We start from the raw sequence: 72,089 nt of genomic DNA, 5'->3' as shown, positions 1-72,089 counted from the left end.
TGTAGCATCAGTTGCATGATGTGTAGAGGGGACCCTTCCTCTGAACATCCAACCCAGTACCGGCAGTCGGGGTGCCAGGAGGAGCTGCGCTTCAGTACCGACCACTTCCGAAGCAGATCGAACTCCTCCATATGCTGCCAATATCTCCTTTTCGGTTGGAGTATAGCGGGCCTCAGATCCTCTGTATCCCCGACTCCAAAACCCCAGGGGTCGACCTCGAGTTTCCCCAGGCTCTTTCTGCCAGAGGCTCCAGGTGGGACCATTCTCCCCGGCTGCGGTGTAGAGCACATTCTTTACATCTGGTCCTGTTCGGACTGGCCCAAGGGCTACTGCATGAACTATTTCCTGCTTAATTTGTTCAAAGGCTTGTCGTTGCTCAGGGCCCCATTCAAAAGCATTCTTCTTACGAGTTACTTGGTAGAGCGGGTTTACAATCAGACTGTAATTTGGAATATGCATTCTCCAAAACCCCACGACACCTAGGAAAGTTTGTGTTTCCTTTTTGCTAGTTGGTGGAGACATAGCTGTTATTTTGTTGATCACATCCATTGGGATTTGACGACGTCCATCTTGCCATTTTATTCCTAAAAACTGGATCTCTCGTGCAGGTCCTTTGACTTTATTTTGTTTTATGGCAAAACCGGCCTTCAGAAGGATTTGGACTATTTTCTTCCCTTTCTCGAAAACTTCCTCTGCAGTGTCACCCCACACAATGATGTCATCGATGTACTGCAGGTGTTCAGGAGCCTCCCCCTGCTCCAGCGCAGACTGGATCAGACCATGGCAAATGGTAGGGCTATGTTTCCACCCCTGGGGCAGCCGATTCCAAGTATATTGGACTCCCCTCCAAGTGAAAGCAAACTGTGGCCTGCACTCTGCTGCTAGAGGGATGGAGAAAAATGCATTAGCAATATCAATTGTGGCATACCACTTGGCTGCCTTTGATTCCAGTTCGTACTGGAGTTCTAGCATGTCCGGCACTGCAGCACTCAGTGGTGGCGTGACTTCGTTCAGGCCACGATAGTCCACTGTTAGTCTCCACTCACCATTAGACTTTCGCACTGGCCATATGGGACTATTAAAAGGTGAATGGGTCTTGCTGATCACTCCTTGGCTCTCCAGTTGACGAATTAGCTCGTGGATGGGAATCAGGGAGTCTCGGTTGGTGCGATATTGCCGCCGGTGCACAGTTGTGGTAGCGATTGGCACTTGCTGTTCTTCAACCCTCAGCAACCCCACAACAGAAGGGTCCTCTGAGAGACCGGGCAAGGTAGACAACTGTTTAATGTCCTCTGTCTCTAAGGCAGCTATGCCAAAAGCCCAGCGGAACCCTTTTGGGTCCTTGAAATATCCTCTTCTAAGATAGTCTATGCCAAGGATGCACGGAGCATCCGGGCCAGTCACAATACGTTGCTTTTACCACTCATTTCCGGTTAGACTCACTTCAGCTTCCAATACAGTTAACTGCTGGGATCCCCCTGTCACGCCATAAATACAGATGGGCTCTGGCCCTTTACAGCTTGATGGCATTAGAGTACATTGTGCACCGGTGTCTACTAGAGCCTTATACTTCTGTGCGTCAGACGTGCCAGGCCATCGAATCCACACAGTCCAATAAACTCGGTTGTCCCTTTCCTCCCCCTGGCTGGAGGCAGGGCCCCTCTAGTCCTGGTCAGAATCTTCATTTCTGTGTTTAAAAGACTGCCTGCTAGAAGTTGGAGCAGCAAACTTTTCAGACAACCCCTTTCTCCCAATTGTTTTCTTTTGCAACTCACGTACCCGTGCCTCTAGGGTCTCAGTAGATTTTCCATCCCATTTTCTCATGTCCTCTCCATGGTCATGTAGGTAAAACCACAGGGTGGTGCGGGGTGTGTACCCACCATATTGTCTTCTTTGCACGGATGCATGTTTACCCCTAATAGCCGAGACGCTGGTTTGTACAGGTGGGGAAGAAAATACACTCTCTTTAAGTTGCTGGACCTCTTCAAAAAGTTTCTCCAAAGTATTCTCTTTTAGTTGGTGGCCACTGGTTCGTTCAGGTGGGGGGGAACATAAATTCTCTTTAAGTTGGTGGACCTCTTCAGAGAGTTTCTCCACAGCCGAGACGCAGGCCTGTAGGGAAGAGGAGAGATTTCCTTCGTACTCCCGGAGTTGTTTAGCCATGTCACCCACTGTGGGATCTTCACCGTTTTTCCAGGTTATTATTGCCAATGTGCTGGCCCATGTTGATGGTGCATTCCGTACAAACTTCCGCCATATGGGTCGAGTACATTGGACTTCATCTGGATCTGTGGATGTTTGTGCATCGTCTAAGTCCTTATAAATTACTTCCCGTATGGCTAATTCCCTCAGGTACTGAATTCCCTTCTCCATGGTGGTCCACTTGACTGGTACACATACAAGTTCTTCCTTGTAGGGATACCTTCCCTTCACAGCTAACAGGAGACGCCTCCAGAGGCTGTGAGATCGTGCTCCATCTCCAATTGCTTTGTCAATGCTTGCATCTCTAGCAAGGGATCCCAGCCGCCTGGCTTCCCTGCCCTCTAATTCCACACCATTGGCTCCAGTGTCCCAGCACCGGAGCAGCCAGGTGACAAGCTGCTCACCTATACAGCGACCAAAATCTTTTCGCACATCTCGTAGCTCACGCTGGTATAGGGTTCGGGTAGTTACTGTTGACTTACTGACATCCTCATCCTCATCTTCATCCTCCTGCACACTTGATGGCCCAGCCTCGTCTTCTCCAGACCCAGACTTAGCAGAAGACTTTCTGCGTTCTAAACGACCTGAGTCTCTATACCATTTTTTCACCTTTTCTACAGGGGCAACTTGCACTGCTACAGCTCGCCTCTCCGACCCAGCCACAGGGTCTGCCACAGGGGTTGGAGTACCCTCTGCAGGGGCAACTTGCACTGCTACAGTTCGTTTCTCTGACCCAGCCACAGGAGTGGGAACGGCTGCGGGAGCTGGAGCCGGAACGGCTGCGGGAGCTGGAGCCGGGACGGCTGCGGGAGCTGGGACGGCTGCGGGAGCTGGAGCCGGGACAGCTGCGGGAGCTGGAGCTGGAGTGGCTGCAGGAGCCGGGACTGGAACAGCCGCAGGGTCTGTCACTAGGTTGATAGTAGCATCAATTGCAGCTCGATAGGCACAAGCCAGACCCCAGCACGCCACAGTGATTTGTGTCACTTTGGAACTGCCAGAGTCATGACACCTTTTTTTCAAGCATTCTACCAGTTTTTTAGGATTTTGCAGTTGTTCAGGGGTGAATGTCCAAAACACTGGAGGTTCCCACTGCCCTAGAAACCTGCCCATATCCTCCCACACTCCCTGCCACTCGCAACTATCCCGCCTGAGGACAGATCTCCGGATGAGATTCCTAAGTAGTTGTTTAACCTTAAACAAAACCTGAAGCGCATTCAGGAGACATAACAACAAGAACATGCTGGTCTGAGTATCCCAAGGATATTCAACATCTTGGAGAGCTACCGTAACTAGCTCGGGGGATAAGAGGGGGGTGAAGGAGGAAGGGAGAGTGAACAGGTAGGAAAAAATATCTTCCCCTGTCCCCTCCACAGATTGACTCCCTGATGAAAAAAGGCAATAGGTGTAATTGCTAATAGTTTCTGAGATATGGTTTCCGAAGTATAGAGTCGACGACAGTGCTGAGTACAAATACCAGGTTAGAGTCATGACCAGATACCTCATCATTTCATAAGCCATCGTTACACCACACAGTACCATAACAATCTTAAACCAGGGCCCGGAAAGGATAAACAGCACGACAGGGAGCACATACAGAAAGTAACGTGCTATAAAACTCAATTTGGGAAACAGGCACAGCAGACTTGAGATTAAGGCAATCAACATTGTGACTAGCAACTATTAAGCAGGTCGAATACTTATACCAATTTTAGTTTAACACACTCTGGTCAAATCTGTCGATATCTCAACCCTTCGAGCCCCACGTTGGGCGCCAAATGGACTGTTGTGGTTTAGCCCGGCTGGCAGCCAAACACCACACAGCCGTTCGCTCACCCTCCCCCCTCCCTCTCTGGGATGGGGGAGAGAAACGGGAAAGTGAAGCCTGTGAGTTGAGATAAAGACAGTTTATTAAGACAGGGAAAAGAATAACAACAATAATAATAATAATAATAGTATTAATAGTAATAATGTGTACGAAATAAGTGATGCACAATGCAATTGCTCACCACCCGTTGACCGATGCCCAGCCTATCCCCGAGCAGCTGGCCCCCCACCCCACCCCGGCTAGCCACCCCTATATATTGTTCAGCATGACGTCAGATGGTATGGAATACCCCTTTGGCCAGTTTGGGTCAGCTGTCCTGGGTCTGTCCCCTCCCAGCTCCTGCTGCATCCCTAGCCTGCTCGCTAGCAGGACAGAGAGAGGCTGAAAAGTCCTTGGTTTGGTGTAAGCACTGCTCTACAACAATTAAAACATCAGCATGTTATCAGCGCTCTTCTCATTCTAATCCAAAACATAGCACCCTGCCAGCTACTAGGAGGAAAATTAACTCTGTCCTAACTGAAACCAGGACAACCGGCTACGTGCGTTGAGGCCCTGCTTCAAGGACGTGGTCAAGCATCGCTCATTTGTGGGAAGTAGAAAGTAATTTCTTTCCTCTGCACTTCCACATAGCCTTTACTTTTTTTTTTCCCTTTCCCTTTTTCCCTTCAGTTAAATTGTTTAATTAATAATAATTTTTCCCTAATAATTATTTTCCTTTAATTAAATTTTCCTTGTCTCATCCCCTGAGTTGTTTCTTTCCTTTACTTCTTCCCCTCCTCTTCTGAGGAGGGGGAGTGAGAGCGGTTGTGGTGGAGTTCAGCTGCCTAGTAAGGTAAAACCACCACAGTCCCTTTCGGCGTCCAACGTGGGGCTCGAAGGGTTGAGATAACAATATAATTGATTAAAACTCTTACAACTAACACACTTACTTGCTAGTAGCCATGTTCAGTTTCCTGATAATATTTACCTGTCTGATCACGTGTCACATAAGTGACGCGCTTGGTGGATGAGGGAAAGGCTGTGGATGTGGTCTACCTTGATTTCAGTAAGGCTTTTGACACCATTTCCCACAGAATTCTCCTCAAGAAACTCTCTGCTCATGGCTTGGACTGACGTACGCTTCGTTGGGTTAAAAACTGTCTGGGTAGCCAGGCCCAAAGAGTCGTGGTGAATGGAGTTAAATCCAGTTGGAGGCCGGTCACTAGTGGAGTCCCCAGGGCTCAGTACTAGGGCCAGTTCTCTTTAATATCTTTATCGATGATCTGGATGAGGGGATCGAGTGCACCCACAGTAAGTTTGCAGACGACACCAAGTTAGGTGCGTGTGTCGATCTGCTCGAGGGTAGGAAGGCTCTGCAGGAGGTTCTGGATAGGCTGGACCGATGGGCTGAGGCCAACTGTATGAAGTTCAACAAGGCCAAGTGCCGGGTCCTGCACTTGGGGCACAACAACCCCAAGCAGCGCTACAGGCTGGGAGATGAGTGGTTAGAAAGCTGCCTGGCAGAGAAGGACCTGGGAGTATTGGTTGATAGTCGGCTGAATATGACCCAGCAGTTTGCTCAGGTGGCCAAGAAGGCCAAACAGCATCCTGGCTTGTATCAGAAGCAGTGTGGCCAGCAGGTCTAGGGAAGTGATTGTCCCCCTGTACTCAACTCTGGTGAGGCCGTACCTCGAGTACTGTGTTCACTTTTGGGCCCCTCACTACAGGAAGGACATCGAGGTGCTCGATGGAGTCCAGAGAAGGGCAACGAAGTTGGTGAGGGGCTTGGAGAACAAGTCTGAACTGCAAGGAAATACAGCAACAAGAAGAGAGTCTCCTAAGAAAAATGCTGCTCCGGTTTCTGTTGGGCAGTTCCCCAGAGGCAGTAGAAGGGCTGATGTTATTCTTGACCCTGATGAAGGGACCTCTGCTTCTCATTTGCAAGAACTAAGTGGCAGACACTCCAACCAGGACTAGAGGGGCCCTGCCTCTGGCCAGGTAGAGGAGAGGGATAACCGGATTTGTTGGACTCACCTAAACCAACCAAAGGGATATTCCATACCATATGATGTCACACTCAGCAATAAAAGGTGGAAAAAGGAAGAAGAGGGGAGGGGTGGGCTCTCGTTGCGAAAACGTCTGTCCTCCCAAACACCGGCTACGTGCGTTGAGGCCCTGCTTCAAGGACGTGGCCAAGCATCACTGATTTGTGGGAAGTAGAGAGTAATTTCTTTCCTCTGCACTTCCACACAGCCTTTTCTTTTTTGTTTTTTTGTTTGTTTGTTTGTTTTTCTCCCTTTTCCCCTCCCTTTTCCCCTTTCCCTTGTTTTCCCTTTAGTTAAATTGTTTAATTAATAATAATTTTTCCCTAATAATTATTTTTCCCTTTAAGTAAATTATCCTTATCTCAACCCGTGAGTTGTTCTTTCCTTTACTTCTTCCCCTCCTCTTCTGAGGAGGGGGAGTGAGAGAGCAGTTGTGGTGGAGTTCACCTGCCTAGCATGGTAAAACCACCACACGGAGTCAAGAGTTCCACCCAGTTTGGTATTGTCTGTGAACTTGCTCAAAAAGCCTTCAGGTCCTTCATCCAAATCGTTTATGAAAACACTGAGGAGCACTGGTCCTAAAATGGAGCCCTGGGGAATCCCACTAGTGACAGGTTGCCTTCCCAATGTAACCCCATTTAACAGAACCCTTTGGGCCCAACCCATCAGGCAGTTGTTCACCCATCTTATTATGCTTTTATCTAACTGTATTCTGGTAATTTTGTGCAGAAGGATACTGTGAGAGAGAGTATCGAAAGCTTTACTGAAATCTAGAATGATTACATCAACTGGCTTCATTTGGTCAACTAGCTGGGTGATCTTATCATAAAAAGAAATTAAGTTTGTTAAACATGACCTTCCCCTAGTGAACCCATGTTGGCTGTTACCAATGACTGCGTTGTCCTTCAGTTGTTTTTCAGTAAGTCCCAGAATAATCTCCATTATGTTACCAGGCATTGACGTGAGACTGACAGGCCTGTAATTGCCAGGATCTTCCTTCTTGCCCTTCTTGAAAATTGGGACCACATTTGCCAGCTTTCAGTCAACTGGGACCTCTCCAGATTCCCAAGACCATTGAAAAATAATTGAAAGAGGTCCCGTGATGACATCAGCCAGCACTCTGAGTACCCTGGGATGAATCCCATCAGGCCCCATGGACTTATATGCTTCCAGGTGGAGAAGCAAATCCCACACAATTTCAGGGTTGACTGGGAGTTTATCGTTCCCACAGTCATGGTCCTCCAACTCAGGGCAGTCGGGGTCCCGAAGGCCATCATCGGTGTTGAAGACAGAGGCAAAGAAGGCATTAAACGTCTCTGCTTTGTCTATGTCTCTGTTTGTTAGGGACATAGATGCCAGTGATGTTGTAGCTCTGTGACTGGGCCAAGGCTTCTAGCTCCTCTTGCTTGTTTCTTATGCTGCATGAATTTGTGTAGAAACATTTCACATGTGCTTCATTGAACCCCGCTTGTCGTGGTGCAGACTGAGGCTTGTATTGACTTCAGCTCTCCTAGACCACTGAGGGGATGTATACAACTTTCAGGTCTGAGAGCTCCAGTAGTTGCTCTTCTAGGCCCTGAAGAATAGAAAGAAATGTGAGACGTCTGTAGTGTTGCAGAGGTCTGGGCAGAGTCTGATTACAGTTCAGATCTGTAGCAGAATTTGCTATTTCCAAGACCCCATTTTAGTTTGGATAAGCATTTTCCATTTAAGGAACTTTCTCTGCATTTTGGTTCCTGCTTTCAAGCGATGTGCTGTGTGTCCACCAGGTGCTCTTGCACACTGATGTTATGTCTGTAAAGCTTGTGAACCAGCATTGTTAATTTAGTCAGGATATAGTTCCTCCAGCCTTGTAAACTTCTGATTCAGAAAAAGGAAGATGTTCCTGTGGCATGGCTCTAGAGTGTTAAGACTTAACTGACTTACGGGATTAAGAAGGGTAGACTCTTCTGACTATAAAGCATTTGTGTGAGAAAAATCTCAATAATTTTCTTCAGACAGGATCTTCTGCGAAGCTATTTTATTTGCGATTGCAATGTCAGGCGTCCTGCAAGCAGGAGCGCAGAGTAAAGTTTATCATAACCTTATATTCCCTAATACCCGACACATGATTTCTCCCGTTTCCTCATTCGCTGAGTACTACAGGTTCACAACCTACTCAACGCACTTCTATACCATATATGTACAATTTTATTTGACCAACCGTTAATTTCTCCTTCTCCTTTTTTTTTCCTTCTTCTCTCATGACTAGAGGGCTCGTGATTTTTGTTTTTACTGATTTCATACTGCTCATCCTGCTTTCCTTAGCTATCCTCCTTATTTTGGGACAGTGGGACCTTCCCCTTATCTGTTTAACATACTCCCCACTCCTATGCTTGTCCTGGTTTCAGTTAGGACAGAGTTAATTTTCCTACTAGTAGCTGGCAGGGTGCTATGTTTTGGATTAGGATGAGAAGAGCGCTGATAACATGCTGATGTTTTAATTGTTGTAGAGCAGTGCTTACACCAAGCCAAGGACTTTTCAGCCTCTCTCTGTCCTGCGAGCGAGCAGGCTAGGGATGCAGCAGGAGCTGGGAGGGGACAGACCCAGGACAGTTGACCCAAACTGGCCAAAGGGGTATTCCATACCATCTGACGTCATGCTGAACAATATATAGGGGTGGCTAGCCGGGGTGGGGTGGGGGGCCAGCTGCTCGGGGATAGGCTGGGCATCGGTCAACGGGTGGTGAGCAATTGCATTGTGCATCACTTATTTCGTACACATTATTACTATTAATACTATTATTATTATTATTATTGTTGTTATTCTTTTCCCTGTCTTAATAAACTGTCTTTATCTCAACTCACAGACTTCACTTTCCCGTTTCTCTCCCCCATCCCAGAGAGGAAGGGGGGAGGGTGAGCGAACGGCTGTGTGGTGTTTGACTACCAGCCGGGCTAAACCACAACAGTCCATTTGGCGCCCAACGTGGGGCCCGAAGGGTTGAGATATCGACAGATTTGACCAGAGTGTGTTAAACTAAAATTGGTATAAGTATTCGACCTGCTTAATAGTTGCTAGTCACAATGTTGATTGCCTTAATCTCAAGTCTGCTGTGCCTGTTTCCCAAATTGAGTTTTATAGCACGTTACTTTCTGTATGTGCTCCCTGTCGTGCTGTTTATCCTTTCCGCGCCCTGGTTTAAGATTGTTATGGTACTGTGTGGTGTAACGATGGCTTATGAAATGATGAGATTTCTGGTCATGACTCTAACCTGGTATTTGTACTCGGCACTGTCGTCGACTCTATACTTTGGAAACCATATCTCAGAAACTATTAGCAATTACACCTATTGCCTTTTTTCATCAGGGAGTCAATCTGTGGAGGGGACAGGGGAAGATATTTTTTCCTACCTGTTCACTCTCCCTTCCTCCTTCACCCCCCTCTTATCCCCCGAGCTAGTTACGGTAGCTCTCCAAGATGTTGAATACCCTTGGGATACTCAGACCAGCATGTTCTTGTTGTTATGTCTCCTGAATGCGCTTCAGGTTTTGTTTAAGGTTAAACAACTACTTAGGAATCTCATCCGGAGATCTGTCCTCAGGCGGGATAGTTGCGAGTGGCAGGGAGTGTGGGAGGATATGGGCAGGTTTCTAGGGCAGTGGGCACCTCCAGTGTTTTGGACATTCACCCCTGAACAACTGCAAAATCCTAAAAAACTGGTAGAATGCTTGAAAAAAAGGTGTCATGACTCTGGCAGTTCCAAAGTGACACAAATCACTGTGGCATGCTGGGGTCTGGCTTGTGCCTATCGAGCTGCAATTGATGCTACTGTCAACCTAGTGACAGACCCTGCGGCCGTTCCAGTCCCGGCTCCTGCAGCCGTTCCAGCTCCAGCTCCCGCAGCCGTTCCAGCTCCCGCAGCCGTTCCAGCTCCAGCTCCCGCAGCCGTTCCAGCTCCCGCAGCCGTTCCAGGTCCAGCTCCCGCAGCCGTTCCAGCTCCAGCTCCTGCAGCCGTTCCAGCTCCAGCTCCCGCAGCCGTTCCAGCCCCTGCAGCTGCTCCAGCTCCTGCAGCCGTTCCAGCTCCAGCTCCTGCAGCCGTTCCAGCCCCTGCAGCTGCTCCAGCTCCTGCAGCCGCTCCCACTCCTGTGGCTGGGTCAGAGAAACGAACTGTAGCAGTGCAAGTTGCCCCTGCAGAGGGTATTCCAACCCCTGTGGCAGACCCTGTGGCTGGGTCGGAGAAACGAACTGTAGAAGTGCAAGTTGCCCCTGTAGACAAGGTGAAAAAATGGTATAGAAACTCAGGTCGTTTAGAACGCAGACAGTCTTCTGCTAAGTCTGGGTGTGGAGAAGACGAGGCTGGGCCATCAAGTGTGCAGGAGGATGAAGATGAGGATGAGGATGTCAGAAAATCAACAGTAACTACCTGAACCCTATACCAGCGTGAGCTACGAGATGTGCGAAAAGATTTTGGTCGCTGTATAGGTGAGCAGCTTGTCACCTGGCTGCTCCGGTGCTGGGACACTGGAGCCAATGGTGTGGAATTAGAGGGCAGGGAAGCCAGGCGGCTGGGATCCCTTGCTAGAGATGCAAGCATTGACAAAGCAATTGGAGATGGAGCACGATCTCACAGCCTCTGGAGGCGTCTCCTGTTAGCTGTGAAGGGAAGGTATCCCTACAAGGAAGAACTTGTATGTGTACCAGGCAAGTGGACCACCATGGAGAAGGGAATTCAGTACCTGAGGGAATTAGCCGTACGGGAAGTAATTTATAAGGACCTAGACGACGCACAAATATCCACAGATCCAGATGAAGTCCAATGTACTCGACCCATGTGGCGGAAGTTTGTACGGAGTGCACCATCATCATGGGCCAGCTCATTGACAATAATAACCTGGAAAGACGGTGAAGATCCCACAGTGGGTGACATGGCTAAACAACTCCGGGAGTATGAAGAAAGTCTCTCCTCTTCCCTACAGGCCTGCGTCTCGGCTGTGGAAAAACTTTTCTGAAGAGGTCCACCAACTTAAAGAGAGTTTATTTTCTTCCCCACCTGTACAAACCAGTGTCTCAGCTATTAGGGGTAAACGTTCATCCATGCAAGGAAGACAATATGGTGGGTACACACCCCGCACCACCCTGTGGTTTTACCTACGTGACCATGGAGAGGACATGAGAAAATGGGATGGAAAATCTACTGAGACCCTAGAGGCACGGGTACGTGAGTTGCAAAAGAAAACAATCGGGAAAAAGGGGTTCTCTGAAAAGTTTGCTGCTCCAACTTCCAGCAGGCAGGACTTTAAACACAGAAACGAAGATTCTGACCAGGACTAGAGGGGCCCTGCCTCCAGCCAGGGGGAGGAAAGGGACAATCGAGTTTATTGGACTGTGTGGATTCGATGGCCTGGCACGTCTGACGCACAGAAGTATAAGGCTTTAGTAGACACCGGTGCACAATGTACTCTAATGCCATCAAGCTGTAAAGGGCCAGAGCCCATCTGTATTTATGGCGTGACAGGGGGATCCCAGCAGTTAACTGTATTGGAAGCTGAAGTGAGTCTAACCGGAAATGAGTGGCAAAAGCGCCGTATTGTGACTGGCCCGGATGCTCCGTGCATCCTTGGCATAGACTATCTGAGAAGAGGATATTTCAAGGACCCAAAAGGGTTCCGCTGGGCTTTTGGCATAGCTGCCTTAGAGACAGAGGACATTAAACAATTGTCTACCTTGCCCGGTCTCTCAGAGGACCCTTCTGTTGTGGGGTTGCTGAGGGTTGAAGAACAGCAAGTGCCAATCGCTACCACAACTGTGCACCGGCGGCAATATCGCACCATCCGAGACTCCCTGATTCCCATCCAGAAGCTAATTCGTCAACTGGAGAGCCAAGGAGTGATCAGCAAGACCCATTCACCTTTTAATAGTCCCATATGGCCAGTGTGAAAGTCTAATGGTGAGTGGAGACTAACAGTGGACTATCGTGGCCTGAACAAAGTCACGCCGCCACTGAGTGCTGCAGTGCCGGACATGCTAGAACTCCAGTACGAACTGGAATCAAAGGCAGCCGAGTGGTATGCCACAATTGATATTGCTAATGCATTTTTCTCCATCCCTCTAGCAGCAGAGTGCAGGCCACAGTTTGCTTTCACTTGGAGGGGAGTCCAATATACTTGGAATCGACTGCCCCAGGGGTGGAAACATAGCCCTACCATTTGCCATGGACTGATCCAGTCTGCGCTGGAGCAGGGGGAGGCTCCTGAACACCTGCAGTACATCGATGACATCATTGTGTGGGGTGACACTGCAGAGGAAGTTTTCGAGAAAGGGAAGAAAATAGTCCAAATCCTTCTGAAGGCTGGTTTTGCCATAAAACAAAATAAAGTTAAAGGACCTGCACGAGAGATCCAGTTTTTAGGAATAAAATGGCAAGATGGACGTCGTCAAATCCCAATGGATGTGATCAACAAAATAACAGCTATGTCTCCACCAACTAGCAAAAAGGAAACACAAACTTTCCTAGGTGTCGTGGGGTTTTGGAGAATGCACATTCCAAATTACAGTCTGATTGTAAACCCGCTCTACCAAGTAACCCGTAAGAAGAATGCTTTTGAATGGGGCCCTGAGCAACGACAAGCCTTTGAACAAATTAAGCAGGAAATAGTTCATGCAGTAGCCCTTGGGCCAGTCCGAACAGGACCAGATGTAAAGAATGTGCTCTACACCGCAGCCGGGGAGAATGGTCCCACCTGGAGCCTCTGGCAGAAAGAGCCTGGGGAAACTCGAGGTCGACCCCTGGGGTTTTGGAGTCGAGGATACAGAGGATCTGGGGCTCGCTATACTCCAACCAAAAAGGAGATATTGGCAGCATATGAAGGAGTTCGATCTGCTTCGGAAGTGGTCGGTACTGAAGCGCAGCTCCTCCTGGCACCCCGACTGCCGGTACTGGGCTGGATGTTCAAAGGAAGGGTCCCCTCTACACATCATGCAACTGATGCTACATGGAGCAAGTGGGTTGCACTGATTACTCAGCGGGCTCGAATAGGAAACCCCAGTCGCCCAGGAATCTTGGAAGTGATTATGGACTGGCCAGAAGGCAAGTACTTTGGGATATCATCAGAGGAGGAGGTGGTCCGTGCTGAAGAAGCCCCACTGTACAACAAGCTACCAGAAAATGAGAAGAAATATGCCCTGTTCACTGATGGGTCCTGTCGTATTGTGGGAAAGCATCGGAGATGGAAGACTGCTGTATGGAGTCCTACACGACGAGTTGCAGAACCTGCTGAGGGAGTAGGTGAATCGAGTCAGTTTCCAGAAGTGAAAGCCGTTCAGCTGGCCTTAGATATTGCTGAACGAGAAAAGTGGCCAGTTCTCTATCTCTATACTGATTCATGGATGGTAGCAAATGCCCTGTGGGGGTGGTTACAGCAATGGAAGCAGAACAACTGGGAACGCCGGGGCAAACCCATCTGGGCTGCTGCATTGTGGCAAGATATTGCTGCCCGGGTAGAGAACCTGGTTGTAAAGGTACGCCATGTAGATGCTCATGTGCCCAAGAATCGGGCTACTGAAGAACATCAAAACAACCAGCAGGTGGATCAGGCTGCTAAGATTGAAGTGGCTCAGGTGGACCTGGACTGGCAACATAAAGGTGAATTATTTATAGCCCGATGGGCCCATGACACCTCAGGCCATCAAGGCAGAGATGCAACATACAGATGGGCTCGTGCTCGAGGGTTGGACCTGACCATGGACACTATAGCACAGGTTATTCATGATTGTGAAGCATGTGCTGCAATTAAACAAGCCAAACGGTCAAAGCCTCTCTGGTATGGAGGACGATGGCTGAAATACAAATATGGAGAGGCCTGGCAGATTGATTACATCACACTCCCCCAAACCCGCAACGGCAAGCGCCACGTACTTACAATGGTGGAAGCAACCACCGGATGGCTGGAAACATCCTGTGCCCCATGCCACCGCCCGGAACACTATCCTGGGCCTTGAAAAGCAAGTCCTATGGCGACATGGCACCCCAGAAAGAATTGAGTCAGACAATGGGACTCATTTCCGAAACAACCTTATAGACACTTGGGCCAAAGAACATGGTATTGAGTGGGTGTATCACATCCCTTATCATGCACCAGCCTCCGGGAAAGTTGAACGATACAATGGACTGTTAAAGACTACACTGAAAGCAATGGGTGCTGGGACATTCAAAAATTGGGAAACACATCTGGCAAAGGCCACCTGGTTAGTCAATACTAGAGGATCTGCCAACCGAGCTGGACCTGCCCAATCAAACCTGTTACGCACTGTAGAAGGGGATAAAGTTCCTGTAGTGCACTTAAGAAACATGCTGGGTAAGAAAGTCTGGGCTACTCCAGCCTCAGGAAAAGGCAAGCCCATTCGTGGGATTGCTTTTGCTCGGGGACCTGGATGCACTTGGTGGGTAATGCAAAAGAATGGGGAGGTCCGGTGTGTACCTCAAGGGGACCTAATACTGGGTGAGAATAGCCCATGAGTTGAATTGTAGTATGTTAATTATCATATAATACTGTATGTCATCACTACCATGATTGCTATATACCATAGATGAAAATGGTGATTAATTAGAAGGTATTGGAAAGAGTGTAACCTGAGCATGACATAAATGGTATGGAATAAGGGGTGGATATCTGTCCTGGTTTCAGTTAGGACAGAGTTAATTTTCCTCCTAGTAGCTGGCAGGGTGCTATGTTTTGGATTAGAATGAGAAGAGCGCTGATAACATGCTGATGTTTTAATTGTTGTAGAGCAGTGCTTACACCAAGCCAAGGACTTTTCAGCCTCTCTCTGTCCTGGTAGCAAGCAGGCTAGGGATGCAGCAGGAGCTGGGAGGGGACAGACCCAGGACAGCTGACCCAAACTGGCCAAAGGGGTATTCCATACCATCTGACGTCATGCTGAACAATATATAGGGGTGGCTAGCCGGGGTGGGGGGGGCCGGCTGCTCGGGGATAGGCTGGTCAACGGGTGGTGAGCAATTGCATTGTGCATCACTTATTTCGTACACATTATTACTATTAATACTATTATTATTATTATTATTATTGTTATTCTTTTCCCTGTCTTAATAAACTGTCTTTATCTCAACTCACAGGCTTCACTTTCCCGTTTCTCTCCCCCATCCCGGAGAGGGAGGGGGGAGGGTGAGCGAACGGCTGTGTGGTGTTTGGCTGCCAGCCGGGCTAAACTACAACAGTGTCCATATTTACATCCTTGATCATAGTAACAGGAGTTTTGACAGCCATTGTTTGTTGCACTATGTACACTAAGTGCAAGTGAATTTATGTTGCACTAAGTGCAAGGTGCTGCACCTGGGCCGGGGCAATCCCGGACATGAGGACAGACTGGGAGAAGAACACCTTGAGAGCAGCCCTGCAGAGAAGGACTTGGGGGTTCTGGTAGACAAAAAGCTCAACATGAGCCAGCAGTGCACACTTGCAGCCCAGAAGTTCAACTGCATCCTGGGCTGCATCAAAAGAGGTGTGGCCAGCAGGTCGAGGGAGATGATTGTCCCCCTCTACTCTGCCCTTGTGAGGCCCCACTTGGAGTACTGTGTCCAGGTCTGGGGCTTCCAGCACAAGAAGGATGTGGAGCTGTTAGAGCGGGTCCAGAGGAGGGCCACAAAGATGATCAAGGGGCTGGAGCACCTCTCCTATGAAGACCGGCTGAGAGAGCTGGGTCTGTTCAGTCTACAGAAGAGAAGGGTCAGGGGTGACCTCATTGCAACCTTACAGTACTTAAAGGGGACTTATAAAAAAGATGGAGAGCGACTCTTTGCTTAGTCAGATAATGACAGGACAAGGGGGAATGGTTTTAAACTAAAAGAGGGGAGATTTAGATTAGAGGTTAGGAGAAAATTCTTCACTCAGAGGGTGGTGAGGCACTGGAACAGGTTGCCCAGAGAGACTGTGGATGCTCCATCCCTGGAGCTGTTCAAGACCAGGTTGGATGAGGCCCTGGGCAACCTGATCCAAGTGGTGTCCCTGCCTATGGCAGGGGGGTAGGAACTAGATGATCTTCAAGGTCCCTTCCAACCTGAGCCATTCTATGATTCTATGATTATCCCGTGTGAGAGGATTGGTCCAGCAGTTAATTGAAACAGCACTATTGAAACAAATGTACATTGGAACCACCACCTTACTCAGGTAAGATGATGATATTAGAAGAGATGGAAAGCGAAGAAAGTGAAGAAGAAGATATCTACAAAATTACACCTTAGAGAGAATTTGCAAAACTCAACAACTTATAAAGAAGAAAAGGGGGGAATTGTGGGAACAAAAATGTTGTTTTTGCATCAGAATTGGTAACATAAGCACAGGAAGGGCAAGGCATGTTGTTTCCTGGGACTGCACAATGTATGGGGGGGAAACAAGTACTAGACTGATATTCAACAGAAAAGCGCTGACTGGGTATACATGACCAAAAGGCTAAAAAGACGTTAAAAACAGTAAGAAGGTTGCAAAAGAAAAAAAAGGAAAGAAAAAAAACAACAAAGGGAGGAATTACAGGTTGATAACATTTCTATGAAAATAGTATGTAGCATTGGATAGGTTGTGAACCTGTAGTACTCAGCCAATGAGGAACCAGGGGAGAGAGCAAGCGTCGAGAAACAAGGCATAAAAGATGTGAAAATTGCGTCCATAATCACTCTCCTGTTTGTGAGATGCCCACCATTGCAATCACAAATAAAATGTTACTTCATTGAGATCCTTGCCTGAGCCTGTGTTATTGACTAACGAGTGTTTCTCACAATACTAAGAGAACTATTGTGGATGTAAAGCATATTTTGTAAGGCAACATTCTATATGTATTAGGTAACTATACTTCATGCTGCCTTAGAGCAAGAAAGATCCAAAGGGAGACTATTGCAGGCAGAATTAACAAAATATCAGGTATTCTTATTTTCTGTAGATGTAAGTTCACCTGTTCTTCAAGATGTTCTCAGCTACATCAAGTAATGTGATTTAAACTGACTTGTTAGCTCTACTATTTTTTTTTCATGTTTAAAAAAATCTGTAGTGGTTCATGTTGTAGGAAAAAACAGTAGTAAAAGCACAGTTTTGGCAAGTAGAACTTTGATACCTGTTTTATGATTTAAAGCTTCTTCAAGTATACTGGTAAATAAACAGCAAATACAACAATGTTCTTTTCACACCTTTCATACTCTGTGTCTAACTGTGTAACTAGACTGACAGACTTTGTGACTTTTTTTGGCCACGTTCTTTTCCATATTCTATATCTTATTTCTGTCTATAGCCAAGTTTTTTTGTAGGAGATTCAGAGCAAATTCTGTTGAAATGTGAGTGATAAGAGTCTTGCTGACTGTGCATAAGCTGTTTTGTTCAGCTTGGCTGCAATTGCAACTCATGTTAGTGAATTTCAGTTAACTTTCATATAAATAGTATGCTGCTTAAACTTCTGACTCTTTAAAGAGTGTAGTTATTTAGTCCCATGAGAATAAGAATTTGTACTTCTGCATGGTTTATTTAACATACTTTTGTTTTTCTTTGTGACATTTTGCATAGATTACAAGGAGAGCCTATAGTTTATAGTAGAAACTTCTCAGGTGCCCTCTAGTCTTTGGCAGCCAATCTTGTTTCAAGTTGCAACATGTTTTTGTTTTGGAATACTATAAATTCACGAAAACTGACCCATTACGCCATAATTACTCTTTCTGAAGCAACAAATCTTTTCTGATTACGTAAAATTCTTTGGCTAATATTACATGGTGTTCTGTACTTAATCTCGTCTTCTTTCCCTTGTCACTTTACCACAAGTGAGCAAGTTCCTACTTAAAATTGTCTTGCAACATTTCCCAAATATATATTCTTGTTCAGTCTCTTACAGGCAAGCAGAGTGCTTATACCACTAATTGAAACTAAAATAAATCTATTGTTACTGTCACATCGCTGTTCAGGCTTACAACTTCAGTCTTTCTGCTCTTTCCCCTGCTCTTTATGCTTTTGCTAATGTTTAGTATTTTTCTCTGTAAAAAAACAAACAAAAAGAATAAGAAATAATTGTTTTGCAATTAATTGTAATAATGAATTATCCGGGCAACAGTAAAAAAAAAAAACAAAGTCTGTTCTATGCTTCATAATTACTACAAAATCATTCCTTCTCCTGCTTATTTTGCCTCCCTCTGTCCAATATGCTGTTATATTTTCACAGCTTTCTCTTTTGAAAACTCAGTCTCATCTACCTTGCAGGGATCATCATTACTGCTCTTACTATTCTCTCCTATAATCCTCCCAGGCTGTCCAAGATAACCCTTCTTATACTACCACTTTTCTTGTGGTATTGTCTTCAATAACATTAGACTTGCCTTCTTTATTGGAATACTGCTTTGAAACTCCAGTAGGCCTTTTAAAAAAATAAACCAAAAATGTTTGGGTGGGTTCAAAACAAAGAAGCAAAGAAACAAACAACAACAACAACAAAAATCAATAAAGCAGTGTGCTTTTTATCCTCAAATGTTATCTCAGTTGTGTATCCTACAAGTGCCTTGACTGTATTAATTTATGTCAACATGTAGTGTTCAGATAGGTTTGTCTCATATAAATATACTTGTAAAATTATACAAAGGTATGCATTAAAAAAATACCCTAAGCCTTTATTTTGTTAACTTATACTACTTTAATATAGAAAATAACTGCAGATATAAAGTGTCATGTCTAGTATATTAGGTAAACATTTGTTTTTAATTCTCTTACAGGGTGGGGAAAAAAGGGAAAAGACACTCAGAAGATGACCAGTGCAGATGATCTCCTTTGCCACCACATTCAAAGTCAAGAAAAGAAATAAAAATCAGGGTTTTGGAAAAATCTATGTATTTGTTGTACAAATTACAATTACTAGTATGACTATCATTCTGAATAATTGACTAACATTCTGAATAATTGTTTCACATTCTGTTCAAGAAAAAAATAGAAAGCTAATATACTAGCAGAGCTCAAACTTTAATTGTAATGCCATAAGAAGTTCTGTATCATTCAATAAAACTTGTTCTTCAATTTGTATGCTTGAATTCTTGCTTTCTTAAAATTTCTTTAAATTTCTCAATTAAGAAGACTTCTTCATTTAATGACTATCAAGATTGGGGGTTGGAACTATATGGTCTTTAAGGTCCTTTCCAACCCAAGCCATTCTATGATTCTGATGCAAATGTAGTAGTATGCAAATGGTGAAAGCTTCAACAAACCAAAACTAAAAATGCGGCAGCTCATGCAAAGCCATTTTGCTGTGGCTGAATCTGAATCTAATCAATGTCAATAGTCATTATTTCTTTTCCCTGTATAGCACATCTGTATACTTTTATTTTCATTGTGTGTATATACATGAGTTTTAGTTGCAAGATGCAGAAGCTAGCACATGCAACTACCATGTAAAAAGATCTTTTCTACTTTTTAGCTCTGAAAAATGCCGTGTCCTGCCTCAGAGCATGCTCAGTAGTAAATTGTTTATCTTGTGCTGCGACAAAATTCAAATTTTTTTGCCCTGTGTGTACTGTCAGTAAATGTGATATGGCCATGAAAACGCACAATTTGTGCAGCACTGAATGTGGTACTAAATCCTGGGATCTTATTTATATTGAAATAGTTGTTAAAGGGAGCATTACAGAGAGCAAATAGGAGCTGCCTGACTTAAAATGGATTAGCAAATCCCTATTAGTTACCTGTGCAGTCATCAGAGAACGCAGAAGTAAGAAAGAAAGAAACAGAGAAGAGAATAAGGAGGAAACCTAGCAGGCAGCTAAGCACCACACAGCCGCTTGCTCACTCACTTCCCCCCGCCTTAGTGGGATAGTGGAAAGAATTAAAAAAGGTAAAAATGTGAGAACTCGTGGGGTGAGATAAAGACAGTTTAACAAGAGAGAAAGGGAGGGAAGAAAAAACAAACAAACAAACAAACAAAAAACACTAAATGATGCACAATGCAATTGCTCACCACCAGCCGATTGATACCCAGCCAGACCCCTATCAATAGCAGCCACCTCAGCCAACTTCTCCCAGTTTTACAGTTGAGCATGATGTCATATGGTATGGAACATCCCTTTGGCCAGCTTGAGTCAGCTGTCCTGGTTCTGTCCCCTCCCAGCTCCTTGTACACCCCCAGCCTCCTCACAGGCAGGGCAGTATGAGAAGCAAAAGGCAGTTTATGATCTGTCTTTATATAGGTTCTGAAGCTGTATATAGTTTTTCTCCCTCTTTTTTTTTTAAGATGAAAGCCATACAGGACACGACATAGCTTTGATATTTCATACAAAATCATTGTGCATTATAGTATATGTAAGCAATAATATAATTATATGTAGGACATCAACACATTAATATTGTAAACTTCATAATAATGTTTTTAGTACATCTACTTAGAATTTCAATGTACTGAAATCATTTATCTATATCTGAAAATAAATTTAAATCTTCCAAGCAAACTTAAGGAACTACTTAGAAATATCTTTTTAAGATTTAAATCTTCAAACTACCACCTCTGGCGCGCAAGCGCGCGGACGGTAAGTCCACGCCTGGGGAAACAACTCCCCTTTCTAGTAACTTCCCTGATTTGGGGCGTCATCAGTGTGCGTCGCGACTGAGCTGAGTTGTTTCTGGTCGCCGCTTTGGGAGTGAGGTTGTGTCGCGTAGGACTCGTTTGGAAGTGCGTGGTTGAGCGAATTAGGCCCCACCTGTCATGTCGGAGAGCGCGGAGAGCCCTGTGGGGGCCCATACTCCTCCTGAGTCCTCTGCTCAGGGTTCCACTGTTGCTGAGCCGCGGATCATCAAAGTCACAGTGAAGACCCCCAAGGAGAAGGAGGAGTTTGCTGTGTCCGAGACCAGCAACATCCAGCAGGTGAGAGGCTTGGGGGCGGCGGGGGAAGAGGGGGGAGGCGGGCGGCGGGGGGAAGAGGGGGGAGGCGGGCGGCGGGGTGCAGCCCTGCCCTGCCCTGCCCTGCCCTGCCCTGCCCGGGGTAAGAGCCCTCGCCTGTGGTTTCCACTTCTCGCATTGTAGGGTGGAGAGGGTCCTTCGCGATGACAAAGCAGCTCCAGCTTATCCGAGCTGTTATCGGCGCTATTGGGTGAGCACCGGGGCTGGCCCAGCCTTGCGGAGTGTGCTGCCAACTGAGGCTAGTGGGAGTGGTGAAGAAACCTGCTGCTTTGTTTCCACCACGACTCCTCTTCTTCCTGTTGCGATGCTGAGAGCTGGCCTTGGGAAGTGGACGTAGCTTCTTTTCTAAATTCTGAGTTGTCCTGCTGAGCTGACTCAGTTTGACAGTAGGAGGCTTGTTAGCTAACTAGCGCAACTGTAGAAAACATAGTACTGTCATGTATGTGATTGCATATAGTGACAATATATTTTTTTAAATCTAAAACTAACTAGAAACAGCGAGTAGGTTATGGCAAACATCTCAGTTTTAGAAAAGCCATGTCTTCAGACCTTATATAACTTCCACTGCAAATAGCACAGCTTCTTCTCTGTTCGGTTTTTAGGGTCTGATAACTCCGAATTGTTAGGGTTTTTGTTCTGCGTTTTTATGGAAGTTAGTGTCCAGTTATGCCGTTGGCTCAAGAGAAACAGTGGCACCTACTGAATCATTGACGCTATTTCCTGCAACACTTATGTTTTCTTTGGAGGCTTTCCATGTGAATATTGACCAAGACTTAATTTGTTTGGGGGCTACAAAACAGAAAAGGTGCAGTAAACGCTGGTGTTTCTTTCAAGTTTTTACTCTTAGGGCAGTTCAAGATTCAAACTTTCTTTTTTATGCCAATATTTGGCTTATAAGTGTTCCAGACATGTTTCACTGGTCTACTCTCCACCTGCCAGATAGGTGAGATTACTCTTCTTGTCTTCACTGGTCGTTTGGCAGCTGCAGTATTGCGTGGTATCTGCTACTCTATAAGCTTAATTTCTAGGCTTTTCCACCAAAGCTGAAATTGTTGTCTGCTTTTAATTTTGTCCACTGTTTTCCCAGCAATCTCAATCTGAAATGGGCACTTTTTCACTTCTCTGATCTTCATAGACTTGTGAATAGCATCAATGTAGCTGTTATAAAATTCTTTGTAGTTACTTAAAAACAAAAAAAAAGAACCCCGTATGCTGGATATAATTTAAGGATCACATTTGTCCTGAAAAGCTGTTTTATCACAATAAGACTGAGTACTGCAGGAATTATAAACAAATTCACTTAAGATGTAAATTTTATAATGTATCTAACCTTAATAAGATGATTTCAAATGTGAATCCCAATGGTAATTTCAGGTTTGTCTAGTAGACAGTTGTCTTAAAACTGAAATAGTTAAACAAGCTAACAAAACTGTAATTCTTTATTGAAAGCAGTCATAAAAATTAATGATTAATATAATGTATTGCTTTAAAATAATTATAGACAATGAAGACATTTTAAACTTTAAACATTTTATTGGTATCCATTTGAGGTAATAATAACAGGTTAGACTTGCAGTTGAATTTCCATTACTGTGAAGTAAGACTGCTGTTGTCCCTGTGGGCCCCCCATTTGCATTGATTTCCCAGACCAAGTTACAGATAGTACAAAAAATTGCAGGACTTACAGTCTCTGTAGTGTGACTAGTATTGGCTATTTTTCTTAAAATGTCAAAACAATGTGTTAATAATAAGCATCAACAATAGATGTGATATTTCTAGAGCCAGCCCAGAAAATATGTTAGCCTCAAATAAGAAACAAATTGAGTGTCTGTTCAAATGTATCTGGGATCAGCAAGTGAATTGTTTTGTTGGTATAGGCAAGCCAGCAATGTCTGCCCTATTTGCAGGTGAGTTCAGGACTTTTTTTTCCACACAACTGAATGACTTTTATTTTGCTGTATGTTCCTGTAGCTAATATTATGGCTTAGTGACTTGGCTTGTTTTTGTTTACAGTCATTTCAGGATACTGCCAGAACAAAAACGTAAGATTTTAAAGTAAATAGGTTATTGAGGCTAAATTTAGGGCTACAAAAAATGTATTTTATATTGCTTCATTGACTGTAAGTCAGGTTTGCAACTGTTCAAAGTTGATGAATTTTTCATCTGTTTGAAGACTTCAGCAACATAGTTTGTTATTGCTGACCTATGCTGTTCCTCCAGAACAGGCAGTATGCGTAGGTTAGAATGGAAAAGAACACACAAGTCAAGTACCAAGCCACTGTAGGAGGTGAGTTGATTGTGTCACCCATCTGTCTTTATTTTCTGTGGTACGGCTTGGTTCAGTATTAGGATAAGGACCAAATATTTGCTTACTTGATTTGGTAAGATACTGAACTTACAGGCCCATACGCTGTTCTGTATAAAGACTTGTATTCATGATAGGTAAGGATGAATACCTATAAACCTGCTGATTTGAAATACACAGGAGACTTCAGCTCAGTTAGCTCTGTTTATCTTTCTTTATGTATTCATGACAATACAGTCTGTGCGATTCCTTGTGTAGTAGATTTGACTTAACAGTGTGTTTTTAGAATCGTAGAATCATTAAGGTTGGAAAAGACCTCCAAGATCATCTGACCAACCAACCCTCTACCACCAATATCACCCACTAAACCGTGTCCCTAAGTACCATGTCCAACCTTTCCTTAAACACCCCCAGGGACAGTGACTCCATCACCTCCCTGGGCAACCCGTTCCAATGCCTGACTACGCTTTCTGAGGAAAAAATGTCTTCTAATTTCCAACCTAAACCTCCCCTGGAGCAACTTGAGGCCATTTCCTCTAGTCCTATCGCTGGTTATCTGGGAGAAGAGGCTGACCCCCCTCTCCCCACAACTTCGTTTCAGGTAGTTGTAGTGAGCAATAAGGTCTCCCCTGAGCCTCCTCTTCCCCAGACTAAACAACACCAGTTCCCTCAGCAGCTCCACATAGGACTTGTGTTCCAGGCCCTTCACCAGCTTCGAAGCCCTTCTCTGGACACGCTTCAGGGCCTTGATGTCCTTCTTGTACTGAGGGGCCCAAAAGTGAACACAGTACTCGAGGTGTAGCCTCACGAGAGCAGAGTACAGGGGATGATCACCTCCCTGGTTGTTGTGGTTTTAACCCGGCCGGCAGCTAAACACCACACAGCCATTCGCTCACCCTCCCCCCTCCCTCTCTAGGATGGGGGAGAGAAATGAGAAAACTGAAGCCTGTGGGTTGAGATAGAGACAGTTTATTAGGACAGAAAATATAATAATAATAATAATATGCACAAAACAAGTGATGCATAATAAAATTGCTCACCACCTGCTGACCGATGCCCAGCCTATCCCCGAGCAGCCGGCCCCCCCCACCCCAGCTAGCCACCCCTATATATTGTTCAGCATGACGTCAGATGGTATGGAATACCCCTTTGGCCAGTTTGGGTCAGCTGTCCTGGGTCTGTCCCCTCCCAGCTCCTGCTGCACCCCTAGCCTGCTTGCTGGCAGGACAGAGTGAGAAGCTGAAAAGTCCTTGGCTTGGTGTAAGCGCTGCTCTGCAACAATTAAAACATCAGCATGTTATCAGCGCTCTTCTCATTCTAATCCAAAACATAGCACCCTGCCAGCTACTAGGAGGAAAATTAACTCTGTCCTAACTGAAACCAGGACATATATCCACCCCTTATTTCATACCATTTATGTCATGCTCAGGTTACGCCCTTTCCAATACATTCCAATTGACCACCATTTTCATTTATATTATATAGGATGTTCACTTAGTTTGCATAGTCCATGACTGGCTTCAGGCTCCATCTGTCATTGCAGTCTTTCAGGACAGAAGAGATGGTGTGTGATGTTGGATTGTCATATGCTGAAGCCCGTTCTCGTTCCATCACATCACTTTGCTTGTCGAATTCTATCAAAATTAACCCATCAGTATCTGCGTAGCTGTTACTGTGATACCATTAGTAGGACATTGACATATAGGAATCATGGTAGTGATGACATACAGTATTATATAATAATTAACATATTATAATTCAACTCATGGGCTATTCTCACCCAGTATTAGGTCCCCTTGAGGTACACACCGGACCTCCCCATTCTCTTGCATTACCCACCAAGTGCATCCAGGTCCCCGAGCAAAAGCAATCCCACGAATGGGCTTGCCTTTTCCTGAGGCGGGAGTAGCCCAGACTGTCTTACCCAGCATGTTTCTTACGTGCACTACAGGAACTTTATCCCCTTCTACAGTGCGTAACAGGTTTGATTGGGCAGGTGCAGCTCGGTTGGCAGATCCTCTAGTATTGACTAACCAGGTGGCCTTTGCCAGATGTGTTTCCCAATTTTTGAATGTCCCAGCACCCATTGCTTTCAGTGTAGTCTTTAACAGTCCATTGTATCGTTCAACTTTCCCGGAGGCTGGTGCATGATAAGGGATGTGATACACCCACTCAATACCATGTTCTTTGGCCCAAGTGTCTATAAGGTTGTTTCGGAAATGAGTCCCATTGTCTGACTCAATTCTTTCTGGGGTGCCATGTCGCCATAGGACTTGCTTTTCAAGGCCCAGGATAGTGTTCCGGGCGGTGGCATGGGGCACAGGATATGTTTCCAGCCATCCGGTGGTTGCTTCCACCATTGCAAGTACGTGGCGCTTGCCGTTGCGGGTTTGAGGGAGTGTGATGTAATCAATCTGCCAGGCCTCTCCATATTTGTATTTCAGCCATCGTCCTCCATACCAGAGAGGCTTTGACCGTTTGGCTTGCTTGATTGCAGCACATGTTTCACAATCATGAATAACCTGTGCTATAGTGTCCATGGTCAGGTCCACCCCTCGATCACGAGCCCATCTGTATGTTGCATCTCTACCTTGATGGCCTGAGGTGTCATGGGCCCATCGGGCTATAAATAATTCACCTTTATGTTGCCAGTCCAGGTCCACCTGAGCCACTTCAGTCTTAGCAGCCTGATCCACCTGCTGGTTGTTTTGATGTTCTTCAGTAGCCCGATTCTTGGGCACATGAGCATCTACATGGCGTACCTTTACAACCAGGTTCTCTACCCGGGCAGCAATATCTTGCCACAATGCAGCAGCCCAGATGGGTTTGCCCCGGCGTTCCCAGTTGTTCTGCTTCCATTGCTGTAACCACCCCCACAGGGCATTTGCTACCATCCGTGAATCAGTATAGAGATAGAGAACTGGCCACTTTTCTCGTTCAGCAATATCTAAGGCCAGCTGAATGGCTTTCACTTCTGGAAACTGACTCGATTCACCTTCTCCCTCAGCAGGTTCTGCAACTCGTCGTGTAGGACTCCATACAGCAGTCTTCCATCTCCGATGCTTTCCCACAATACGACAGGACCCATCAGTGAACAGGGCATATTTCTTCTCATTTTCTGGTAGCTTGTTGTACAGTGGGGCTTCTTCAGCACAGGACACCTCCTCTGATGATATCCCAAAGTATTTGCCTTCTGGCCAGTCCATATTAACTTCCAAGATTCCTGGGCGACTGGGGTTTCCTATTCGAGCCCACTGAGTAATCAGTGCAACCCACTTGCTCCATGTAGCATCAGTTGCATGATGTGTAGAGGGGACCCTTCCTTTGAACATCCAACCCAGTACCGGCAGTCGGGGTGCCAGGAGGAGCTGCGCTTCAGTACCGACCACTTCCGAAGCAGATCGAACTCCTTCATATGCTGCCAATATCTCCTTTTTGGTTGGAGTATAGCGAGCCCCAGATCCTCTGTATCCTCGACTCCAAAACCCCAGGGGTCGACCTCGAGTTTCCCCAGGCTCTTTCTGCCAGAGGCTTCAGGTGGGACCATTCTCCCCGGCTGCGGTGTAGAGCACATTCTTTACATCTGGTCCTGTTCGGACTGGCCCAAGGGCTACTGCATGAACTATTTCCTGTTTAATTTGTTCAAAGGCTTGTCGTTGCTCAGGGCCCCATTCAAAAGCATTCTTCTTACGGGTTACTTGGTAGAGCGGGTTTACAATCAGACTGTAATTTGGAATGTGCATTCTCCAAAACCCCACGACACCTAGGAAAGTTTGTGTTTCCTTTTTGCTAGTTGGTGGAGACATAGCTGTTATTTTGTTGATCACATCCATTGGGATTTGACGACGTCCATCTTGCCATTTTATTCCTAAAAACTGGATCTCTCGTGCAGGTCCTTTGACTTTATTTTGTTTTATGGCAAAACCAGCCTTCAGAAGGATTTGGACTATTTTCTTCCCTTTCTCGAAAACTTCCTCTGCAGTGTCACCCCACACAATGATGTCATCGATGTACTGCAGGTGTTCAGGAGCCTCCCCCTGCTCCAGCGCAGACTGGATCAGTCCATGGCAAATGGTAGGACTGTGTTTCCACCCCTGGGGCAGCCGATTCCAAGTATATTGGACTCCCCTCCAAGTGAAAGCAAACTGTGGCCTGCACTGTGCTGCTAGAGGGATGGAGAAAAATGCATTAGCGATATCAATTGTGGCATACCACTTGGCTGCCTTTGATTCCAGTTCGTACTGGAGTTCTAGCATGTCCGGCACTGCAGCACTCAGTGGTGGTGTGACTTCGTTCAGGCCACGATAGTCCACTGTTAGTCTCCACTCACCATTAGACTTTCGCACTGGCCATATGGGACTATTAAAAGGTGAATGGGTCTTGCTGATCACTCCTTGGCTCTCCAGTTGACGAATTAGCTTATGGATGGGAATCAGGGAGTCTCGGTTGGTGCGATATTGCCGCCGGTGCACAGTTGTGGTAGCGATTGGCACTTGCTGTTCTTCAACCCTCAGCAACCCCACAACAGAAGGGTCCTCTGAGAGACCGGGCAAGGTAGACAACTGTTTAATGTCCTCTGTCTCTAAGGCAGCTATGCCAAAAGCCCAGCGGAACCCTTTTGGGTCCTTGAAATATCCTCTTCTAAGATAGTCTATGCCAAGGATGCACGGAGCATCCGGGCCAGTCACAATACGGTGCTTTTGCCACTCATTCCCAGTTAGACTCACTTCAGCCTCCAATACAGTTAACTGCTGGGATCCCCCTGTCACGCCATAAATACAGATGGGCTCTGGCCCTTTACAGCTTGATGGCATTAGAGTACATTGTGCACCGGTGTCTACTAGAGCCTTATACTTCTGTGCGTCAGACGTGCCAGGTCATCGAATCCACACAGTCCAATAAACTCGATTGTCCCTTTCCTCCCCCTGGCTGGAGGCAGGGCCCCTCTAGTCCTGGTCAGAATCTTCGTTTCTGTGTTTAAAGGACTGCCTGCTGGAAGTTGGAGCAGCAAACCTTTCAGAGAACCCCTTTTTCCCGATTGTTTTCTTTTGCAACTCACGTACCCGTGCCTCTAGGGTCTCAGTAGATTTTCCATCCCATTTTCTCATGTCCTCTCCATGGTCACGTAGGTAAAACCACAGGGTGGCGCGGGGTGTGTACCCACCATATTGTCTTCCTTGCATGGATGCACGTTTACCCCTAATAGCCGAGACACTGGTTTGTACAGGTGGGGAGGAAAATACACTCTCTTTAAGTTGGTGGACCTCTTCAAAAAGTTTCTCCAAAGTATTCTCTTTTAGTTGGTGAACACTGGTTCGTTCAGGTGGGGGGGGAACATAAATTCTCTTTAAGTTGGTGGAACTCTTCAGAGAGTTTCTCCACAGCCGAGACGCAGGCCTGTAGGGAAGAGGAGAGACTTCCTTCGTACTCCCGGAGTTGTTTAGCCATTTCATCCACTGTGGGTTCCTCATCCTCTTTCCAGGCCATTACTGCCAATGAGCTGGCATATGATGATGGTGCACTCCGTACAAACTTCCGCCACATGGGTCGAGTACATTGGACTTCATCTGGATCTGTGGATATTTGTGCGTCGTCTAGGTCCTTATAAATTACTTCCCGTACGGCTAGTTCCCTCAGGTACTGGATTCCCTTCTCCATGGTGGTCCACTTGACTGGTAGACATACAAGTTCTTCCTTGTAGGGATACCTTTCCTTCACAGCTGACAGGAGACGCTTCCAGAGGCTGTGAGATCGTGCTCCATCTCCAATTGCTTTGTCAATGCCTGCGTCTCTAGCAAGGGATCCCAGCCGCCTGGCTTCCCTGCCCTCTAATTCCAGACTATTGGCTCCAGTGTCCCAGCACCGGAGCAGCCAGGTGACAAGCTGCTCACCTATACAGCGACCAAAATCTTTTCGCACATCTCGTAGCTCACGCTGGTATAGGGTTCGGGTAGTTACTGTTGATTTTTCGACATCCTCATCTTCATCCTCCTGCACACTTGATGGCCCAGCCTCGTCTTCTCTATACCTAGACCTAGCAGAAGACTGTCTGCGTTCTAAACGACCTGAGTCTGTATACCATTTTTTCACCTTGTCTACAGGGGCAACTTGCACTGCTACAGCTCGTTTCTCTGACCCAGCCACAGGGTCTGCCACAGGGGTTGGAATACCCTCTGCAGGGGAAACTTGCACTGCTACGGCTCTATTCTCTGACCCAGCCACAGGGTCTGCCACAGGGGTTGGAATACCCTCTGCAGGGACAACTTGCACTGCTACAGCTCATTTCTCTGACCCAGCCATAGGAGCTGGAGCGGCTGCGGGACCTGGAACTGGAGCGGCTGCGGGAGCTGGAACTGGAACGGCTGCAGGAGCTGGAGCGGCTGCGGGACCTGGAGCAGCTGCAGGGTCTGTCACTAGGTTGATAGTAGCATCAATTGCAGCTCGATAGGCACAAGCCTGACCCCAGCACGCCACAGTGATTTGTGTCACTTTGGAACTGCCAGAGTCATGACACCTTTTTTTCAAGCATTCTACCAGTTTTTTTAGGATTTTGCAGTTGTTCAGGGGTGAATGTCCAAAACACTGGAGGTGCCCACTGCTCTAGAAACCTGCCCATATCCTCCCACACTCCCTGCCACTCGCAACTATCCCGCCTGAGGACAGATCTCCGGATGAGATTCCTAAGTAGTTGTTTAACCTTAAACAACACCTGAAGCGCATTCAGGAGACATAACAACAAGAACATGCTGGTCTGAGTATCCCAAGGATATTCAACATCTTGGAGAGCTACCGTAACTAGCTCGGGGGATAAGAGGGTGGCGAAGGAGGAAGGGAGAGTGAACAGGTAGGAAAAAATATCTTCCCCTGTCCCCTCCACAGATTGACTCCCTGACGAAAAAAGGCAATAGGTGTAATTGCTAATAGTTTCCGAGATATGGTTTCCAAATTTTAGTTTAACACACTCTGGTCAAATCTGTCGATATCTGAACCCTTCGGGCCCCACGTTGGGCGCCAAAAGGACTGTTGTGGTTAAGCCCGGCTGGCAGCTAAACACCACACAGCCGTTCGCTCACCCTCCCCCCTCCCTCTCTGGGATGGGGGAGAGAAATGGGAAAGTGAAGCCTGTGAGTTGAGATAAAGACAGTTTATTAAGACAGGAAAATAATAATAACAATAATAATAATAATGATAATAGTATTAATAATAATAATGTGTACGAAACAAGTGATGCACAATGCAATTGCTCACCACCCGTTGACCGATGCCCAGCCTATCCCTGATCAGCCGGCCCCCCCCCCCCCGGCTAGCCACCCCTATATATTGTTCAGCATGATGTCAGATGGTATGGAATACCCCTTTGGCCAGTTTGGGTCAGCTGTCCTGGGTCTGTCCCCTCCCAGCTCCTGCTGCATCCCTAGCCTGCTCGCTAGCAGGACAGAGCGAGAAGCTGAAAAGTCCTTGGCTTGGTGTAAGCACTGCTCTACAACAATTAAAACATCAGCATGTTATTAACGCTCTTCTCATCCCAATCCAAAACATAGCACCCTACCAGCTACTAGGAGGAAAATTAACTCTGTCCTAACTGAAACCAGGACATGTTTGAAGAATGGATCTGTTCTGCAAAATGGCTGTACGAAATAGTCTCCTTTTTAGTCAGCTGTTATACTTCATGTGTATGAAAAGACATTGGCTTTATTCAGTGACAAAATGTTTGCTAAAACTAGCTGAACTATGAGAGTGCAAGTTGAATTCTCACTTTGTTTTTTTTCAGAACTGGGCATCAATAGAGTGCATCACCTATGCTTGTCAAAACCTTCAGAGATGATCAAGTTGAGCAGGTGTAATAAGTTCTGACTTAATTTGTGGAGCTTGCTCTCTTCTGTTACTGTTGAACAAAAGAGCAGAGTTTTGTTAGAGTATTGGGTTTTGTGAATTTGAAGGTATTTGGCATGGAAGTCATTGAGAGTGTAAACAAAATTGTTTGAGTGCTGCTAAAAACATTCTCAAGGTGAAAAATTATTCTGTCCTGTAAAAAATAAATAGTTAATTTGTTTCTGTTAACTCTAAATGTTTTAAATTAAAAAAAAAAAGTAAAATGGTAATCCAGGCAAGGCACTTCAACTTTCAACAAAAAAAAAAAACAAACAGGAAAACCAACTTGTATTGAAAATGTTTTTCAGGATTTTTTTTGTACAGATACATAGATCATAGAATATCCCAAGTTGGAAGGGACCTGTAAGGATCATCAAGTCCAACTCCTGGACTCTCTTCCTTCAGCAAAAAGTGTGCTATAGATGTGTTAATCTGTTATTGATTGTATCTTTGTTAACAGTAATCAGGAGATTCATTTGCAAAATATTTTAAATGGTAACCTAGATTTTTATATGGTCTTCTGTTGTGGATGAAACATCAAACAGGTGGTTTTTGTTCATATCTTCTCATTCAGAAGCCGAAAGGTTGTGCCGAATGCAAGTGGTGCTGATGAAGAGACCTGACACTGTTTTGCAGTTCTGTTGGGCTTTTAATATAGATATGATTCAATTATACAAAACTGTAGCTCAGCATTCACAATAGTCATTATACTGGCTGGAAAGAGATCCTTTGCACATGTGGATCATTTGCATATATTGCTATAGGAGTGTTTTGGTTTGTTTTTGTGGTCATGGTACACAGACATATTCATTTCTTACTGTAGTACTGTTTTTACAGGTCATCTAATTACCATGGCTACATGTTACTAGAGAAAGGGAAGTGTTATATTCTTTGATACCTGTATACTGGTAACATTTAGTGTGGATAAGCTCTATGATAAGTGTCTTGTTTCCTTGACCTCGTGAATAAATACCTATTTCTAAAAATGTGCAACAATGTTTAGGATGAAGTTGAAGTAGTCTGGACATTGATTATACTACAGCATCGGCAATCTGATGACAACTAAGTTGTTGATAGTAAATGAGTTTGGATAAACTATGTTACTCTTTGATCTGGCACAGTATAGTAGTTCTTTATTCTTATGTGTTATCTCTGTATCAGATTATTAGGATTTCTGCTGTTTTTAATGTCACAGTGGAATGTGTATTCTTAAGAATAGTTAACCGGAAAAATGCAGAATGGGAAGCAACTGCCTACACAATTTCTCTGCAGAAAAGGATCTAGAGACTATAGCTGTTAAATGAATCAACACTGTTAAACTGTGTTTTCCCCATATGGATTTTTTCACTTTTTCTTATAAATGATAATAATAGCTTTCAAGGTGTAGATTCCTTTGGTTTGAAGTATGGATAAGAATTCATATGGATTACTGTTGCCAGTTTTGATTCCTACATTACAGAAAAATATGGTTGGATTTAAAAATCTAGAGTGATGGGAGTGATTTGATAGGAAAACAACCCTCAAGGAAATATTAGCCTTACTGCAACCTTTTATTCTGAGGAGAAAAACAATCTGTTTGCATTGTCCATGGTGGATAGGACAATGAAGAAATAGGATAGTGAAGCACTGAAATAGATTCCTTAGAAGAAAACTATGGAGTCTCTGTCACTGGGGACCTCTTAGAACAGGTTAGATAAACATGTCTGAATAATTTAGGTGAGTAACCCACTTCCGGCAGCAATAGATTAAATGACTTCCTAGAATAGGCTTGCAAGCCTAAATATTACCAGTGTAAAGGTTGACTTAAAAGATGTTTCTCTAAGAACTGGAATTGTGTGATGAGACTTCTGACTGAGTGCTACCTGCTACCCAGGCACAGAGACTTCTTACCTCTTGTGTCTTAGACTCATTGTTTTGGTATCTCTTTTATCTCCTCCTACGCTATAAATCCTTTCAATTAGGGACTTGCCTTCAGAGTATAATACAGTGGGGTTTTCCTTTGTTAGCCCTTCCTGTTATAAGATACTGATTTAGTAATAAGTCATTGCAAGATTAATATTTGGGGTTCCTGTATGGGAGCTGTATTGGGTTTGTGTGGCAAGGTTTTGGTAGCAGGGGGCTGCAGGGGTGGCCTCTGTGAGAAGAATCCAGAAGCTGCCCCATGTTAGAGAAGGGCCAATTTCAGCCAGCTCCAAAGGGACCTGCCACTGACCAGAGTCAAGCCAACAAGCGATGTTGTTTGCACCTCTGTGAGAGCAGATTTAAGAAGCGGGGGGGGGAGGGGGGGGGAACTGCTGCACAACAGCAGCTGGGAGAGTGAGGACTGAGAAACAGCCCTGCAGACACCAAGGTCAGTGAAGAAGGAGGGGGAGAAGGTGTTCCAGGTGTCGGAGCAGAAGTTCCCCTGCAGCCTGTGGAGAGGACCATGGTGGAGCAAGTTGTCCCCCTGCAGCCCATGGTGTACCCCATGGTACGGACCCATATTTGGAGCAGTTCTTGAAGAGCTGCTGCCTGTGGGAAGTCTATGCAGGATCAGTTCATGAAGGATGGCATCCCGTGGGAGGGATGTGGCAGAGGTGAAGTACTATAGGCTGACCGCAGCCCCCATTCCCCTGTGCCACTCAAGGGGAGGAGGTGGAAGAGGGTGGATGGGGGGAAGGTGTTTATAGTTTTTCTTTGTTTCTTGCTTCTCTAGCTTGTTAGTAATAGGCAATAAATTTCTCTAATCTCCCTTTGCTGAGTCTGTTTTGCTTGTGACGATAATTGTTGAGTGATCTCTGTCCTTGTCTCAACCCTTGAGCCTTTTTCATAATATTTTCTCAACCCTTTCCCTTTGAGGAGGGGGAGGGAGAGAGTAGTTGTGGTGGAGCTCAGCTGCCCAGCTGAGTAAAACCACCACAGGAGCTCACTAGGGTGTTTCGAATAGGATTCTTTTAAAATAGTGTTTACCATACTACTTGAAAAATGTTAAATATGTTGAACTTCTGGAGGGTTTCTTAACTGCCTAACATCCTTTCAGAAACAGTCTACTGACTAGTCACGTTGAATAAATTGATCTGTTTTTCTTGAATATTTGCCTTTTCACGTTTTGTGAACTAATTACTTTTTCTATGAGAATACTTCTCTGCAGAATAATGAATCTCAGTCAAAACTCAATTGAAGCATAACCTGATTATATTACTGGTTAAGAATGCAGGAAGGGATACAATGGCTTACCAGGTTCCATTGTTTTAATGAGGGTATGATTTTAGCTGTCAGCTTAAATATGTGACTATTCACCATGCCCTGGGCTGGAAGCACATTTCGTGTAGCTGTCATGAGTTGGGTGAGAGAGTAGAGCCACCAAAGAAGTAACCTTTGACTGTACAGAAAGGAATACTAGTTCTGATTCATGGAAGGCAGCAGTATTATGTTCAAGAAGAAAGGGTACTGTTACTTTCAGTGCTAGCACAAATGTGACGTTGTATCCTCAGTATGCCAGCAACAGATAGTTTTATTGGCATATTGAATAATATATATTGTGTTATGGGTATGTGCTTGACTGCTCCACTTAAAGACTTCACTGTGGCTTCAAATTTTTGTTATTACCAGCTATATAGTTAGTGCTATAGATATGAAACACTTGGCTTCCTTTGTGCAGAAAAGGAATGACTTGATTTCTCTTTTGGACAAAAAAAAAGCTGAGAACTTACTGAATTATTTCTAGGTTGTGTAAAGCAGAACATATAGTGCAAGTGGATTAGTATAATAAATGTGAGCAACAGTTCTGCTGTAAATTATTAAAAATGTAATAGTTCAGTATTCAATATAATAACTTTTTGTTTAGTTCAAGGAAGAAATTTCTAAGCGTTTCAAGTCCCACGCTGATCAACTTGTTCTGATATTTGCTGGAAAAATTTTAAAAGATCAAGATACTTTGATTCAGCATGGAATTCACGATGGACTCACTGTTCACCTGGTCATCAAAACACAAAACAGGTAACCTGAATTACGAGCAGTCTATTTACCTCTAAGAAATTAAAAATGTTCTTAATTACTGGTGCAATTGCTTTCTTTTGGACAAACCTAGATTTGACTACAGTACATTCAAAAGCAGTACAAATACTCTTGTTGTGGAACAAGAGAGGCAACTCAAATTCTGTAAGGTTGTGAGGATAAGGCTAAGGATCCCTAAAACAAGATACGGATTGAGGAAACAGTTCATTGGCAGGCATCCCAGGCACAGGATGAAAAAGTGGTAATAGCTGTGGTGATGCCCATCAATTTAATTTTTTCAAAGTCCTGTTCTGAAAAAGTGATGACATGACAGATGTCTGAGAATCATAGAAGGGTTGAGGTTGGAAGGGACCTCTGGAGGTCATCTGGTCAAACTCCCATGATCAAGCAGGGACACCTAGAGCAGGTTGCCCAGGACTGTGTCCATGTGGCTTTTGAAGATCTCCAAGCAGGGAGACTAAACCTCTCTGGGCAACCTGTTTCAGTGCTCAGTCACCTGCACAGTAAAGAAGTGCTTCTTGATATTGAGACAAAACCTCGTGTATTTCACTTTGTACCTGTTGTCTCTTATCCTGTCACTGGGCACCACTGAAAAGAGCCTGGCTCTGTCCTCTTCATTGTACCCTCCCTTCATGTATTTATAGATATTGTTCCCCGTGAGCTGCTTCTACTCCAGGTTAAACAGTCCCAGCTCTCTCTGCCCTTCCAGTCCCTTGATCAGCTTGGTAGCCTGGACTTGTTCCTGTAGCTCTGTCTCTCGTGTGTTGAGGGACCCTGAATTCCATGCACTATGCCAGGTGTGGTCTCACTGGCCCTGAGTAGAGGGGAAGGATCGCCTCCCTTGACCTGCTGGCAATGCATCACTTAATGTGTCCCAGGATACCATTAGCCTTCTTAGCAGCAAGGGCACATTGCTGACTCGTGTTCAACTTGTCCATCAGAACCCCCAGATCCTTTTTCGGCAGGCTGCTTTCCAGCTGGGTGGCTCCCAAGCATGTGCTGGTGCCTGGGGTTGTTCCTCCACAGGTGCAGGACTTCACACTTCCCATTGTTGAAACTCATGAGGTTTGTGTCAGCCTAATTCTCCAGAATGTCTGGGTCCCTCTAGATGGCAGCATGACCCTTGGCATATCAGCCATTCCCTTTGGTTTCATATCATCCATGAGTTTACTAAGTGTATAGTCTACCCCATGGTCCAGATCATTAATGAAGATGTTGAACAGGACCGGACCCAGTATTGACCTCTGGAATACACCACTATTTACTGACCTCCAACTAGACAAGGTTCCATTTATAACAACCCTCTGGACCTGGTGATTTGGCCAGTTTTTAACTGACTTTGCTGCCTGTCCATTCATCAACAGCTTCTTTATGAGGATCTTATGGAAGACATTGTCAAAGACCTTCCTGAAGTCTGGGAAGACAATATCCATTGCTCTTTCCTCATCCTACAGGCTGGTCATTTCATTACAGAAGCTTATCAAGTTGGTCAAGCAGGACTTGACTTCAGTGAATTCATGCTGATTATTCCTGATGGTTTTCTTCTCTTTCATGTGCCTGGAAATGGTTTCCAGGATGAGCTGTTCCATCACCTTCCCAGGTATTGAGATGAAGCTGACTGGCCTGTAGTCCATTGGGTCCTCCTTGCCTTTCTTGAAGATAGGAGCAACATTTGCTTTCATCTAGTCCTTGGGCACTTCTCCCAATCACCACAATTGATCAAAGATGATTGAGAGTAGCCTTGCAATGCCATCTACCAGCTCCCTCAGCACTTATGGATGCATCCCCATGGACTTATGTATGTCCAGTTTGCTCAAGTATTCCCTGACCTGACCTTTTTCCACCAACAGTACATCTTCCTTGTTCCTGCCCTTTACCCCTGGTTTCTGGGACCTGGGATTCCTGAAGGCCAGTCTTGCTGATATAGACTGATGAGAAAGTATTCAATACTTCATCCTTTTCCTTGTCCTGTCATGACATTGTTTCTCTATTAAATGGCATTGTTTATTTTGTGTACTGGGTCTGGCTGGGATGGAGTTAACTTTCTTCATAGCAGTAGTGCTGCTTTGGATTTTTGACCAAAATAGTGTTGATAACACACCAATTTTATTTATTTTTACTATTGCTGAACAGTGTTTACACAGTACACAGTATCACTGTCTCATGTTTCTCACTCTGTCCCATGTGCCTCCCCCCCCGTAGGCTAGGAGTGGACAAGAGGGACAAGAGGTAGGGATACTTACTTGTCCAACTTGTAATCTTTTAACTTCTCTCTCTCTCTCCCTCAGATCACAAGATCACCCAGCTCAACAAACACATGCTACTGGAAGTACTGCTACTGCATCAATATCAAGCAGTAGTACCTCAACATCAACTTCAACAAATAGTAACTCTTTTGGCTTGGGTAAGAATGTTGGTTAGGTAACATGGTGGGTATCTTGGGTACCTTGGTTTCAGGTAATAATCCTGTTTACATTTGAATGAAGCTCCAGGGCTAAAATAAATAAATAAAAATTACCAGTTACAAAAATTTGTGGTATTGGCTGTAAAATGTTTCTTACTAATAAGTTATAAGGAAAGTTGTTTCCTTATTTTTTATATACAGAACTTCAGGCTTGTGATGTTTCATCTTCAGGTGCCACTGATGTTATATTCTGACAGTATAAGTAATTAACTCCTTCTAATCTCCAGAATAAACAGTTCTCCAGATTTACTATTACCTTCTAAAAATGTGGAACTTTGTGCGCTGAGCTCTGCAAAGGAGAATTTAAAACATTATTAGTTCTTGGTACATCAGCAAAAAGAACTCTGCTTTTTGTTTAGAATAGGAAGTATGCATCATATTACGAGATCCCTGTTGGTGGTCTGTCCCTTCTTGGTGGTCAGGCTATAAGTGATTTATTACAAATGTATTGGAAAGTGTTGGGAAATAACCCAAGGCCCTAAAACTCAAGTATCCCTTGTACCTTAGCTATAGTAAAGTAGAATAAAAGCTGTTAGATTTGTAACAACTTATATTTCAAATGAGGTTTGGGTTTTTAGATGTCTTGTTATGTAATGAAGTAACCTCTTTGTGGATGACTCCTTAACATCATTGCAAAGATGGAATTTCCATTGGTTTTCGTTATTTTAAAGTGTGGGATACGTTTACATATTTAGAAAGAACCTGGATGTGTTTAGAAGTATACTAGAAACTGAAAGCTATAATTATATTTTTTCCTTCCTCTTAAAGGTGGTCTTGGAAGTTTGGCAGGTCTGAGTAGCCTGGGCTTAAATGCATCAAACTTTTCAGAGCTGCAAAGTCAGATGCAACGACAACTGATGTCCAACCCAGAAATGATGGTTCAGATAATGGAAAATCCATTTGTTCAGAGTATGCTTTCAAGTCCTGACATGATGAGACAGTTAATTATGGCTAACCCTCAAATGCAGCAACTGATACAGAGAAATCCAGAAATCAGTCACATGCTAAATAATCCAGATATAATGAGACAGGTATGTAGAAAGATCTGTTAAGTTCATGACTTTGATTATACTGTAACTGTGAACAAAAGAGCAAAATTGGATATGCTTAGATGAGTGCTGAAATATTGTTGAAGAATTTAGGCTTGTTAGAAAGTCTGTAAAAGATCACTATAGGAAATGTTTTTATTTTTAGTTGCTTGTGTCTGTAATAGGCTGATAACTCAGAAAAATTACAGCATAGTTTTGAAAGATGCTAAAAACCATATAATCATATCTTTTAGATAGAATTGGATGCCACTTGAAATCTTCTGTTATTCATCCAACAATGAGTTTACCAAAAGTAATAATTCTCAAACAAAAACTTATTTCCAGTTTATTTAGAAGCAATTGGGACTACACAGTTAAAAATTGTGGTGTGTAAGCTATGTCTTATGTGGCAGAGGGCATCAGGAAACAAAATGGAGGATTTTGAAAATAAAGGAATTGATTTTATCAACTTCATGTTGTGAGAAAAATCTCAAATAATTTTCTTCAGACAGGATCTTCTGTGAAGCTGTTTTATTCGCGATTGCAATGGTGGGCATCCTGTCAATCAAGAGCACATTTTAGTAAACAAATCATAACCTTTTATTCCCTATTACCCGACGCCTGATCACCTCCCCTGTTTCCTCATTGGCTGAGTACTACAGGTTCACAAGCTACTCAACGCTCCTCTATACCATATATGTACAATTTTTCTTTTTTTCAACTCTTTAATTTCTCCTTTCTTATGTTTTGAGAACTTGTGATCTTTGTTTTACTGTTCTCACACTGCTCATCCTGTTTTTCTCAAGCTTCTACCTTATTTTGGAACAGTGAGGCCTTCTACTGTCCACTTATCTACTTAGCATTTCTCCTTATTATGACTACACAACTACCTTGGAATACAGAAAAGTAATTCTCTACTGCAAAAACACAGCTTAGTTTCTCACAATGTTATAAGATGAATGCTGTACTGATGTTAGAAATGGTAAGAGTATATTGTGCTCAAAAGGAGAAGAGAGAAGAAAGAACAGGATGGTACATTCAAGTTTTTTCCCTGCTTTTTTTCAATGCTCTCTGACTCAACTAGCATACTGGTAGCTGTGACAGAACTTTGACTAAATATCAAATACCACTGACTCCCACTAAGATGACATCTGGTTTTGGCTTTAATCCTAATTTGAAATAGAGTTAGAAATTAGTAACTGACATACTGTTAAATGCTGATGTCTCCACTTTAGAATGTGTGCTGGATTTGGCTGGGATAGAGTTAATTTTCTTCATAGTAGCTTGCATGGTGTTACGTTTTGGATTTGTAATGATTTTTTTTAAAGCAAATTAAAGGTGCACAAGTCCATGGGACCTGATGAGATGCATCCATGGGTCCTGAGGGAATTGGCGGATGTAGTTGCTAAGACACTGTCCATCATACGTGAGAAGTTCTGGCAGTCCGATAAATTGGAAAAGGGGAAACAACCCCCATTTTTAAAAAATGAAAAAAAGGAAGACCTGGGGAATTACAGGCCAGTCAGTCTCACATCTGTGCCTTGCAAAATCGTGGAGCAGATCCTCATGGAAACTATGCTAAGGCATGTGGAAAGCAGGGAGATGATTGGTAACAGCCAACATGGCTTCACTAAGGGCAGATGGTGCCTGAAAAATCAGGTGGCTTCCTACAGTGCAGTTACAGCATTGGTAGATAGGGGAAGAGCAACTGACAGCATCTACCTGGACTTGTGCAAAGCATTTGACGCTGTCTCCCATGATATCCTTGTCTCTGAATTGGAGAGACATGGATTTGATGGATGGACCACTCGAAGTGTAAGGATTTGGCTGGATGGTCACACCCAAAGAGTTGTGGTCAATGGCTCAGTGTCCCGGTGGAGATCAGTAATGAATGGTGTCCCTCAGGGGTCAGTGTTGGGTCTGGCAGTGTTTAACATCTTTGTCAGTCATAGTGGACAGTGAAATTGGTTGCACCCTCAGCAACTTTGCTGATGACACCAAGCTGTGTGGTGCGGTCGACACGCTGGAGGGAAGGGATGCCATCCAGAGGGACCTTGGCAGGCTTGAGAGGTGGACCTGTGCAAACATCATGGAGTTCAACAAGGCCAAGAGTGAGGTCCTGCATCTGGGCTGGGTCAATACCAAGCACAAATAGAGGTTGGGCAATGAGTGGATTGAGAACAACCCTGCAGAAAAGGACCTGGGGGTGCTGGTGGATGAGAAGAGCTGGCAATGTGTGCTTGTGGGCCCAGAAAGCCAGCCATATCCTGGGCTGCATCAAAATAAGCGTGGCCATCAAGTTGAGGGAGGTGATTCTCCTTCTCTACTCTGCTCTCACGAGACCCCACCTGGAGTACTGTGCTCAGCTCTGGGGCCTCCAGCACAAGAAGGACATGGAAGTATTAGAATGACTTCAGAGGAGGGTCATGAAGATGATCAAGGGGCTAGAGCACCTCTCCTATGAAGACAGGCTGAAGGAGTTGGGGTTGTTCAGCCTGGAGAAGAGAAGGCTCTGGGGAGACCTTACAACCCCCTTCCAATACCTAAAGGGGGTCTATAGGAAAGCTGGGGAGGGCTTCTTTGTCAGGGAGTGTAGTGATAGGACAAGAAGTAATGGCTTTAAACTAAAAAAGGGTAGATTTAAATTAGACATTAGGAAGAAGTTCTTTGCTGTGAGGGTGGATGAGGTATTGGAACAGGTTGCCTAGAGAAGTTGTGGATGCCCCATCCCTGGAAGTGTTCAAGGCCAGGTTGGATGGGGCTTTGAGCAACCTGGTCTAGTGGGAGGTGTCCCTGCCCACAGCAGGCGGGTTGGAACTAGATCTTAAAGGTCCCTTCCAACCCAAACCATTCTGTGATTCTATGAAAATAGTGCTAATAACACACCAGTGTTTTAGCTGCTGCTCAGCAGTGCTTTCACAGACTCAAGCTCTTTTCTGTTTCTCAAACTGCATGCTAGTGAGTAGGCCAGGGGTGCACAAGAAGCTGTGAGGGAAATGCAACCAGGACAGGTGACCCAAACTGGCCTAAGAGATATTCCATACCATATGACATCATGCTCAACTGGGGGGAGTTGGCTGGAGGGGGCTTCAGTTGCTTGGGGTGTGGCATCAGTTGGCTGGTGGTAAGCAATTGCATTGCACATTACTTGTTTGTTTGTTTTTTTCCTTTGGTTCTGTGGTGTTTTTTTTTTGTTTTGTTTTTAACTTATTAAATTGTCTTTATCTCAACCCACAAGTTGTTTTTTTTTAATTTTTGCCCTTCAGATTCTGTTCCCCTCTATCCTGCTACAGGGGGGAAGTGAGTGAGCAGCTATGTGGTGCTTAGCTGCCTACCAGGGTTAAAACACAAAAGAATGAATTTTCTTGTATTGATACAAGTTAAATGTTCTACTTCCTTAGACACTAGAACTTGCTAGAAACCCTGCAATGATGCAGGAAATGATGCGAAATCAAGACCGAGCCTTGAGCAACCTTGAAAGTATACCAGGTGGCTACAATGCCTTGCGACGTATGTACACAGATATTCAGGAGCCAATGTTGAATGCAGCACAGGAACAGGTGAGAAATGATTGCAAGGACCACTGAAAGATGTTTTTTGTTTTTTTTAATGAAAGAAGGTAAATAATGTAACTTCTCAAATGTGTACTTGACAAAACTTAATTTCTTGAAGCCACTGCATAGCCTGTTTCTATGCTCTTTAAGTTTGAAAGAACAAAGATTGTTTTGTGAGTTTGAGAAGCTATTTTACCGTTAATACATTTTTGTTAAATATTCTAAATTTATTCTTTATTTTTAATTCTTGGAATTATAAAATTCTGAGGTCTAGGAAGGGTGTGTTTAGTAACTTGCAACTTAAGGTAGGAAGAAAAAGGCTTAGAAACAAATTTCAAAGTTGGAAACCACTATGCAAGATATAATCTTGCTGTGATCTAAGTACTAACATAGTAACAATGCTGCTTTTAAAATGAAGTGTGATTAACTTTTTTGCTGGAGTTGATAATATCTCTTCCTATGTTGGCATTTTTTCAGAATATTTACACTGGCTTATTTTAGGATGGTGAGTATAGTTGATCAAGAGCCATCAACATTTGTTTTCATATGTAATTTTGGAAAGGTAACTTGCCGTTTCTAGCAGTATTAAAAGTAGATGACTTTAATAGTTTATATGTTTGTTTCTCCTTCCTCTGTAGTTTGGAGGTAACCCATTTGCTTCCTTAGTAAGCAATGTATCATCCGGAGGGGACAGTCAGCCATCTCGTACAGAAAATAGAGATCCTTTACCAAATCCCTGGGCTCCTCAGTCCAGCTCTCAGAGTTCCACAACTGCCAGCACCAGTGGTGAGAACAGTGGCGGTAGTAACGTTGGAAACAGCACCTCTGCCAGTATGAGACAGAGCTCAACCATACCAAATTTGGGACCTGGACTAGGAGGTGTGTCTGTTAATGCAATTCTATGTATTTGTGCATATTAAGGAGTTTGCTGAAATTATTGTTTTATTAGAGATGTTTTGATTTCAAGTTTGTATTGGTATTTATTTTCACAGAACATTTGATTAATATCAAAGTCTTCTGTAGAAAAGCAAACATGAGAAGTAAAGAAGAGTATTAACAATACTCGTGTACTCTAAGTAGGGAATCTGTAGATGAATGTTATTATTTTTCCTGGATGGAGACAAACAGGAAAACAACTAATAATGTAGATACTTAGTGGGACTGCTTGTTGGATACAGCCTCTGGCTTCAATTTGTTTCTAGGGCAAATGCATCTGCATAAGGAAAACCACATTGAGATGTATTTAATGGGCTAAAGCTCATTAAAAAAAAAAAAAAGTTGTATCCCGGTTTTACGCAGTCTAATTCATTTGATTATAGTCAGGATGTTTACTAAATTGACCTTTTGCTTTTTTTTTAAAGTTGGTATGTTCAACACACCAGGAATACAGAGTTTGTTACAGCAGATAACAGAAAATCCACAACTTATGCAAAATATGTTGTCTGCACCCTATATGAGAAGCATGATGCAGTCATTAAGCCAGAATCCTGATCTTGCAGTACAGGTAAATGCTTCTGGTGTAGCAGTGTGTTGTGTGCATTGAAGCAAAAAAAAAAAAAAGTAATTGACTTTGATACAGTTTTATTTTCACAAGAGTGATAGTGCAAACTTCCCAATGATTACTTGTCTGTTGTGAATGGCCCAGTCAATGCCAGACTAATTGAAATTATTACCTGGTTACCTTTAACAATCTATTGTACTAAGCTTCTTCAATTTGTAGTTGGACATCATGCCAAGCATTCTTCTGAAACAGCTTGTAAATTTGTGTATGTTTCATACAGCCCTAAACTTCTGTGGCCTAGCATAAAAACTAGTTAGACAAAACAAATGCTTTGATCATAAATTAAGGTAGATCTGCTAGTACATAAATACCCACCCTAGCTTGGGAGGACAGAAATGGAGGGGAAGGAGTTGTTGCCATATCTAGCTGTTATTCTGATTTTCGTTTCTCATCTGTGACCCTTGCTCACTATAAAAGTGGTGATACTTACTGCTGTTTTATGAATGGTTTTGTAGAAGTGCTTTCAAATTTTCCTTAAAGCAGTAAAAGTCAAATCTTGAACTAAGATAAAAATATTCTTTTGTATATTACACGCTAGGAAAAATCCCTTGCTTTTTGCAGATGATTACAGGGAAAACATCATGTCTGTACTGGGGGCTGACCAGAGAAGGCTTTCCTTATAGCATAAATGAGGTTGCTTTGGCAAGGATCTGGCATTCACTTTAAAAATTTTAAAAAACAAACAAAATCCGGTGACTTCAGTTAGTCTTCAGGCTTGTGGTTCATTGTTTCATAACAAGTTTTGGCCAAAGAACTAGTAGGAGATAATGAGATTATTTTCATAGCCTATTATCTTGTTCTGTGATTCATGTGTAGTAAATACTTGTCTTAAAATCCACTCTAGTACTTACTCTTTGATCTATTGTTTGAAAAGTTAAATATTTTTGTACTGTAGATGATGTTGAATAATCCTTTATTTGCTGGAAATCCTCAACTTCAGGAACAAATGAGACAACAACTTCCTACTTACCTTCAACAAGTAAGATGAAATACTACCTGTTGTTAATAAATGTCTGCAATTCACAAGCAATTTTTGCAGTAAACTGGTGCCTTTCCTTGATTTCACTCAAAGCTAGATTGTTGCATATGGTTCTCGTTAGCTTTAGACACTAAGTTGCATTGTCCCCTGATAATTAAATGCTTGATTTATTTCTTCATCCCTTTTAAGTTAAGCCTGATTTTTTAGTGGATGATTTTCTGTGACTAGCACAACTACTTTGATCTGCTCTTGTGCCTTTGCTTAAAAAGACTTGTTCTTACTGCACACCAGCTAGAAAACACTTCTGTTTGCTACATAATTTGTTATGCTACTAAGGTAAGTCTTACCTGTGCTTTTCTCATGCCTTCTCCATCCTGACCTAAAAGTTTTGGGGTAAAAAAGACCTTATGGCATGCCTTGAAAGAGACAAATTGTGAGTTAATTCAAAAGAAGCAGAGTGGGTTCTGAAGATATTTGCCTGTAAAGATTGTCCTACCACCAGCTTCCCCTCTTAAACCATTGTGGTTGCAGCCTCATTATCTGCTTGACTTTAGTTGTCACAGTGTATATGAGGGCTGTGTCCTCTAAATAAGAGTTAACAAAATTTTTAGGAATTGAAAATGTAACTCAGTGCATGAGTTCCATCATTAGGCAGTCCTTGCAAATCAAAGTAAATGTGTGTTGACAGGATCTTATTGCAGGTAGGCAGTGTTATGAGTAAAATAAATAATAATAACATGAATTACAGTAGCAAGTTCAGTGTTAAGAAGAAACTGTTTACATTGCTTTAATGACATGAATGGCTGTAGCATTTCATAGTGCCATTGCTTCATGATGACTCAGTAGTACCTGAAGAGCTAATATCACATTTATATTTTGAAATATGTGAATAAATGCTGATTAATATATCATGAAGAGGCAGCAGGAATCCTTTGTTTCCTTTGGGTAAATCTTTACATCAGTATCACCTTGGGATTTATCTGCACAGCTAGTTTGCTGGTGTCTTCTCCACGTTAAATCAGATGATCAACAACATTAATAGAGGAAGTAAACTAGAGAAATACATGGGTGTTCTCAGAATGTTGACAGCATTGCAGCCCATACTTCCCTCACTCATCTGTTTGTAGTATATTATGGGATTGGGTGATGGAAGCCATGAAATGTTCCTCTGTATAATTGAAAGCACTTCTTGCAATAAAGGTTGCTCAGCACAACTAGGAAAATGCATGTGAGCTATTCAGTCTACTCCTTTTACATAATTTTTAGATAGATTAATAACATTAATAGAGATCCAAGTCACCTAAGTGCTCAAAGAATCATTGGGTCACAATTTTCTTTAAAGCAACTCCACATATCAGACAGTAAGTCATGGCTTAACGGTTATTTTCGTAAATAAGGTAACTACAGCAGCTTGCTTCAGCGAACCTAAAATGTATTCTTCCTTTAAAGGTTTGGATTAACTTTACCAGCTATACATTTATTTATTATCTTCTGACTTTTAGCTATCAGGAAGAGACAGGAAGAATCCGAGAGACAAATTGTTTAAAAACTCGCTGTGCCCTGGTCTCATTACATACCCATATTTCAGGACGGAATCAATGTTTGATCTTTGTACCCTATTCTGCTATTCTGTTTTGAGAAAATTTAACGTTAATCTGTGCAGTTCACTGTGAAACAAAAAGTGTTTTTGCAGCAGAAGGAATTTGGTTTAGTTACCAAGTGAAGGCTGCTGAAATGAATCAGCCTGTCTGGTATTTGAAGCAAATCTGGCTACTAAGACTGCCTCATTTATGACTGAAACAAATAACTTTTCACTACAAGTGGCATCTCTAAGCAGAGGTGAGCGTAAGCCAGTAGTTTTGGTTTTGTATCTAAAATAGTCCAATTTTGGGACATCTAATTTCAGATGTCAAAAGGATTTGTCTTTCAAATTATCTGTGGATGCGAAAGATGGTTTTTAGTTGAATTTTTAGTAGAGTGAAGGTCCTTGAACATTATATGTTTGCTAGTATGTTTTGCAGAGTGTTCGTATGTCTGTAGGCAGTAATGCTGCTACAAATATGAACAGGTACACAAATTATCATGATCAAACTGTTGTGGTCTAAATTTGGCTAGAAAAAGATGTTTTATAACTTTGCATTAGATACCTACTAGTCAAGTTTTGTTGTATTCATCCTTGTTGCTTATCAGTATTGTGATATGGGAAACTAATTTTAAAATTATGTTGGACTAATACACTCCTATGGCTTTAGAAGATGATAAAGTCTACTAGAAGGGGTAATGAGAAATACTTTTGTTTATGTACTCCTTATTTGAAAGGAGTCTAGAGAGCTCATCGATCATCTCCTGTGAAAATTTTCTCAAAAAAGAAAAATATCTGAAGGACTTCATGTAACTAAAGTTGAGAAACAGCAAGTTCTGAAAGGATGTCAAATTCTGTATAACATCTAGTGATAAAGATTAACTTTGAATGTCTATGTATTATTAAATTTGTGAGTTTCTCTCTTGTTTTTAGATGCAGAGTCCTGACACATTATCAGCTATGTCAAACTCTAGAGCAATGCAAGCTTTGCTACAGATTCAGCAGGGCTTGCAGACGCTAGCAACAGAAGCACCAGGACTTATACCAGGGTAAGAATTGATCATACAAATTTATACAAGAACTTTTTTCTTGTGTTTGTTTTTTCATCTTTTTGTCTTTTTTATAAAATGTGTAGAGGTTTATCCAGTTTTAGAGACCGTTCCTCTTGCATTTTTTAGGTTTGCTAAACTTGTTTTAGAATCTGTCACACTTCTGTTTGCAATGCACTTTCTAGCAATGATGGCTATGGTCTTTGTCTTGGTGCTTTACTTTAGTTGTCATCCACTCTTTATTTGACAAGATTTTTACTCAGTAATTGAATATGATGGGAAGAGACATTACAAGTAAGCTATTTTCTATATTTTTGATGTATTTCTCTGTCACTTGTGCAGATTTAATCCTGGTTTAGGTGGATTTGGAAGCACTGGAGTTCCTACAGGCTCCACTGTACCTAGTTCTGTTCCCAGTGACAATACTAGTCTAGCATCAGGGGCCGTTGAACCTGGTCACCAGCAGTTTGTCCAGCAAATGTTGCAGGCGCTTGCTGGTGCAAATGTTCAGGTAAGTAGGTTACTATGTTCTAGTGTGTGTGTTTTTGGGGTGTGGGGTGTTTTTCTGTTGTTGTTTGTTTGTTTGTTTTTGGTTTTAATCCCTCCCCTGTGCGCACCACCATAATACTTCTGGTCAAAGGAGAACAGAGGAAGTTTAAAAGTGGTGTTGTAGCTGTGCAAATAAATGCTGGAAAAATATCAAATTTGAGTAAAAATGTCCTCTGAACGGTTGATTGTTGTACACCTATCTTCATACCCTTGAGTTTCTGAAATGCCTGGAAAGAAGCAGATTAAGGTGTTAAGGGAAGACTGGTTCACTGGTGAGTGAAACGTGGGCTCAGACAAGAAAATAATGTAAGCGTACCGAACGCCATTATCTCTGTGCTTTGTATCTATGTTTCTGGTTGTTACTCTGTAGCTGTGACAGACTCTGTCCCACTCTTCAGAATAGCCACACTCGGGTTATTTGGGGTCTGAATTTGTAGCTTGCTTCCCTGACATCCTGCAGGTCCAGACTGCACAGTGTACATTGTGTTAATGTACCAAGTGGAGTTCAGGCTTTCCAGAGAACTCCAGAAGTTGACCAAAGGTGACAGCTTTGCAGGTAGTTGTAAGGTGGTGAGTAAGACTAGTTTTAAAGAGGGCATTCCCATAACAATGGAGTAGTATCTCAAGAGTGCTGTCTGTGTGAAACAGCACCTTAGTTACACTGTGGTACATATCCAGTGTAATGGTAGACTGCTGGTGAAAGAAACGTTCCTGCTCTTGCCTCCTCTATTGCCTTAGGCTGAAGTTTTTCTAACTAGAATTTTGGTAAATTTAGTCAAGAAATAATTGGAGCACTAAAGAGGTAATTTTTATGTCAAGAAAAATAAAATAGCATACAGCATTCACTGTTGCCAACACTGAAATCACCAAAATCCTACTGTCACTAGATTGGACTGGTTTAATTTTAAAACAAACAAAACCTGCACACGTCTTTAAGAAACCGTTCTCAGGACATAAATTTGCCAGACCTAATTTTTGTTCCTCTTCTGTCAAACAAGTAGATGTCCTTATAGTTCAAAAATGTCATGTAAGTATAGATACTCTTAAAATTTGAAGCTAGTCTGATTTGTTCAATCAATAATTCAGTTGTGAATTGAATTTGTCATAGTCTATCTTGGGGAACTTGAGAAAGATGCATTCAGAAATTGTTATTAAAGATGTGGAGTGGTTCAGAACCAACTATGTACTTTATCAAATGTGTATTATGCTTTTATAGCTTTAAATTTTTCTTCTTAGCAGTTACAAAATCCAGAAGTTAGATTTCAGCAACAACTGGAGCAGCTGAATGCAATGGGCTTTTTGAACCATGAAGCAAACTTACAAGCTCTAATAGCAACAGGAGGAGATATCAGTGCAGCTATTGAAAGGCTGCTTGGCTCTCAGCCTTCATAGCAGCATTTCTTTAACTTGAAAAAATTAATTTATTTTTGATAACTGCTCTTAAATCTTTAAAATAGTTGCTTTATTTCATTCTGACTCTTGGGATTTTCTTGTTATAACTAAAATCAGTTATGTATTTTTAAGGTAAAATGCAGTAGTTTTCTTCAAATGGGGAATAGATGTGTTTTCACTTGGTTGTTGCATGCATCACTTTTGTTCTGCATTATTTGTTAATTTTTCAAACTATCAGCTTTCATGGTTGGTTGAGCAGGTTTTGTTTGACTTGCATCTGTCCAATTTTTTTTAGTACTAAACCATTAGCCTTCAGTAGTAATTTATGCAGGATACAAATTAAAAAGGAAACAATTGAAGTTATAATTTGTGGATACCAATGCTGCTTATGATGATTTCAGCATGTATTTTTTGCTAGCAAAATGCTGCAAGATTTATTCCACTTGAGTACCATTTTTGCTTTTATTTGTGTAAAGTATAAATATAACATATACAATGGATACAGCGCATTTCTAGAAATTTACACGTTGCGATAGAATGGAATTATAAATAACCAAAAAAGGCCAGGAAAAAAAAAGTTGTAAGACATGGTTTTCAGTGTAGAATCTTCCAGCATCTTGGTAAACATCTCCGAAAAAATGCTTGGGCAAGTTTGTTTAAAATATACTAGAATTGCTGTTCTAGTATATCTTTATTTGTTCTAGTTATATCTTTACATCTAACTGTAAAGAAACTTGCATTGTAACATTGTCTCATTGAAAAATTATTACAGATTAAATTACCTTTCTGCAAATTAAAGGAGAACTGCCTTTTGCTCTGAAACTGCTTCTAAGGTTTTTTTTTTACTTTTTCCACTGAGATTCTAAAGTATTATGATTTGTAACTGGAAACATTACTTTGAGCCACTGTCATGTGATATTCTAATTACTTCTAACCACCATGTGAAAAATACTGTACATCTTCTTAATTTTTATTGGTAGTTACCTCTTGCGCGCAGGTAATAAATGAATTTAAAAGTATTTAAGCATATTGTTTTGATGTGTGCAATTGGTGATTTTCTGGCATTCAAGGTGACTGATCAGCTTAATATAGTTGTCATTTGAGTGTTAGCTCTGGGAATATTTACAGACTTTGGGCTGAGATTAGCAAGCAATACTTGGAGTATAAAGTGGAGGGCAGAGAAGAATATGATATTGAAGACTATTTTTTTAGATAAAGTGGAGGTAGTGAAATAAAGCATTCTGTTGTGTGTTACTGAATGGGATTTGCTTTTCATTGGTCTTTGGTGTCAGTGTAATTGTGAGCATTCTGATTTAATTCCTCTATTGCATTAAACAATCTGAACAAACTTTTCTTTCGGTACATATATAAATCCAGTTTGCTCTAAAAAACATTGTCTGCAAATTGTTTAAATTTACTGGTCTTTGGCTCAAAGTTGTTAATAAGTGAAATGAAGTATTAGTTTTAACTAATAACTGAAGTATTACAATAGTAAACTATTGTTCCTTTATATTCTAAAGGAATATAAAGGAGGGTGTTAAGCACTCTTTCTTCTCCATACAGTTAAGTTATTAAAACTCTTGGCAAAGACAAGCATGCAGATTTTTCAGGAAGTAATCGTGTTGCATTCTTCTCTCAGAAGTTTTTCTGTCCAGTAACCTTGTTTCTTCAGCAATAAATTAATTGATCAAATGCTGCTGATGTTCTTTTGGGTAAAGTTTAAAAAAAAATAAAAAAAAAAAAACACTCAGTTGTCAGGCCTCTGGATCAAAGTCTCATACATACAGCAACAGAGAGTATTAAACGCACAACTGAATTAAAATAGAATCTCCTGGTGATTTGAGTTTTATATAGTCAAAGCCTTTTAAAATACTTAATTCGGGTGGGAAATTATTGGCTAAGAAACAAAAGTAATGATAGTAAATCTGCAAGTGACCAGACCTTCACGGTGCCTTCTTTTTGGGTAGGTAGCTTTCATTGTACTGGGTACAAGGCTGTGATAGAGAAGTAATAGCAATTAGTTAATGTAGATAAATCACATTTTTTTCACAGTTACTTTCACAGTTACACTTAAGATCTTCAAAGTAACTAATCTGACTTGACCTTATAGTATGCCTTATAGGAACCTTGCTTTAAAAAAGTGAGATCTCCAGTCATTCAGAAGGCATATCCTTCTAAAAAAGTAATCTGTAACTTGCAAAAAGGCCGCTGTCAAACTGAAAGGGCAAGGCTGAGATATATGGAAGGGAGTGATTTTTGCCAAGCCTTACTATGATACTAAAACACTTAATCTGATCTACATGAACATTCTTTTGAGACAATATCTAGTTCGCCTATGCAATTAAAACAGAGATATGCTATTTTAAGTCAAATTGTTAGAATTTAAGAAAAAAGTGGTTTAACCTAAATTGTACGATGAACCCTTGAGCTAGGTTTACTTCTTGTACAATCAATGTTTAACTATGTCACTAATTTAACTATGTACCTATTGTCAACTAGTAATGACAATTAGTAATTGAGTAGTGGTAAAACATTGAAACATTAGTGTGGGAGGAATTTTGGTTTTGTTGGAAAAGACTTTCACTGTTAAAAGTGGCAGTAGGTGGAATATGGTTTGTAGTAGGAGTAAAATTTTATTATGTCTTTAATAATAAATGATACATCACACTTGTTGGTTTAATGGCACAATAGAGTAAGCAATCATGAAGATTCTATCTCCTGCCCCTGTCACACTAGGCTTTTAGGTGCTCACTTTTGAAAACGTCTGATTTCTTTGGGGGTATGAGGGCTTGAAATTTAATATTACTGCTTGATAATCTCTCATGCAGCTGCTTTCCTATCACTGTGTAGTTTCCTGAATTATTTAGTTTTCTTGTGTCTGAAAAAAAGCAAGCATAAATCTACATTTAATAGTGGGCATTTTAGAAAAGCTCTTTGTAAAATTGTGTATTGGGAAAATTATGAAGACTTCATTAAAAGCAAAGGTACCACAAGAGGGTGCCATTTCTTTAATTTTCATAGTGACTAAACTAGCATGGCAACAATAATAAAAAAAAAATCTATATGCAACTGTACATGGGGATGATTCTATTCATGTCTTGTAGAATCTTTCTTACACAAATCATTTGCAGCTTTTTCATAAAGTTTAGCTGAAGAGGCATCTATTGTGTATCAGGGAATAAAGAGCTTTTTAAAGAAGATATTAACCTTAAATTCTGCGAGTTGTGTAACTGACTATATTCAGGATTCTGATCACAAAAAGCAAAATATGTATTCAAAATAGTTTGATCTTGCATTTTAAAGCATGAATGATGTGTTGGTCAGCTGATTTAAATCTCTAAAAATAAACATTCCTAAAAAGAATCCAATCATACTGTCCAAGATGATTAGGCATTTGGTAATTATTGAAACTAATAATCTAGAAAATTTTATACTGTAGTCATTATCAGTATATTCTGTGGTTATGCTGTCTGGAAGAAGCTAATGTCAGGTTCATTACTGAACTGGATCCTTGAAATTATCTTTATACAGACAGTAGAAAAACAACCATCATTTGCAACAATTTTCCCAACGCTATTATTCGGGGCTTAGTTTACCCATAGCAATTATTATAATACCTTAGATTAGTGAAAGCATAATGCTTTTACTAGTTGCAGAATATTTTTATACTACTGCAATGTTTTTGTTTTGGAATACAATGGGGAAAATGCTTAAGGTAGTGGTGCAAATTTTTTTTCCTCTTTAACTAGAACTTATTAATGATAGCAGTTCTCTTACCCTCTTCAGTATATCACGCAATGCACAAAACCAGGGAATCCTGTCCTAGAAACTAAAAAAGTTAATTCAAAATTGTTTATGAAGTTTATTTGAAACAGTCACTTCTAATTTTTAAAGTATTTGATGATAAAAATAAGTATTATAATGCACACCAAGTTCAGTTTTGTATCTCTTTCTTCCAGATGTAGATTTACTACCACTGCCTGAAGGCTAAAAAGAAGTGCTAGATGTTTTATCAATAAAAGGGGTTTAGCGAAGTAGTGCTTTTATATTACCAATACCTAGAAGTATCTGATGAAAGCTGCATCTTTTTTCAGTAGCTTTTCAAATGTAATTTGATTGATTGGAATCTCAATATAATCTAATTATAAGCCTTAAACTCCCAGCAGCTTTCGTTATACCTACTGAGCATTAAACTATTGTTCCTATTTCATCTTTCAACACAGTTACTGCTGGGTGAGTGCACCAAATGCCAGTGTGGACAGATAAATGTAACAAATTTTTTTTTGTTATTGCCATTATAGAACAATTTCCCCCTGGCATTCAAGAAGGCCCGTAGAATTTTGCATCACCGATTGTTACAGAAGAGGTATTTCCCTCTTGCTTGGTATCATGCACCAATGGTTTATTCATTAAATTGTGCAATGCTGCTTTACGTGAGATACTGGCTTATCTGAACTTCCAACCATTAATGAAAGATTAGTTTTCAATAAGAATTGTACTGCATCTGGATAGGATTAAGTTTTTGTTATAAATGAAGATACAACTCAATCTGAATTTAATAATATTTATGAAAGGCAAGTAAACAGCGCTGGGTGCGCGGGGAGTCTACGCTCTACCAACACGCACGCACAACCGTCAAACTTTCTAAATATATAGAACATTGCTTTTACATATTCATAAGAAACCCGAGTACGCCTATACATAGGTACAATCAGAAAAGGTATCAATTGAAACATAAACATGGCAAAGTTTTCCGAATTCTGGCAAGTGTTTAACAAACAATCCTTTAAGTCTATTACTATTAATGTCCATGACTGGGGGAACATAGTTGGAGTTGGTAATCCCGGTTGAAGTGCTCCCATATCTTCCATGACTTCATTAATTTTTCTCAGATCATGTAACAGTCTCCATTTTCCATTCCTTTTCTTGATTACAAACACCGGAGAGTTCCAGGGCTAGTCGTGGGAACAATATGTCTCGCTTTAAGTTGTTAAGCAACTCGGCCTTCGAGCCTTATGTATCCTATTCCTCCCGAATCGAAGGGAAACAGATCCGGCTCCTTTTCAGGGCCTATAGGGCCTGGATCAAAAGGAACGTCCAGGTCACCAGGGGGCGTAACAGCAAAGGCCTGCGATGGCAGTAGCGGCGGGGGGGCCGATGGTGTAGCAGAAGGATCGGTGGACGAGCCCGCAGCTCCCTCACTGTCTGGCAAACCACACGTTTCTGATTGTGGTCCCACATGGCTCTTTAAGGCCTCAGAGACTGCTCGCCAGGTGCCGAGCAATCCCGCCGCAACCTTGTCGTTTTTAGTAGCAGAGTCCCACACCTTGACCTCAATTTGGTCCCATGTTTCAGGATCATGAACTGTCTGATTGTTAATAAAGGGAATAAGCTGTAAGGTTACCAGGACAGTCTTTGTTTCTAAGGACGTATGATTCCCTATAATGCGCAACTGCTTACCTTCGGCCGGGGAGGGGCAGTTGTGTGCGCGGGTCTGCTTCTCTCAGCTTGAGCTTCTTCCCAGCTCCGGTGCGCCTATTTCCAGCGACTTTCTATACGAGCTTCTTAGAGCGGTTTGCTGTTTGGCCGAACCCATCTTCATTAGGCGATCAGTGTCCCTGTTCCTGTCCTGGTCCCTGTTCTGTTAGTCTGTTCCTGTTGTTCATGTCCCTGTTCCTGTTTTTCTTCAGGTCCCTGTTCGGGTGCCATTTGTGGCGTAACGACCACACGGACACCAGGGTTCTTTCAGGATCAGTAACTGCTACTACTTTATTGATGACAGAACTTCTTCATATCATGTTGCATCCCATATTGAGGACAGGCTCCCTTCTTATACCATTCGCCCCACAGCAGTCCTTTTCCACTAACTCTTCATTGGTCAAACAACTTTGCCCAGCAACCAGCAAACCTCCAGCAATGTCCATGCCTTAACGGCTGGAGAACAAGCAACCCGAGACGGCATGGCGTCTCCTGAATCACCCTTCTTTGTTCCCTCTAAACTCTTTACATTCCTGATGGCCTCATCGTTAAGAGTCCGATGTTATCACCAACCATGGGGCTTGTCGACCCCCATGGCCACACTCCCACATCTCCCCCTTCTTTATTAACATCAACCATCTTCTTGACACGGATTATTACTCCATATATCACATTCTGAAGTTAACTTTCTTCATAGCACAGCATGGTGCTGTACTTTACATTTGTGGCTAAAACAGTTGTTGATATCACCAGAGTTTTGGCTACTGCTGAACAGTGCTTGCACAGTGTCAAGGACTTTGTTCTCTCTCCTCTGCCCTCTCAAAGCGAGTAGGGTGGGGGTAGGCAAGAGGTTGGGAGGGGTCATAGCCAAGACAGCTGACTGAAACAGGACAAAGGTATGTTCCATACCGTATGACATTGTGCTCAGCAATAAAAGCTTAGGGAAGGCGGGGGGGGGGGGGGGGGGGGCGGGACACACATTAGTGGTTATGGTATTTGTCTTGCTATGTGTGCTGAGGTCCTACTTCCTCTGAAGTGGCTGGGCATCTGCTTGCTAGTGGGAAGTAGTGAATGAATTACTACCTCCACTACAGTACAAAACACCTGGTAACTGTTATATTCTTGTAGCCTGTTTTTTTTCCCCATCTGTAATAGTAGCTAAAATCAGATGCTAAAGAAGAAAATGCAAGTCTTTACCACTGCAATAATCCTGATATTTCTGAATATGACCCATACATCCTAGTAATCCCAGCATATTTTGTAACTACTGAAACTTGTAAAAGTCATCAGTATGTGTTGTTATAAAGACAAATCTTTGCACATGTAAACTAAATTCAGACAATTTAATTAAGGCTTTTAGTTGCGTGCTGTTTTTTCTTCTTTTCTATTCAGGTTTGTACACAATAAAACATGCATGTTGAGGAACAAGCAGGATTTTTTTGTTTGCTTTTCAAAAAATTATTTTGTAATTAAGTTAAAAGTACTCAATAGCATTGTGGTTTGATGTTATTCAGATGTCATTAGCATGTGATCTGTAACTGTATTCAAGAGCTTATTTCCAATGTAAAAATCAGGTGGATGGAGTCATATTGCAGTGATTGCCTCAAACTTCACTGTGCCGGTATGGGGGAGGATGGATATGGCAGTAGTATAGATACCACTGATACACAAAAAGTAACAGGTGCCATGCCCCCAACTTCAGTTGGAAGTCCTGTCCTCTCCCAAAAGCCTCATGGGCTATTTGCCCCTGCTGTTCCCTCTTCTGGGCACATCCTCGGGTTTGATTAGCTGCCAGGACCAGTGTCCTGGTTTCAGTTAGGACAGAGTTAATTTTCCTCCTAGTAGCTGGCAGGGTGCTATGTTCTGGATTAGGATGAGAAAAGCGCTGATAACATGCTGATGTTTTAATTGTTGTAGAGCAGTGCTTACACCAAGCCAAGGACTTTTCAGCCTCTCTCTGTCCTGCTAGCGAGCAGGCTAGGGATGCAGCAGAAGCTGGGAGGGGACAGACCCAGGACAGCTGACCCAAACTGGCCAAAGGGGTATTCCATACCATCTGATGTCATGCTGAACAATATATAGGGGTGGCTAGCCGGGGTGGAGGTGTGGCTGGCTGCTCGGGGATAGGCTGGGCATCGGTCAACGGGTGGTGAGCAATTGCATTGTGCATCACTTATTTCGTACACATTATTACTATTAATACTATTATTATTATTATTATTGTTGTTATTCTTTTCCCTGTCTTAATAAACTGTCTTTATCTCAACTCACAGGCTTCACTTTCCCGTTTCTCTCCCCCATCCCGGAGAGGGAGGGGGGAGGGTGAGCGAACGGCTGTGTGGTGTTTGACTGCCAGCCGGGCTAAACCACAACAGCCCATTTGGCGCCCAACGTGGGGCTCGAAGGGTTGAGATATCGACAGATTTGACCAGAGTGTGTTAAACTAAAATTGGTATAAGTATTCGACCTGCTTAATAGTTGCTAGTCACAATGTTGATTGCCTTAATCTCAAGTCTGCTGTGCCTGTTTCCCAAATTGAGTTTTATAGCAAGTTACTTTCTGTATGTGCTCCCTGTCGTGCTGTTTACCCTTTCCGGGCCCTGGTTTAAGATTGTTATGGTACTGTGTGGTGTAACGATGGCTTATGAAATGATGAAGTATCTGGTCATGACTCTAACCTGGTATTTGTACTCAGCACTGTCGTCGACTCTATACTTCGGAAACCATATCTCAGAAACTATTAGCAATTACACCTATTGCCTTTTTTCATCAGGGAGTCAGTCTCTGGAGGGGACAGGGGAAGATATTTTTTCCTACCTGTTCACTCTCCCTTCCTCCTTCACCACCCTCTTATCCCCCGAGCTAGTTACGGTAGCTCTCCAAGATGTTGAATATCCTTGGGATACTCAGACCAGCATGTTCTTGTTGTTATGTCTCCTGAATGCGCTTCAGGTTTTGTTTAAGGTTAAACAACTACTTAGGAATCTCATCCGGAGATCTGTCTTGAGGCGGGATATTTGCGAGTGGCAGGGAGTGTGGGAGGATATGGGCAGGTTTCTAGGGCAGTGGGCACCTCCAGTGTTTTGGACATTCACCCCTGAACAACTGCAAAATCCTAAAAAACTGGTAGAATGCTTGAAAAAAAGGTGTCATGACTCTGGCAGTTCCAAAGTGACACAAATCACTGTGGCGTGCTGGGGTCTGGCTTGTGCCTATCGAGCTGCAATTGATGCTACTATCAACCTAGTGACAGACCCTGCGGCCGTTCCAGTCCCTGCTCCTGCAGCCACTCCAGCTCCAGCTCCCGCAGCCGTCCCAGCTCCAGCTCCCGCAGCCGTTCTGGCTCCAGCTCCCGCAGCCGTTCCAGTTCCAGCTCCCGCAGCCGTTCCAGCTCCAGCTCCCGCAGCTGTCCCGGCTCCAGCTCCCGCAGCCGTTCCAGCTCCCGCAGCCGTTCCAGCTCCCGCAGCCGTCCCGGCTCCAGCTCCCGCAGCCGTTCCGGCTCCAGCTCCCGCAGCTGTCCCGGCTCCAGCTCCCGCAGCCATTCCAGCTCCCGCAGCCGTTCCAGCTCCCACAGCCGTCCCGGCTCCAGCTCCCGCAGCTGTCCCGGCTCCAGCTCCCGCAGCCGTTCCAGCTCCCGCAGCCGTCCCGGCTCCAGCTCCCGCAGCCATTCCGGCTCCAGCTCCCGCAGCCATTCCCACTCCTGTGGCTGGGTCAGAGAAACGAACTGTAGCAGTGCAAGTTGCCCCTGCAGAGGGTACTCCAACCCCTGTGGCAGACCCTGTGGCTGGGTCAGAGAAACGAACTGTAGCAGTGCAAGTTGCCCCTGCAGAGGGTACTCCAACCCCTGTGGCAGACCCTGTGGCTGGGTCGGAGAAACGAACTGTAGCAGTGCAAGTTGACCCTGCAGAGGGTATTCCAATCCCTGTGGCAGACCCTGTGGCTGGGTCGGAGAGGCGAGCTGTAGCAGTGCAAGTTGCCCCTGTAGAAAAGGTGAAAAAGTGGTATAGAGACGCAGGTCGTTTAGAACGCAGAAAGTCTTCTGCTAAGTCTGGGTCTGGAGAAGACGAGGCTGGGCCATCAAGTGTGCAGGAGGATGAAGATGAGGATGAGGATGTCAGTAAGTCAACAGTAACTACCCGAACCCTATACCAGCGTGAGCTACGAGATGTGCGAAAAGATTTTGGTCGCTGTATAGGTGAACAGCTTGTCACCTGGCTGCTCCGGTGCTGGGACACTGGAGCCAATGGTGTGAAATTAGAGGGCAGGGAAGCCAAGCGGTTGGGATCCCTTGCTAGAGATGCAAGCATTGACAAAGCAATTGGAGATGGAGCACGATCTCACAGCCTCTGGAGGCGTCTCCTGTTAGCTGTGAAGGGAAGGTATCCCTACAAGGAAGAACTTGTATGTGTACCAGTCAAGTGGACCACCATGGAGAAGGGAATTCAGTACCTGAGGGAATTAGCCGTACGGGAAGTAATTTATAAGGACTTAAACGATGCACAAACATCCACAGATCCAGATGAAGTCCAGTGTACTCGACCCATATGGCGGAAGTTTGTACGGAATGCACCATCAACATGGGCCAGCACATTGGCAATAATAACCTGGAAAAACGGTGAAGATCCCACAGTGGGTGACATGGCTAAACAACTCCGGGAGTACGAAGGAAATCTCTCCTCTTCCCTACAGGCCTGCGTCTCGGCTGTGGAGAAACTCTCTGAAGAGTTCCACCAACTTAAAGAGAATTTATCTTCCCCCCCACCTGAACAAACCAGTGGCCACCAACTAAAAGAGAATACTTTGGAGAAACTTTTTGAAGAGGTCCAGCAACTTAAAGAGAGTGTATTTTCTTCCCCACCTGTACAAACCAGCGTCTCGGCTATTAGGGGTAAACGTCCATCCATGCAAAGAAGACAATATGGTGGGTACACACCCTGCACCACCCTGTGGTTTTACCTACGTGACCATGGAGAGGACATGAGAAAATGGGATGGAAAATCTACTGAGACCCTAGAGGCACGGGTACGTGAGTTGCAAAAGAAAACAATCGGGAGAAAGGGGTTCTCTGAAAAGTTTGCTGCTCCAACTTCTAGCAGGCAGTCTTTTAAACACAGAAATGAAGATTCTGACCAGGACTAGAGGGGCCCTGCCTCCAGCCAGGGGGAGGAAAGGGACAACCGAGTTTATTGGACTGTGTGGATTCGATGGCCTGGCACGTCTGACGCACAGAAGTATAAGGCTCTAGTAGACACCGGTGCACAATGTACTCTAATGCCATCCAGCTGTAAAGGGCCAGAGCCCATCTGTATTTATGGCGTGACAGGGGGATCCCAGCAGTTAACTGTATTGGAGGCTGAAGTGAGTCTAACTGGGAATGAGTGGCAAAAGCACCGTATTGTGACTGGCCCGGATGCTCCGTGCATCCTTGGCATAGACTATCTGAGAAGAGGATATTTCAAGGACCCAAAAGGGTTCCGCTGGGCTTTTGGCATAGCTGCCTTAGAGACAGAGGACATTAAACAGTTGTCTACCTTGCCCGGTCTCTCAGAGGACCCTTCTGTTGTGGGGTTGCTGAGGGTTGAAGAACAGCAAGTGCCAATCGCTACCACAACTGTGCACCGGCGGCAATATCGCACCAACCGAGACTCCCTGATTCCCATCCACGAGCTAATTCGTCAACTGGAGAGCCAAGGAGTGATCAGCAAGACCCATTCACCTTTTAATAGTCCCATATGGCCAGTGCGAAAGTCTAATGGTGAGTGGAGACTAACAGTGGACTATCGTGGCCTGAACGAAGTCACGCCACCACTGAGTGCTGCAGTGCCGGACATGCTAGAACTCCAGTACGAACTGGAATCAAAGGCAGCCAAGTGGTATGCCACAATTGATATTGCTAATGCATTTTTCTCCATCCCTCTAGCAGCAGAGTGCAGGCCACAGTTTGCTTTCACTTGGAGGGGAGTCCAATATACTTGGAATCGGCTGCCCCAGGGGTGGAAACATAGCCCTACCATTTGCCATGGTCTGATCCAGTCTGCGCTGGAGCAGGGGGAGGCTCCTGAACACCTGCAGTACATCGATGACATCATTGTGTGGGGTGACACTGCAGAGGAAGTTTTCGAGAAAGGGAAGAAAATAGTCCAAATCCTTCTGAAGGCCGGTTTTGCCATAAAACAAAATAAAGTTAAAGGACCTGCACGAGAGATCCAGTTTTTAGGAATAAAATGGCAAGATGGACGTCGTCAAATTCCAATGGATGTGATCAACAAAATAACAGCTATGTCTCCACCAACTAGCAAGAAGGAAACACAAACTTTCCTAGGTGTCGTGGGGTTTTGGAGAATGCATATTCCAAATTACAGTCTGATTGTAAACCCGCTCTACCAAGTAACTCGTAAGAAGAATGCTTTTGAATGGGGCCCTGAGCAACGACAAGCCTTTGAACAAATTAAACAAGAAATAGTTCATGCAGTAGCCCTTGGGCCAGTCCGAACAGGACCAGATGTAAAGAATGTGCTCTACACCGCAGCCGGGGAGAATGGCCCCACCTGGAGCCTCTGGCAGAAAGAACCTGGGGAAACTCGAGGTCGACCCCTGGGGTTTTGGAGTCGGGGATACAGAGGATCTGAGGCCCGCTATACTCCAACCGAAAAGGAGATATTGGCAGCATATGAGGGAGTTCGATCTGCTTCGGAAGTGGTCGGTACTGAAGCGCAGCTCCTCCTGGCACCCCGACTGCCGGTACTGGGTTGGATGTTCAGAGGAAGGGTCCCCTCTACACATCATGCAACTGATGCTACATGGAGCAAGTGGGTTGCACTGATTACTCAGCGGGCTCGAATAGGAAACCCCAGTCGCCCAGGAATCCTGGAAGTGATTATGGACTGGCCAGAAGGCAAGTACTTTGGGATATCGTCAGAGGAGGAGGTAGTCCGTGCTGAAGAAGCCCCACTGTACAACAAGCTACCAGAAAATGAGAAGAAATATGCCCTGTTCACTGATGGGTCCTGTCGTATTGTGGGAAAGCATCGGAGATGGAAAGCTGCTGTATGGAGTCCTACACGACGAGTTGCAGAAGCTGCTGAGGGAGAAGGTGAATCGAGTCAGTTTGCAGAAGTGAAAGCCGTTCAGCTGGCCTTAGATATTGCTGAACGAGAAAAGTGGCCAGTTCTCTATCTCTATACTGATTCATGGATGGTAGCAAATGCCCTGTGGGGGTGGCTACAACAATGGAAGCAGAACAACTGGGAACGCCGGGGCAAACCCATCTGGGCTGCTGCATTGTGGCAAGATATTGCTGCCCGGGTAGAGAACCTGGTTGTAAAGGTACGCCATGTAGATGCTCATGTGCCCAAGAATCGGGCTACTGAAGAACATCAAAACAACCAGCAGGTGGATCAGGCTGCTAAGATTGAAGTGGCTCAGGTGGACCTGGACTGGCAACATAAAGGTGAATTATTTATAGCCCGATGGGCCCATGACACCTCAGGCCATCAAGGTAGAGATGCAACATACAGATGGGCTCGTGACCGAGGGGTGGACCTGACCATGGACACTATAGCACAGGTCATTCATGATTGTGAAACATGTGCTGCAATTAAACAAGCCAAACGGTCAAAGCCTCTCTGGTATGGAGGACGATGGCTGAAATACAAATATGGAGAGGCCTGGCAGATTGATTACATCACACTCCCCCAAACCCGCAACGGCAAGCGCCACGTACTTACAATGGTGGAAGCAACCACCGGATGGCTGGAAACATATCCTGTGCCCCATGCCACCGCCCGGAACACTATCCTGGGCCTTGAAAAGCAAGTCCTATGGCGACATGGCACCCCAGAAAGAATTGAGTCAGACAATGGGACTCATTTCCGAAACAACCTTATAGACACTTGGGCTGAAGAACATGGTATTGAGTGGGTGTATCACATCCCTTATCATGCACCAGCCTCCGGGAAAGTTGAACGATACAATGGACTGTTAAAGACTACACTGAAAGCAATGGGTGCTGGGACATTCAAAAATTGGGAAACACATCTGGCAAAGGCCACCTGGTTAGTTAATACTAGAGGATCTGCCAACCGAGCTGGACCTGCCCAATCAAACCTGTTACGCACTGTAGAAGGGGATAAAGTTCCTGTAGTGCACGTAAGAAACATGCTGGGTAAGACAGTCTGGGCTACTCCCGCCTCAGGAAAAGGCAAGCCCATTCGTGGGATTGCTTTTGCTCGGGGACCTGGATGCACTTGGTGGGTAATGCAAGAGAATGGGGAGGTCCGGTGTGTACCTCAAGGGGACCTAATACTGGGTGAGAATAGCCCATGAGTTGAATTATAATATGTTAATTATCATATAACACTGTATGTCATCGCTACCATGGTTGCTATATATCATAGATGAAAATGGTGATTAATTAGAAAGTATTGGAAAGAGTGTAACCTGAGCATGACATAAATGGTATGGAATAAGGGGTGGATATCTGTCCTGGTTTCAGTTAGGACAGAGTTAATTTTCCTCCTAGTAGCTGGCAGGGTGCTATGTTTTGGATTAGGATGAGAAGAGCGCTGATAACATGCTGATGTTTTAATTGTTGTAGAGCAGTGCTTACACCAAGCCAAGGACTTTTCAGCCTCTCTCTGTCCTGCTAGCGAGCAGGCTAGGGATGCAGCAGAAGCTGGGAGGGGACAGACCCAGGACAGCTGACCCAAACTGGCCAAAGGGGTATTCCATACCATCTGATGTCATGCTGAACAATATATAGGGGTGGCTAGCCGGGGTGGAGGTGTGGCTGGCTGCTCGGGGATAGGCTGGGCATCGGTCAACGGGTGGTGAGCAATTGCATTGTGCATCACTTATTTCGTACACATTATTACTATTAATACTATTATTATTATTATTATTGTTGTTATTCTTTTCCCTGTCTTAATAAACTGTCTTTATCTCAACTCACAGGCTTCACTTTCCCGTTTCTCTCCCCCATCCCGGAGAGGGAGGGGGGAGGGTGAGCGAACGGCTGTGTGGTGTTTGACTGCCAGCCGGGCTAAACCACAACAACCAGCCACCCCCTCTGGTTTACCTTAGAATTACATCAGACCTGGAAGGACCTTCCCCTATGTACACAAGGGGACAATGTTTTTGTTTGGGCATCATTTTGTGACAGGGCTTCACTATTTTATGGCAGGGAGCTGCCATTTTGTCAAACATTATACTGTTTATGATTAGGTGATGGCTATTTCTTGAAACCAACATACCCACGTGTTCTCAGGCAGCCCTGTGACTGGCTGCCTACTTTCTTTGGACCAGGAAGTGCTCAGATATATATTTCTATGTATATATTTTTATATAAAGGAGTATGCAAATATGTATAATTTTTTCTGTTATATGTATGTACCTCTAAATATGTGTATATTTTATATATACATACATTTATAAAGTAGTAGAAAGTATATAGCCATAAAAGCATAGGTATAAAATGGATAAAACATTCTTTCAGAAGAACTAATAGAATGAATAATTGAAGTTTAAATGTCAATAGAAATTAATTAAAAGCAAAAGGTCAGGTTGGTGTACTTCACTTTATCAAACTGTAGAACAAGCCCTGACATGTCTGGCGTGGGGGGGAACTTCAGTGTAGCAGAGGAGCCAAAGTGGGGGGGGGAGGGGGGAGGGCAGGCACGGACTTTTGCTAGAAGGTCCCCTAAACCTTTGCGCTTTCCATGCAAATCCTTTCACATGCAAAGAAAAGCCCAGTCCTGTGAAATGGAGTGAGAGGCCCCTGCATTTGGACCCAGCCCAACAGGACAGCCAAGCAGTATTACGGGGACAGACTTTGGGCTTTGCAATGTGCTGCAAGACACAGGTAATGCTGTCTGTGAACATAGAAAAACAGAACAGAATGTTGACATCAGAACACATGCATGGGAATGTATGAGGAGGGGCTGAAGTCACTTGGAGTGCTCAGCATGGAGAAGAGGAGACTGAGGGGAGACCTCATCACTGTCTACAACTTCCACACAAGGGGGAGTGGAGAGGCAGGCGCTGATCTCTTCTCTCTGGTGACCAGTGATAGGAGCTGAGGGAACAGCTTGAAGCTGTGACAGGGGAGATTCAGGCTGCATATCAGTAAAAGGTTCTTCACCAACAGGGTGGTTGGGCACTGGAACAGACTCCCCGCAGAAGTGGTCACAGCACCAAGCCTGCCAGAGTTCAAGAAGCATTTGGACAACACTCTCAGACACATGATCTGACTTTTTTTTTTCTAGTGGTTCTTTGGGGACCCGGGAGTTGGACTCGATGATCATTGTGGGTCCCTTCCAACTCACATGTTCTATGTGGCGGGTATGCTCTGCTCCTGTATTTGGCATAAGTCTTGCTCAGGCTTCTGAGCCACAGCAGGCCTCGATGTGATAGCTCCTTGAACTGGACAGCTTGTTAGCAACAAGGCCCCTATTATTAGATCTAGTCTGTGTTCCGTAACCTGGATTATAAAAAATGTAGAACTAGCATTATATACTGTGTAAAAATTATATACTGTGTAAAATATACTGGAATAAAATAAGGAACTTGTATGTGGTAATCAACATGCTTTGGAGAACTGGGCCAAACTGGCAAGACAAAGGAAAGCACTGATGTCCTGAAGGTGAACTTTCCTCATTACAATACTAATTACACACCCGCAGGTCAAAGTGACCCCAGCCCAGGTGAGGATCCTTCCCATGAGCATGTGTAGATGTTCTAGATAAGACTGTGCAAGTAAAATCACTAGTAAATCACTAACCAGTTAGAATTTAGTGGCATGTACTAATATAGAATCAGGAATCATTCAGGTTGGAAAAGGCCTCTAAGATCACCTAGTCCAACCTTTAACCTAGTACGGACAAGTCTACCACTAACCCATGCTACTAAGTTCTACATCTACAGGTTTCTTGAAGACCTCCAGGGATGGTGACTCAACCACTTCCCTGGGAAGCCTATTCTAATGCTGCACAACCCTTTCAGTAAAGACATTTCTCCTAATACCCAACCTAAACCTCCCCTGGCGCAACTTGAGGCCATTTCCCCTCATCTTATCACTTGGTGCTTGAGAGAAGGGACTGATCCCCACCTTGCTACAACCTTCTTTAAGATAACTGTAAAATACAATAAGGTCTTGCCTCAGCCTCCTTTTCTCTAGGCTAAACAACTCCAGCTCCCTCAGCCAATCCTCATAAGACTTGTTCTCTAGACCCTTCACCAGCTTTGTAGCCCTTCTCTGGACATGCTCCAGGGCCTCAATGTCCTTCTTGTACTGAGGGGCCCAAAACTGAACACAGTACTCGAGGTGCGGCCTCACCAGAGCCGAGTACAGGGGGACAATCACCTCCCTGGTCCTGCTGGCTACACTATTGCTGATGCAAGCCAGGATGCTGTTGGTCTTCTTGGCCACCTGGGCATACTGCTGGCTCATGTTCAGGCGAACGTTGACCAACACCCCCAGATCCTTTTCCTCTGCACAGCTTTCCAGCCACTCTGCCCCAAGCCTGTAGCGTTGCATGGGGTTGTTGTGACCAAAGTGCAGGACCCGGCACCTAGCCATGTTGAACCTCATCCCCCTGGCTTCTGCCCATCGATCCAACCTATCCAGGTCCCTCTGCAGGGCCTTCCTACCCTCTGGCAGATCGATACTTCCCCCAACTTGGTGTTACCTGCAAATTTACTGAGGGTGCACTCAATTCCCTCATCCAAATCATCAGTAAAGATATTAAAGAGGATGGGCCCCACCACCACCGACCTCTGGGGAACACCACTTGTGACCACTCACCAGCTGAATTTCACTCCATTCACCACCACACTCTGGGCCCAGCCGTCCAGCCAGTTTTTAACCCAGCAAAGTATGTACCTGTTTGTTGTGGTTTAGCCCGGCTGGCAGTCAAACACCACACAGCCGTTCGCTCACCCTCCCCCCTCCCTCTCCGGGATGGGGGAGAGAAACGGGAAAGTGAAGCCTGTGAGTTGAGATAAAGACAGTTTATTAAGACAGGGAAAAGAATAACAACAATAATAATAATAATAATAGTATTAATAGTAATAATGTGTACGAAATAAGTGATGCACAATGCAATTGCTCACCACCCGTTGACCGATGCCCAGCCTATCCCCGAGCAGCCGGCCACCCCTCCACCCCGGCTAGCCACCCCTATATATTGTTCAGCATGACATCAGATGGTATGGAATACCCCTTTGGCCACTTTGGGTCAGCTGTCCTGGGTCTGTCCCCTCCCAGCTTCTGCTGCATCCCTAGCCTGCTCGCTAGCAGGACAGAGAGAGGCTGAAAAGTCCTTGGCTTGGTGTAAGCACTGCTCTACAACAATTAAAACATCAGCATGTTATCAGCGCTCTTCTCATTCTAATCCAAAACATAGCACCCTGCCAGCTACTAGGAGGAAAATTAACTCTGTCCTAACTGAAACCAGGACAGATATCCACCCCTTATTCCATACCATTTATGTCATGCTCAGGTTACACTCTTTCCAATACCTTCTAATTAATCACCATTTTCATCTGTGATATATAGCAACCATGGTAGCGATGACATACAGTGTTATATGATAATTAACATACTACAATTCAACTCATGGGCTATTCTCACCCAGTATTAGGTCCCCTTGAGGTACACACCGGACCTCCCCATTCTCTTGCATTACCCACCAAGTGCATCCAGGTCCCCGAGCAAAAGCAATCCCACGAATGGGCTTGCCTTTTCCTGAGGCGGGAGTAGCCCAGACTGTCTTACCCAGCATGTTTCTTACGTGCACTACAGGAACTTTATCCCCTTCTACAGTGCGTAACAGGTTTGATTGGGCAGGTGCAGCTCGGTTGGCAGATCCTCTAGTATTGACTAACCAGGTGGCCTTTGCCAGATGTGTTTCCCAATTTTTGAATGTCCCAGCACCCATTGCTTTCAGTGTAGTCTTTAACAGTCCATTGTATCGTTCAACTTTCCCGGAGGCTGGTGCATGATAAGGGATGTGATACACCCACTCAATACCATGTTCTTCAGCCCAAGTGTCTATAAGGTTGTTTCGGAAATGAGTCCCATTGTCTGACTCAATTCTTTCTGGGGTGCCATGTCGCCATAGGACTTGCTTTTCAAGGCCCAGGATAGTGTTCCGGGCGGTGGCATGGGGCACAGGATATGTTTCCAGCCATCCGGTGGTTGCTTCCACCATTGTAAGTACGTGGCGCTTGCCGTTGCGGGTTTGGGGGAGTGTGATGTAATCAATCTGCCAGGCTTCTCCATATTTGTATTTCAGCCATCGTCCTCCATACCAGAGAGGCTTTGACCGTTTGGCTTGTTTAATTGCAGCACATGTTTCACAGTCATGAATAACCTGTGCTATAGTGTCCATGGTCAGGTCCACCCCTCGGTCACGAGCCCATCTGTATGTTGCATCTCTACCTTGATGGCCTGAGGTGTCATGGGCCCATCGGGCTATAAATAATTCACCTTTATGTTGCCAGTCCAGGTCCACCTGAGCCACTTCAATCTTAGCAGCCTGATCCACCTGCTGGTTGTTTTGATGTTCTTCAGTAGCCCAATTCTTGGGCACATGAGCATCTACATGGTGTACCTTTACAACCAGGTTCTCTACCCGGGCAGCAATATCTTGCCACAATGCAGCAGCCCAGATGGGTTTGCCCCGGCGTTCCCAGTTGTTCTGCTTCCATTGCTGTAGCCACCCCCACAGGGCATTTGCTACCATCCATGAATCAGTATAGAGATAGAGAACTGGCCACTTTTCTCGTTCAGCAATATCTAAGGCCAGCTGAACGGCTTTCACTTCTGCAAACTGACTCGATTCACCTTCTCCCTCAGCAGCTTCTGCAACTCGTCGTGTAGGACTCCATACAGCAGCTTTCCATCTCCGATGCTTTCCCACAATACGACAGGACCCATCAGTGAACAGGGCATATTTCTTCTCATTTTCTGGTAGCTTGTTGTACAGTGGGGCTTCTTCAGCACGGACCACCTCCTCCTCTGACGATATCCCAAAGTACTTGCCTTCTGGCCAGTCCATAATCACTTCCAGGATTCCTGGGCGACTGGGGTTTCCTATTCGAGCCCGCTGAGTAATCAGTGCAACCCACTTGCTCCATGTAGCATCAGTTGCATGATGTGTAGAGGGGACCCTTCCTCTGAACATCCAACCCAGTACCGGCAGTCGGGGTGCCAGGAGGAGCTGCGCTTCAGTACCGACCACTTCCGAAGCAGATCGAACTCCTCCATATGCTGCCAATATCTCCTTTTCGGTTGGAGTATAGCGGGCCTCAGATCCTCTGTATCCCCGACTCCAAAACCCCAGGGGTCGACCTCGAGTTTCCCCAGGTTCTTTCTGCCAGAGGCTCCAGGTGGGACCATTCTCCCCGGCTGCGGTGTAGAGCACATTCTTTACATCTGGTCCTGTTCGGACTGGCCCAAGGGCTACTGCATGAACTATTTCCTGTTTAATTTGTTCAAAGGCTTGTCGTTGCTCAGGGCCCCATTCAAAAGCATTCTTCTTACGAGTTACTTGGTAGAGCGGGTTTACAATCAGACTGTAATTTGGAATATGCATTCTCCAAAACCCCACGACACCTAGGAAAGTTTGTGTTTCCTTCTTGCTAGTTGGTGGAGACATAGCTGTTATTTTGTTGATCACATCCATTGGGATTTGACGACGTCCATCTTGCCATTTTATTCCTAAAAACTGGATCTCTCGTGCAGGTCCTTTAACTTTATTTTGTTTTATGGCAAAACCGGCCTTCAGAAGGATTTGGACTATTTCCTTCCCTTTCTCGAAAACTTCCTCTGCAGTGTCACCCCACACAATGATGTCATCGATGTACTGCAGGTGTTCAGGAGCCTCCCCCTGAACAGTAAGCACTGCTCTACAACAATTAAAACATCAGCATGTTATCAGCGCTCTTCTCATTCTAATCCAAAACATAGCACCCTGCCAGCTACTAGGAGGAAAATTAACTCTGTCCTAACTGAAACCAGGACACTGTTGAAGCCGTGGGCTGCCAGATTCTCCAGGAGAATACTGGGAGATCGTGTCAAAGGCTTTGCTGAAGTCTTCAGTACAACAGCCTTTCCCTCGTTCACCAGGCGGGTCACCTGGTCATAGAAAGAGATGAGGTTGGTCAGGCAGGACTTGCCTTTCATGAACCCATGCTGGCTGGGCCTGATCCCCCGGATGTCCTTCACATGCTGTGTGATAGCATTCAAGATGATTTGTTCCATAACCTTCCCTGGCACCAAGGTCAAGCTGATAGTCCTGAAGTTTCATGGATCCTCCTCATGACCCTTCTTATAAATGGCATCACATTAGCAAGTCTCCAGTCATCTGGGACCTCTCCAGATGACCATGATCACTGATAGATGATGGAAAGCGGCACAGCAGTCACATCCGCCAACTCCCTCAGCCCCCTTGGGTGGATCCCATCTGGCCCCATGGACTTGTGACAGTCCAGGTGGACCAGCAGGTCTCTGTTTCCACCTGAACTGTGGGGAGTTCTTCTGCTCCCCATCCCACACTTCCAGGTCGGGAGGCTGAGTACCCCAAGGATAACTGGTATAACTCTTAAAGACAGATGTAAAGAAGGCATTGAGACTCTCAGCCTTTTCCTTATCCTTAGCAGTCATGTTCCCTACCACATCCAGTAATCCACGAGAGCCCCCCTTTTTATTTGCTGAGTGTGACATCATGTGTTACGGAATATCCCTTTGGTCAGTTTAGGTCAACTACCCTGATGATGTCCCCTCCCCATCTCTTGCCCACCCCGAGCCTGCTGGCTCTTGGGGGCTTGGAGGGAGTCCTGATGCGGTGCCAGTATTATGCAGCAATAGACACAACACTGGAGTGATACCAGTGCTGTTCTAGCTACAAGTGCACAGCACAGCATGGTGTGGGCTGCTGCAGGGAAAGTTAATCCATCCCAGACAGACCCAGCACAACCTCCACCCCTTATTCCATAACATTTGTGTCACATTCAGGTCCCACAAACTTTAATATATAGATATTCTCATCACCACTATTCCCTGTCCATTCGAATATTTATAGGTCTGTACTTCTTTTCATTCCATAGGCCTCTCCCCAAAATGTTCATAAAAACTGTTGATGGTTTCAGCTTCATCTGTCAAAGTGTTCACTCAGAGCAGGCAGAGCTGCTTTTCTTGATGCCGGCACCAGCTTAGCTCGAGTCAATGCTGCACTTTCCCGGTTCCTTGCGAAGTTGACCTGTCATTGGTTCTGCAGCGTCTTCCTACAACACATAACAGTTTACAGATTATTTTTCTCACAAGGCTAAATCTCCTTGAGGCACGCATCTGATATCCCCATCCTTTTGCATTACCCACCAGGTGTACCCTGGTCATTGGGTGAAGACAATCCCATGAGTGGGTTTGCCTTTTCCCATGGCAGGAGCAACCCACACTGCCTTCCCCATCCACTTCGCCACATGTACTACAGGGACTATAGCTTCTCCCGCAGTGTGTAGGGGCTTTGTTTCAGCAGGACCAGGATGGCTGTCAGATCCTCTGTTGTTAACTAGCCAAGCGGCCTCTGGTAGATTTATGTCCCAATGTTTCCATGTCTCAGCACCCAATGCTCGTAACGTGGTCTTTAACAGTCCATTGTACCTCCCAACCTTCCCAGAGGCTTGTGGGTGATAAGGGATGTGATACACCCACTCAATACCATGCCTCTTGGCCCAGGAGGTGACAAGATTGTTTCGGAAGTGACTCCCACTGTCAGACTCAATTCTCTCCGGTGTACCATGCCGCCACAGCACTTGCCTTTCCAGGCCCAAGATAGTGTTTCGGGCCGTGGCATGGTTTACGGGGTATGTTTCCAGCCACCCAGTAATTGCTTCTACCATGGTGAGTATGTAATGTTTGCCTTGGTGGGTTTGTGGGAGTGGTCCGATATAGTCAATCTGCCAGGCCTCGCCATATCGAAATCCTAGCCACCTCCCCCTATTCCAAGGAGATTTTACCCTCATGGCTCTCTTAATTGCAGTACAGGTCTCACACTCATGGGGAACCTGTGTGATGGCCTCAAAGGTCAGGTCCACCCCTCGATCACGAGCCCATCTGTATGTAGCATCCCTCCCCAGATGTCCTGATGTTTCATGGGCCCATCGAGCTACAAACAGCTCACCCTTACGTCCCCAGTCCAGGTCCACCTGAGCCACTTCAATCAAGCTCGATCCACCTCTGCGTTATTATGATGTTCTTCGGTGGCACGACTCTTGGGCATGTGAGCATCTACATGACATACCTTTACAGCCAGGTTTTCTACCCG

General features: G+C 44.1%; 1 protein-coding gene across 5 annotated transcripts; it reads left to right on the top strand.

Annotated features, from left to right (window-relative positions):
- The first annotated feature begins 20,643 nt into the window (after nucleotides 1-20,643).
- On the top strand, nucleotides 20,644-54,255 carry LOC121062423 (ubiquilin-1-like). Of its 5 annotated transcripts, none has more exons than XM_040542420.1 (11): nucleotides 20,645-20,920; nucleotides 34,960-35,111; nucleotides 37,418-37,533; nucleotides 38,362-38,624; nucleotides 42,023-42,181; nucleotides 42,814-43,054; nucleotides 43,537-43,679; nucleotides 44,632-44,715; nucleotides 47,231-47,346; nucleotides 47,689-47,857; nucleotides 53,247-54,255. In XM_040542420.1, the coding sequence occupies exons 1-11, from the start codon at nucleotides 20,762-20,764 to the stop codon at nucleotides 53,250-53,252; spliced, it is 1,608 nt and encodes a 535-aa protein (XP_040398354.1). In that variant the 5' UTR covers nucleotides 20,645-20,761; the 3' UTR covers nucleotides 53,253-54,255. The 5 variants fall into 5 exon arrangements, with proteins under 5 accessions (XP_040398353.1, XP_040398354.1, XP_040398351.1 ...); XM_040542417.1 differs by lacking the exon at nucleotides 53,247-54,255 and adding an exon at nucleotides 49,135-49,841; XM_040542416.1 differs by lacking the exon at nucleotides 53,247-54,255 and adding an exon at nucleotides 49,132-49,841.
- Nucleotides 54,256-72,089: the final 17,834 nt, after the last annotated feature.

This window comes from Cygnus olor, chromosome W (assembly GCF_009769625.2).
Source record: "Cygnus olor isolate bCygOlo1 chromosome W, bCygOlo1.pri.v2, whole genome shotgun sequence".
Classification (NCBI taxonomy): Eukaryota; Metazoa; Chordata; class Aves; order Anseriformes; family Anatidae; genus Cygnus; species Cygnus olor.
This window is presented reverse-complemented; position numbering and strand designations above follow the sequence as displayed.

What these genes read in the sequence shown, in the direction of transcription:
- LOC121062423 (XM_040542416.1), top strand. Translation starts at nt 20,762, where the DNA reads ATGTCGGAGAGCGCGGAGAGCCCTGTGGGGGCCCATACTCCTCCTGAG. An exon ending in AGACCAGCAACATCCAGCAG is followed by an intron (nt 20,921 to 34,959) that starts GTGAGAGGCTTG and finishes CTTTTTGTTTAG; the next exon opens with TTCAAGGAAGAAATTTCTAA. An exon ending in TTTGGGACCTGGACTAGGAG is followed by an intron (nt 43,055 to 43,536) that starts GTGTGTCTGTTA and finishes TTTTTTTTAAAG; the next exon opens with TTGGTATGTTCAACACACCA.